Source organism: Seriola aureovittata, chromosome 11, assembly GCF_021018895.1.
Source record: "Seriola aureovittata isolate HTS-2021-v1 ecotype China chromosome 11, ASM2101889v1, whole genome shotgun sequence".
In the NCBI taxonomy this organism is placed as follows: Eukaryota; Metazoa; Chordata; class Actinopteri; order Carangiformes; family Carangidae; genus Seriola; species Seriola aureovittata.
Window position 1 is genome coordinate 27,860,212 of NC_079374.1, and position 63,386 is coordinate 27,923,597.

At 42.2% G+C, this 63,386-nt stretch overlaps 1 protein-coding gene across 1 annotated transcript; it reads right to left on the reverse strand.

Moving 5' to 3' along the window:
• Positions 1-43,623: 43,623 nt before the first annotated feature.
• LOC130177872 (homeobox protein engrailed-1-like) lies at positions 43,624-49,402 on the reverse strand. Its single transcript, XM_056389866.1, has 2 exons — positions 47,987-49,402; positions 43,624-45,585 (listed from the first exon to the last, which is right to left on the reverse strand). The coding sequence occupies exons 1-2, from the start codon at positions 48,540-48,542 to the stop codon at positions 45,266-45,268; spliced, it is 876 nt and encodes a 291-aa protein (XP_056245841.1). The 5' UTR covers positions 48,543-49,402; the 3' UTR covers positions 43,624-45,265.
• Between the last annotated feature and the right edge of the window lie 13,984 nt (positions 49,403-63,386).

The following is a 63,386-nucleotide window of genomic DNA, read 5'->3' on the forward strand; positions in this document are numbered from 1 at the left end:
CCTGAAACTTGGCTTTAGAATCACCTCCTGATCAGTTTTTCCTGATCATGTTTCTAAAACAGGCAGCGAACAAAAGCAGAACATGTGACTAGGCAACACTTTAAGTTGTTTGGGTGGAAAAGCCTGATTGATATTCATAATAATGTAAATAACCTTGTTCAGCAGTATGTAGTGTGGCTCACTTATACAGACAATTGGTAATTTAAAAAAAATCTAATGTTGCTATTTATTTAATGTTTCTATTTTAATAGCCTTTAACGAACACCATTTCACAGAAGCTCATTATGTCTGCAGGTTAAACATCATCATGTAATCAGAATAACTGACTAATCCAGATTTGAACTTTAGTAACAGGACAGAGAGGTGTTTTTAGATAGCAGAGGGTGTACTTGCAAACTTGGACAGATGATTTTAGAGGATTGTGTTTCACCGATAAATAAATCAAAAAATAAATCATTTAACCTACTTCTTCTGTATCTGAACAAATGATTTTTTTTTAACTTTGTTAAAATCACACTAGGTAATGGTAGTTAAAGCTAAAACCAAACTAATAGTAAGAGCTGTAGGAAATACTCCTTTATCTTAGAATCCAGAAAGCCCAGGCCCACGTCACTGTAGCTGCTCTATAGGTGACATCACAACTTTTCACAAAGACCAGTGTCACAGTGAGAGAGAAGTAGTTACTTATCCTGCTCTCTCAATTTAAGTGTGGGGGTGGAAGTGGGGGCTACTCTTGTCCGGCATATATGGCAGCAGGGAGAAGAAGCTGGTTTCATCATCATCAACACCCTGAATGTGTCACAGAGCAGCAGCCAGCAGGTGTAAGAGGATCCACCTTCTGCTCGGTTTGAAGTGCCCACAGATGCTTGGGGAAAGTTTCCAGTTGATGTGTATAAGGAAAGTTATAGGTTTACTCAGGCAGCGCTGGTCAGCCAACTGCAGCTGACTGCTGCTGACTGCTGCTGACTGCTGTCGTGTGTATACTGTACATGGTGTAAGGGCTGTTCATAACTGAAACAACTGCATTGCCAGTTTGAGACATACATACAGTAAACTGAAAGACAATGATTGTGTTATTTTTTTCATACACAGTCTGTCACGGACTGTCACTAAACACTCTCTCACAACAAAAAGCAAAGCAGGGGCAATGAACTCCTGTGAGTGTTAGTGTGTTTGATTGAGGGGAGTCAGAGGGGTCAGGGACTGGTACATGTGGGTGGACTGCGGGTGGACTCCTGTCTAAACCAGTGACAGATGTTTGCTGCAGGAGATCTTCACAATATATTCCACTACTGCCAATTTAAGATGGACTAGGTTTAGACCTGGTCTTGTTTAGAGCTACAACATATTTAAGCCAGAATACAACTGTCTGATCAGCTTGATCACACTGTGGGGCTGCAGCAGGAAGTGGCATCAACTCTGGGTCAGTGTTTGAAATAAATGCAATGTACTTGTAAATTCTAACCTACTGATATCAGTGTAACAATACATTTCTGCCATGTCATTCAGCGTGGATTTACTCATAGTGAAATGAATTACAAATATATAAAGTCATGGCAAAGAAGTAAACCTTGTCTCAACAAAATCTGTATTTATTTAGGGTTAAAGGTCTTGTCCCATCAGAAGCTATTACACTCTGTAACTGATAGTATTGTGTATTGTTCTGTTTCTCGTTGCATCTTTGTTCTCATATTAACATTAGTTTTTCATAGTTAAGTGTTTGTCTTTATCAGCACTGCAGGACAGTGCTGTGTGGACCAGGACTTTGTTTTGTCCTGACTCGTCAGCCCATTGTTCCTCTTGGTTGAACTTTACTTTTGTGCCAACACTGAAAACCAAATTCCCTCTGGGATAATAAAGTATAGGGTGTATATGCCATTGAGATGTGGTGAAGGAGTATGAGGTCAAGTTACATCAAAATTAAAGTACTTTTCACTTACTCCAGTACCTGCAGCTACATACACCACCAACTGTTAGTTGCTATATATTCACTGATTGTTCACTGATTGTTAGTATCAGAACTGTGATGTAGTTGCAGACTCTCAGTTGGGCCACGCTGATAACATCACTGTTCCAGTGTGACTGTTGCCACTCTAAATATTGTTGGTCACATGGCGGCAGCAGGGGGGTGGTGGTGGATGACGGACACTAAGCAGGAAGAGAGGTGACTGAGGTGACAGAAGGAAAACTGACCAGGTCTATTTGTAGTGGCTGCTCTACAGAGAGGGTTTTCAACACTCCCACTGAGTGAAGATACTGGAAAGGCAACATAAGCTCCTCCTCTGTCTAGACTGGGTTTGACTAAAGTGATTCACTGATCAATCACTCAGTCACTCTTTGCCTTGCGGAAACAGATTTGATATACAGAACATATGATATAAGGTATGATGTGTGAGATGAAACTGCACAGCAGGATTAAGTTTTTAAAAGTAGTTTAAACTGTAGCTACAACAGAAAAACACTACTGTGTTTAGATCATCATCACTGATTGTAAGATGTTAAATATGAGTCACAGATGTTTTATTTTACACCACTTTCCTCTTTGTAAAAATATTTCTGATGACTCATCTTGAGCTTGGGTATGGTTACATAAAGTTATCCAATTTGGGATGAGGAGATAACTCTGCCCATCATATAGATTTGTATTTGTAATGTATTGTTTTTGTATTTCAGCTGGTAAAAAGAGAATGTGTCTGATGTCTGTTTATTAATCAAACTGTTTTCTTCCTCCTCCGCAGCTCCATATACAGCTCTTTATCTCTCTTATATTATATATTGCTTTAATCAATTAGCCACAACCACTTTCAGCCATCCAATCACATGTAAAAGATTTGATTTCTAACTCACTTGTAACAAAATCCCATCCCCATCTTTTGTCACGTTACTGAACCTAAAGATTCTGACTGACTTTTCAATGTTACTTTAAGTACAGTCTGCAGGTAATTCTGATGCATACTTAATCTGAATGCAGAACATTTACCTGGGTGAAGCTCTCAACACCAGTGTAGCACAAAAATCTGGGCCCCATACATACATATTCTCAATGGGCCCCTTTACCTTTTAAAGCATCCATTGTCCCATCTGTAACTAAAGTGTAAACCCGTGCATCTGTATTGGTTACCCTGGTAACATCAGTAATTAATTATATTAAAGGAATTTAAGAAAATTGCACAATCTGAAACCTGAGTGTCTTCCAGTCCTCTCCTGTCAGCATACTAAAATGACTGTGTCAAGTATTCATCATAATCTGAAAGGTAGACATCTTTACTGTGGCCCCCACTCTGAGAGTGGATCACTGCATTACTGTATTTTATGTTAAGAGAAAAAAAATATGACCTCATTGGAATAATGTGTGATTTCCCATTAAGCTACCCCAACAGAAAGGAAGAAACATGGATGAGACTGACACCACAAGGTTGTTTGTTCTATATTAACTTGTATTTCTGCAGTTGACATGACCAGTTTAAGCTAACTGCTCCTAGCCACTGCTACTGCTAACTGAACAGATACAGAGGTGACTACTTCACCGAATGGAGCAAATAAAATCCAATGAAATGGAAAAAGAGTTAAAGGAAACCACTGAATCACAAAGCTATGATTAATATATTTATACGACTTTAAATATTCCTCCACCTGTATTTACATTTTAGAAGCATTAGCTTGGTTTACCTGAAAAACTGTTAGCTAGCAACTACCTAGCAGGTTCACTTAGCGAAGCAGCGAGGGTTTAATATAACAGTCGAACAATTTTTGTACAGTCAGCTATTCAGGAACACCCAGGCCTGATGGGGTTGTGTGCTCATGTGTAACAAGTGTGCGTGTGCATATTAGCATGAGCATTGTGTTCGTATGTTAAGGTTTACTTTTTATTCCAGTGGCTAACATGTTCAGCTGAAGTTGACTGTTACTGTCACGTTTGTCTCAATGACTCGAACTGCTCAAATAAATCCTGTGCTACAGCTACGACTGCAAAAAGATAACTGATTAACACTCCTCATAAATAACTTATTAATTTGCTTTCAGGCAAATTCCTTTCAATACCCTAACAATTTATAAGAGTGTCTCCCAAATATTCACAGGCCAGGGTAAGTGGGCAATTTGTGTCTGACTAATGACAAGAGCATTCCCTCTAATTACACAAGTTGAAATGGGATTAGACAGTTTGTATTTCTTAAAGGCCATTGACTGGCAGGCACTCAGCACTGACAAGGATGGAAGCCGCCATTACATGCTGCACTAATAAAAGTGTGTCGTTTAATTAAGGCTAACGCTTCCTCTCATAATAAAGCAGTGCATTTGAAGACCGTGTCTGACGTATCAAGAGATTTGTACTTACACTCCTGCATGTAATTAATAAGACAACAATATCACTCGGTACGTGTGGTTCCGAATTCAAATGGCAGCGATATCAAACACACAAAGCTGCTAATAAACAATATGGAAATGGCATTCCCTGATGACATCGGAGGGTTTGAGCATTCACATGCACATTCGGGCCATGGTTATGAATACATAGTAATACCTCCTTGTGAAAGTGGTTCAAATCCCTCGTTGATGGGTCAACATTTATTTTAGGCCCCCACCAGCGGGATATGGTTCAGAATCATAGGCAGTCTACTGTCATCCCCCCTCAAACACAACCGAGACAGAAGGTTATTGCTGATATGGTGAAGCTTTGAGGGCCATTATCAGACAGCACAAACAATTAAGGGTGTCAATAATGAGAAAATAAGAGGGGTCTTTTGTGGACAGCCTTTTGTGGCAGAGGCCCCTCTGGCATGAAAAGACCTAGACACACTGTTGAACCTCCCCCTCACTGGTGTGCCGATGTAGTCATTAGCTAGTGATAAGCCCAGGGAGGCGGCTCTCAGATAGAGAGCAGGATCCAATTTAGGAGTAAAATTGAAGCGGAGGTGACGGTGTGCGCCATAAACCTGTGTTGCTCTTACATGAAGAAAGATTTCTACTCCAGATCAAAACCTTTTATTTCACTTTTCATTGTAGCACTCTAACCTCTGAACACATACTGTGGTAACATCATGACTGTGACGGATAAAAATTCAGCCTACTATCATCATCGGGTTCATTTTTTTCCCACTGTCCTCCTCTTCTGCCATGATTGACACCTGCTTCCGCCAGGACTTGGAGAGCAGCCAGCCGTTCTCTTGTGTTGTGGCTCTGCATGGTCGATCATGGGGGTCCCGCCCTCGGACCCTGACTGCTGGGGCCTGACGGGGAATTGCCTGGCCTCCGACGACACGTTTAGGAAGTAGTGCTGGCTGGTAATTGTCCTGTGCCAGCAGGGAAGGTGGCGGGACTCAGGGACAAGACAAAGGGAGGAGAGGATGAGTGTGAGGGATGAGGCCTCTGAGCCTTTCATGGGAGAGGAGCTGTCTAGACATCAATACTTCACAGGAGAGCCTGAGCCTCTTTTAATATGACTTTGAGAAACTCTTGTTCCCCCTTTTAAGATGGGAATGGAGGGCTGCTTGGTGTTGTGGGGGGAGGGTCAGAGTCAATGATCCATGGCAGAACTAAAGCTTGACCTGGCTAATACGACTTGATGTCAGTGATCTGATGACAACAGTACGTACCAGGGTTTACATGATACTGCACCCATATTCAAACCTTCTATCAACACCCCACTGGTATTATTCATTCTCTATACTTGTTTATGTTTTGATACATCTATACACACTTATACACTATATATGTATATATAATGTTGCAATGTTTATTCTGTACCATCAGTGCATGTGAGTGTGTGTTGGTGGTTCTGCTGTATATACATATGTGTAGGGTGTGTGTGGGTACAGAGCAGGTAGGGGGTGGGGAGAGAGGGTAATGGGTCAGGGCTCTATTTTGAACAAGTACTTACTCGTTCTTTAATAAACCTTTGACCCCCCCGACGGGGTCATATATCCACAAACAACTGTGATGCCCTGCCACCCACAGTGACTAGCTGCTGGTCTGCACTGTACATTTACCCTTCACACACAGACCTGTGATTTCATTCATGTTTGCTCTGCTGATATGCAGGTGTGTTTCTACTCATTCATAGTTTAACACTGTAACACCACTGGGGTTGTTCTGATAATCTTTTTTTTTAACCGTTTCACAATCACTTTACATGCATTTAAACTGAATGAGTTGATCTGGAGCAGGTTTGTGACATATGATGTAAAGGTCTCCTGGACTGGCAGAATGTGGCTGATCCCAGACTCATGATTGTAAGTCAAAAATACTAAAAGTGTGTTTTCATGCACATATATCACATACCTCTAGCATAGGTGGAAGAATTACTTAGCTCCTGTCAAAAATGGTAGGCTAATAATATAGAATTATTTTCCACTGCTGCAAGATATTTTTGACTCATATGACGTGAATCCTTTACTATGTAATATGTTTTTTGATTCATTCATCTAAGGTATGTTCATTTTTTTAGATTTGTGGTTTGTCCATTAATTTAAGAGTACAGCACCTTAAACCTTGTCTCCATGGTGATGCTGTAAATCTTACCTCATAACTACAACTTCTACAGTGTGTAGTCAGTAGAAAAAACAATATTTCCCTCTGAAAAGTAGTAGAAGTGAAATGTAAGGTAACATCAAATAGCACAATAGTACAAAACAAAAGTAAATGTAGGTTCTGAAATCTGGAGTATTAGAGCAGCTGTGAGTCTTACATGAAAACGTCTTTGTCCCAGTTGTGATTCCTCTTTGTGACCCAGTTATGATCATTTGTTGTTTTACTTTTTCTCCCTCTCCGTTGATCTCCGACAGCACAGAGATCTCATGAGCACATGTGTGTTGCTGTTTGTGTTAGGTTGGGGTGAGAGGAGGGGGGGGACCAGACGCAGTGTGAAAGTATTCTTTTGGTCTTGAGGTAGCCTATCTCCCCTTCCACAGTGTGTTTTCAATCTGTCCTGCTTGTCTCTGTGACCCCTCTCATGCGGGCTGGGGTCAGGGGTTCAGCCAGGGCCAACACCCCCTATCACTCCCAATGTCACTCAGATGCTGTGACACTGCCCCCTCAGCCATGAGGGCAACAGCACCCTTAACAATAATCTAATTAGGTATCAATGAGCTTCATAGCCCTGGATGTAATTGGCTTTTCATGGGCGGGTGAGACGGGGAGTGGGAGGGGGTGGGGGGCTGTGGGCGCACAGCTGGTGGCAGTAAACGAGGCAGGATACATCCTCATAAATGTTCAGCATATACACAGACACACACATGACACGCACACACACTTACAAACACTAGCACGCCCACAACATGTGATTATGTCAGAGGCTGATAACAAGTTGACCACAATCATGAGGAGTGTTCACTTCCTGACATGCTTATGTGTTAGTTTATATAAAAATATCACATTACAAAAATCTAAAGTGATTTCACATGATCAGGCATTTGACTCGTATGATCCCATGTGATATCATGGGATGAAAAAGCACACCACTTTCCAGGACATTTTGTGTATGGGGGGGGGGGGGGGGGGGGGACACATGCACACAGACAAAACACAAACGGATTCAGAAAACATTTTCATCAATTAGACAACACGTGTGCAGCAAATACTGTTTCCAGGGGATACTAAAGTGGTGGAATTAAGCAAAAGATAACTTAAAAAAAAACGAAAGTGATGAACCTTTCTGGGATTCACTTGTTGTTCAATGTTTTGTGACTTAAAATCACTGAGCAAGTGTGCATGGTGACACCCCTCCTCCCACCCCAACCTCACCAACACAAACGGCAGCATAATACATGCATTATGATACATCCATACTTTTGATTTCTAAAGTCACAAAACAGAACAAGTGTGTCCCAGCTATGTTCATCACTTTTGTTTTTTTTTAAAGTTGTCTTTTGCTTAATTCCAATAGAGACAGTGAGAGAGAGAGAGAGAGATAGTGAGAGAGAGAGAGAAAGAGAGAGAGAGAGAGAGAGAGAGATGGCATGCGTTCTACCACTTGAGCCATGCTTCTTTTGTGTCCCCTGGAAACACTTCTGTTGTGTTGTGATTATTTGTGTTGTCTAATCTTTGTTTGTGTTTTGTCTATTAGCATGGTTTTCTTAAGATGTAGTGCGTTGAGCTCTCAGGGCCACTGTACTTTTGAAATTGTTACTGTTATTCATGAACCATGTGGTGAGAGCAGCTGAAGTGGCCTCTTCTCTGTTAACAGGATGACTGTCAGTGGTTAGCAGCTTCAGATTGACTATGGTCAAACATTTCAAATAATCTTTTAGAAGTGAAAATCCCTGTTTTCTCTTTCTGTAAAGCAGTGAAATAATTTTGATGACTTGACATTAACATGCATTTTACCAGTCAAACATAATTTGCAGTAATTATCTTAACCCTCCTGTTTTTGACTGAGCAGCAGATTAACCACATTCACACAGAGAATGATCTGCCTCTGAAGGAGGAACATGTTGCAAAGACACAGGAGGAGGAGTGAGATCTGACTGGAATGCACAGTAGTATTAATATTGTTCTCAGGGATGGTGCTTTAGACAGAACATACACTATCTGCAACACTTTAAGGGAGATCTTGGATCCCTGAAACCCTCAAAATCTTTGGGGTGTTTATATTGCAGCTGTTCATACTGCCAAATACCCAACAGAGTACATAGTATCTGTTAGTATGGATAATACCTGTCTAATACCTGCATTATACCTATATAATATCCGTATTATACAGCACCAACCAAGACAAACCAGGAGTACACCTGCAGACTACAAAATGGTGTCAGATGCATTATCAAGCTTTACATGTAATGTAAATCTGTTTTATAAGATAAATCAATAATCAGGTGACCAACATCAACTCCGCACACACACACACACACACACACACACACACACACACACACACACACACACACACACACACACACACACACACATACACGCACACACACACACACACACACACACATATATATATATATATATATATATATATGTAGAGTATATATGAGATACTGTTATCATTGAAGTGTATGTATTTGTGGTTGAGGTGATGATGGGAGTGGGTGGGGTGGTGTGGGTTCTCTCTTCTCTTCTCTCTCCACTTCCTCCTTGCTCTCTCCTCACCCTCCTCCTCCTCACCCTGCTCCTCAGAGCCCACAGTGTCTCTACGCCAGTTGCAGCACCGACGCGCTACATTAGCTCAACGCTGAAGAGCAGGGGTGCACTAATGAGACACGGGCGTGGGCTCTGCAGCTCGTTCATCATCCTGCTCCCTCCAATCCCAACGCCCTTTTATCAGGCCCCCGTCGGGCCCCGTGTCATCTCCTCCGGCATTAATCAGCTGTCCGATGAGGCGGGGGCCCCAATAATGCCCTATTAGCTGCCGAGCTCCGGAATCATTACAGGCCAATGAAAAGGCCAAGGATTACACTCCCACCAGTGCCCTCACCCCCCACTCCCCCAACACTCAGTTGGAGACAGAGAGAGAGTCTCCTGGATTCAACAGTGCCTAACCATGAGGTGGAAATTAGCCTCAGGAAGGGGTTTGTTTGGTTTGTTTACCCCCTCCCTCCTTATACTTTCCTTTCTGTGCCTGATGAATACATTGTTTTACAGTCTGAAGGCTCATTGTCTGCAGAAGATGGTGGAAGAGCTTCTGTAAATCTGAGTCTGAACTATATATATATAGGAAGCCTCTGAGCCAGGTCAGGTTTCCCTCTAAACAAACCAGCGATGAGGCGCCTGTGTGTGTTTGTTGGCTCACAGTGGCATGAGGATGGTCTTTGGGGAAACCTGTGGTCCCACAACAACCTCACTTCACCTAAATACCATCAGTCTCTCAGTCCTTTGCCATTACTCATTTATTATCCCTGCCAGGTCTCCACAGTGATCAATGATTATGAATGTCATCAGAGAGAGAGTTGCAGAACGCCATAACCCCACTGTAGTAATTCCTTGGTATGGATCATAATCATAATTATGAGATATGCTTACACTTCCCCTTCTGATTATCTGTCTGCATGCACGAGCAGGCTGGCATTAGAGGTAGCAAAACATCCATCATGTGCAGACACTGGCAGATTAGTAGGGCTAGCTTGGTGATAGATTGCCACTGAAAGGGTAATGATTAGCGCCTGTAGTATCCATGGAGTTGGGCCTTCTGGTGTCACACACTGCCCTCCACCAACCATGCAAAGTGGAGCAGATGAGGGCCCATTTGTATTCATTAGAGCATGTAGTGAGCTTGTAAAAAGGTACTCCTCATTCTATCCTCTGTGTCTGCTCCCATCTCTCTGTGTCTGTCTCACACAAAATGTGCACAGCCTCAGCAAGAAAGAAATCAATTCCGAATCAAAACATTTGTACAAGGTGACACAGAACACGGAGTGACAAAACATCCCCAACTGAGGTGCAGGCGCTCTCCTTCAGTGGAGTAAGTGTCGACCTGCAGAGGCTGAAGTCGCTGTGAGTCCTGAGGAGCTGAGAGATGGACTCGTCGTGCCAGAGGACAGCAGCTGCTCACATTCATGAGGAGAATTGATGACTGTACATCACAGGAACAACAGAACTGAACTTTGAAGCAGAAAAATGTCAATGTTTCTCTCTAGACATGTTCTAAACTCTGTCAAAATCCTCTGCTATGATTCATATTTAGTTTAACATGGTTTTCACTCATGAAACTGGGTGTGAAGCTCATCTCCTCTTACTTCCTGATTGAGAAACCTGGATAAGGCCTTTGCCCCGCCCACCACCTGCTCTGTCCAGGTGGACAGGTGAAAGAGCAGAGAGTATCAAGATGGTTAGAGGAGGAAACATCATAGAGACTCAGCCACATGTTTGAGCCTCAGTCAGACCCAGACTCAGAGGAGGAGTCTGTTGAGACCAGAACCAGAGACTAGCAGACGTATCAGAACAGTTAGCATTGTTAGCATCTTTTATTTGTTTATGTTGTTTGTTAGCTTGAAACTGGCAGTAGCTGACACAGTGTCAGTGGTTGCTAACTAACTCAGTCTCTTTGTACTGACAAGGTTTCAGGTTTGTTTAGCCCCGCCATCTGTTTTTATGAGACTGTCATTGGTTGTCAATGTGCATTGCCAAATGTTATCATGCATTTCTTTTTACTGGTGGAGTCATGTAGACCCAGTGGTTTCTACACTGTAAGAATAAAGTCACCTGTCAGTATGTTAATAAAACAGATGTCAGTCTGTTCTGTGTTATTCTGTTTTCTTTTGTTTTGTGACACATGTCGGCCAATTAAAACAACTGTGTTCACATGATGGAGGTGATGTTCCACACCGGATATTCTAATTAGTCAAGAGAAGTGTTTTCCAACATGTTGGTTCCGTACAGTTACCTGTGATGACAGGCCACCAACTCAAACTAACCTGTTTACACATCCAACAGACATGGAGCAACACAATCATACCATTACTGTGTGTTCAGACAGAAACGTTTGCTCAGGCCACCCTGTCGCTCTGATGTACTGTAGATGAGAGAGACAGCTAAGTCCGTTCAGAATACTTGGTCTTGCAAACTTTATTTAAAGACATGCAATGCAAACAGACATGCCAACCAGTATCTTTGTGCCAACTGACCACAGTAGTCTTAAGTCAATCATATAAAATCTTTTAAATTAGTGGCCTTAACCTTACCGACTGATTCGCATCAAGAAGTTTTGCATGATATGGTGCAAGTTAGCATGCAATGCCCTTCTACAGTGACAGACATGTTTGTCTATGCGATATTTTTTATTTAAGTCCCAACAGGGACACATAAAAAATAAATATAAAGGATGGGGGATTGTGCTTGGGAACAAAAGTTTACACAGTTTTGCTCTCTAGAGCGGAGCAATTCAACTTTTTAGCTATGTTCCTCGCTGATAAATGAAAGTCTCTTAGCTAAATGCTAATAACTCCACTATGTTCACCAGCTGGGTGCTAACTACAGGGCAGGACAGACTGGACTGGAGTGAGGTTGATAAGAACAGTGAGAATGAACCAAGAGAGTAAAGATAGTCCATAAAACTAAAACATTGAGCTAAAAGATGCTAAAGCTGCAGAGTTGGTGAGTGCAGCTTTAAGAAATGGGACTCTGTGTTTTTAGCACAGTTTTATTAGTGTTTAATCACAATAGCCTGGTATGAGTATTTAATTGATAAATGAACAATCACTCATTTCATGATTATAGGAACCAAAATCAAACTATATCTGACAGACACGTGAGTCACAGTCAGAGACAGTCAGCTCCTTATCCTACAACATGGAACAGGTTCAGTGTACCAGACCTGTGGTTGTTGATGGGATTGAACCTGTGACCTGGTCTCTGTCAGACACTCCTGATAAAAACTTCCCAGCCTGCAGCCTGTATTCCTCGTGGTGAAGCTGTGGAGGATGGTTTCAATCATGGGTTTGAACGCTGCTGTCTGACATCTGCTCAGTGTTGTTCCTTTCAGAGGGCTGACAACATGTGACTGTAACTATGTCTGTTTAACTTCCACTGGGAGAAAATAAATGCAGCCTGGGGTTATTGTTGCAGCCTGCCTGCCACTGCCAGGCCAAGTATTAACATACTGATGGTATTGTCACTGTAAATCAATCTGGGTGCAGTGTGTCAGATAAGTGGCGCACAGCTACATGAAGATGGAAGACTGTAATGAATCAACAGATGCACAGAGGCCTCTTTAAATAAATACTCAGTTCACGGTGCAGATAAGAGAAGATCAGAGGAGCTGCGTGCCACTGCAGCTGACTGGATATCTGTCTCTTACATACATATATTATATTGGCAGTGGCATTATAATGTAATAAATTGTGATGACATTCACAGCTATTATTCTATCACCCCCTGTCTCCATGTTGAATGGGGGTGTCTAATTGTGAACTGCTGTCATAAACTGGGGTCATCATGCGTACTTAGCGTCATGTCATCACCTGTCCAGAAGTCGGCTCGCTGACAGAATCAGCCTCCTGACACAGCTGATCCGGATGATTTATGGGAAACAGGATGTGGTGTCGCCAGACAGCAACAGGCGTCTGCTGCTGTCTGGACGGAGGGAGTAGGTCGCAGAACCCCGGTGTGACCGTCCGGTGTGCCGTCCTCCAGTACCCCCCACCTGTCTGATAATGAGGTGAGGTGTGTCCTTCAGTACAAATCTACATGCTCGCCTTCCTTCACTGCTGAGAACATGGGACACTGCTGAACGTCCTCTGCAGCATGACAGGTTTATCTCCTGATATGATTGTATTCACATGCAGACAAACCGCTAACAAGACGAGAAGTACTTCATCTTCCATCCAGTCCCCCTATAGTACTGTTTGATTCTAAAGCTCCTGTCATGCTGACATCAGGATGTCCTGCATGTCCTTCAGAAAACAGCTGGCTAAATGATCTTTAATATTTTCATTATTCAAAAAGTACAGACTAAGTCTGGTAGATGTAATCACTTTTACAGCCATACTAGCAGCCCTGAGCTAAATGCTAACATGCTTATGTTTTGCAGGTGTAATGTTTACCGTATTCACCATCATAATTTAACATGTTAGCTTAATAGCTATAAACACAGAGTAAAGACGAGGCTGGTGGGAATATCATCAGTGTGTAATTGGACATACACAAAGTCAAATTTTGACCAGATGATGGAAACCAGAGGATCACTGAGGTTCATCCTCTGGGGAGCCTGAACGTCTGTACACAGTTACAGTGCAATAGTTCCAGAGACACCGCCATCCCATCAGCCACGCTGGTAGTGAAGCTCAAACAATCATTAAAACAATGGTGAGAACATCAGTTGCTTCTGCTTCTGTCCTCTGTCTCTTCTGTACTTCTTTAGGTACAGTAAGTACTGAAAAAGAGATAATGCATCATTAGGTGTGTGTGTTACATCAGGACATCTGTGTATTATTGGGCTTGTTCCACAGGCAGAAAGAGGAGCAGTGTGAGTCTGATTGATTGTTATTTTTGGTCTTTTATAGGAATTGTTGACTGATATAAAATATCACTGGACTCATCTTTTAACCCGACTGAAACTTCCTCCGGTTGGTGTCAGGAGCTGGTAGAATTGGTGCCATGCTCATGGACACTTCTGTAGGGACATATTTACCAACAGGTTTGCCTCTACGTTCATCTGCTGAGGTGAATGTGGATATAACTGAGCAGCCACCTCTGTGTCCTTGTTAGTCCTGACCTTTGGAGAAAAGCACTGGAAGGTCTTTCTTTAATTAGGCATGTCACTTTTTGGCTGCTGCTTTGCAATAATCCATTTCAAACCAGCGAGCACCCCTCAGCCCATCCTCATAAAGTTTTAGAGTTTCATATTCTACTGCTTTATGGCCTCTATCTGCCTGCAAAGTGTCAGGGTGGCTGATAGAGGGAATTAGTCATGACCTTTAAGGAAGAGGAGTGGAAGGCCTGTCATTAGCAAGGTACCAGGAAGACATTACCCCGCCTCAGTGACCTACACAGATACTGTTCAGATAAGGGATGAAGGATCACTGCTCTGTCTCTGGAGGCCCCAGAAGGAAAAAGACTGTCTTCTCTGACCTGCTGCATTTTTCTTCTCAGTTCATGGTTTTCAGCTCAGTATCTGCAGGGAGCAGACTTTGACTTCCTCATGTGGCAGTTCTATTTTTATTTGTTAGAGCCATTGTTTGAGTTTTGTGTCTAAAATCACAGGGTGGTGGGATATCTGTGGGGACTTGTTGCAACATAGTTACTGACAGTTTACAGGCTATGATGGGATATGTACAAAAACAAGGTCTGTTCTTCTTCATTGTATTTAAAAGCTACAATCCTTAAGATTTCAGTCCTGCCTGGCAACACCTGTGGTTACTGTGGTAACAGCAATTGTGGTAGAACAGGTCTGAATTCTGCATGAAAATTCATACATGCAACAAACACAGAAGAGCAGGTGCAGTGTTATTATAGGAAACACTGAGTCAGATTTTGTTTCCTCTCATTCCGGGGGTCTGCAGTGATCTGTCGTATCAAAAGCTGCACCAGAGATCCAGTAAGAGAAGCACAAAGGCGAAATTTGAATCCAAAGAAAGCAGAAGACCATTTACCACTTTAGTAAGAGCAGTTTCAGAGGAGGGGACAGGTCCTGAAAAGATTCAGAAAGGTTACTGTTAGATATGTGGACTGAAAGATTCTGAGACACATCTAAAGAACGGAGGGTTTATAACTGGATCAAGGTTTGATTTCTTAACAATTTACCCACAGCATTTCTTTGGAGCAGATCTTTGGAGAGTTTAGCTGGTGGAGGGTTGAGGAGGCAGGTGTTGGTTTCAGAGCTATAATCTCAAAATGTGTTAAAACAGAGACGTTCTGGAATTCAACATATTAGTCAACTGGTAAAAAGCTCCAGTATCACTACCTACTAGTGATATTCATAGACACTGTGGTTCATCCACGGATCGAGTCATAAAAATTATCGTTCTCATTGAGAGGTTGGGTGAAATAATGTGTATTAATTTGGATGGAGAACTCGTTATGATTTATTATTTTCATTTTACCAAAAAAGAAGACTTTACTTTCATTTGCTTTAAATAAAAGTTGAAGCAGCTTCAGTGTGATATGTTAACATATCCCACTGAGAAATCATGTGTGATTGCATGTTTGCATGTCCCTAAATTGGGGAAGATAATTTGTTTGGATGGATTATTTATGCATCCATGTGGATTTGGCTGACATCAGAGCCAATCCATTTCTCACTACCTACAACCTTCATGGGATTCACACAGACTATATGAACAGCTATCAAAAATAAAATGCATCTAAAATAAGACAAACTGTAAATGAAAATTAAAATGTATTTTTTGTTGACTAATCAGATTATTAAAAATTAAAATTGAAAACCAACTAAAACCAATTCACGTTTTCTTCAAAAAACTAAAAGTAAAAACTAAATCAGGTGCAAACATTAAAAATGCTTCATCTGAACTTTGCTTTTGTACATGAAATGAGGATAATGGATTTTGTCCCAGTTACATACAGAAACTTCTTTAAGAGGAATGTATATGAACAGCAGGAACAATTGCAGTAACCAATGACCTACAGACTAATGTGGTCCTGTTCTTTAAGTTATGTTTGTTCAGTCTAATTTAACTGATCGAGCATTATGGCTGAACTTAGGGAATAATTTGGAGCCTGCATCAGCGGCTCACACACCAACGCTCAGCAGCGACAGATGTATACGACGCATCAGGGAAGTGATGCAAGACAACCAGGCCAACATGGAGAATGGTGGGGAGGGGCTGCAGTGGTGGCTGGGAGGGGTGGGGGGCACCGCAATCATACCATCCAATGGCTGCCTGTGAGTGCCTCCACTCTGACTGGCTAGTGAGCTGTGAGCAGCCAGGCGGCGGCGCCTTATTCACGCCCAGGGAGGAGACAGACACCCACCGTCTGCCTTTTCTCTCTGTCTGAATGCTCTGTTGCCCGTCCTCTCCCCCACCTCAATCCTGATGAGGCTTCCTGAGGATAATTAGTCATTAGTCAGGTGAGAGAGAGAGACAGAGGGAGAGATGTTAGTGAGCTCAGAAGTCTATTGTCTCTGCACCTGAGGAGGTTTTATGGAAGCACCACCTCATCTGTGTTCACTGCTGCTGCTCAGAACATTTCAGGTGTTGTAATGTAATGAGATGTTTTGATGACCCTCCAAAAACCTTCTGCCCTTAACATGAGTCTGTTATGAATGATCTCCCAGAATCCCTCATCAGAAAACCAGAGTCACTGTTTGAATGATTGTAATTAGTACAAAGTAATGTCTCTTAGGGTTGACCAGTGCATCAACGAATACACAAAACTACCAAATTCACATATGTTTAATATTATCGCTCAGGTGTGTAATAAAACCCTTCTCCTGTAGCAGTTAGAGCTGCTTACAAGGATACAAGGATTTCACAAGGACAAAACCATGTGACCTTAACTACCACAGGGTTGTCTGATGATTTCACCGTTCGTAATTCATAATAATATGAAATTATTTATCTGTAATTTAATGATTTACTCTGACAGTCTCAGAATAATAAAATGTCTCTTTCTGAATGTCTCTGCTGGAGGCTGGTGTTTGTAAGCTGACTGTTGACACATATTGGTTTCCATTTAAATGTAGTACATATTTAATTTTTCAATTTCCAGTATTCTGTATAAAGAAATGCAGTTAATGTGCATTTCCACCCACCACTGTTATGTGAATATCATGAGCCACTGCAGAGGAAGCAATGACATAACGACCAGTCAAAAACCTCCAAGCCTGTGTCCATTGAACTTTGTGTCATTTCACTGTTATCAACTTTTCCATCAAGGCTGAACATAAAAACTTTAGAGCATCATTTGTGCTTTATGCTCAACATAAGTATGAGCTCATTCAAACTGGAGGTTCATCAAATCAAATTTAAGACTTTTTAAACTCACAAGACTTTCTAATCAATCAAAACAATAAAAGAAGCCGTTGGGTTACTTCATGAAATATCGTGGGATCATGTGAATTGTTGTCTTCACCACCATTATTGTAAGCTCCTCCCGGTTTGGATTCCTTCAGTGTCAGTGGTTCATGAAATCAAACAGACCCTGTGATTCTAACTGTTAAAAACTCTGAATAAAGCAGTTTTACTTTCAAAATCAGAGATTCAGCGACGATCTTCAGTGACACAGGACAGGATGTTTCCAGCAGCTGGGAGCTGAGCTGTCTAACATTTCCTCAGCTTGTTTCTCTGATAACTTCAGATCCAAACGTCTGACGACTAAAATCCTTCATCTGCTTCAGATATAGAGCTGAAAACCACCAAGGTGTAAAAAGTGTATGTGGCTTAAAACTAGATAAAAGTCAATGTTAAGCTTCTGTCAGACACATGATCATAGAGGATATGATGTTATTGACAGACAACCAATGAAAAGCTACCATGATTAAAATCACAGATTTCTTTGGTTTGAGATTTGATGGAGATATTTGGGAAAATGTAAGAACACAACTCAACAACAATATATAGAATGTAGGTCTAGTTGTGTTTAGGCATTTTTACATATAACTTAAATAGCACATAATATCTCTTTCACAATCATAACACTCAAGTTTTATTTGGACCTTGAAGTACTTATTATCATATTATATTTTTCAAGATGATCAATATATAACAGTAACAATTATTTATTTTTCCAGTGAATGTCCATAGCAGTAGTGACAGTGTTCGTAACAGGTGTGATGGTGCTAACTGAAACTTTTTTACCTTTATAGGTGTCTAATGCCTCAAAAAAGTCAAGTAAGTCAGGTAAGTGAAAATATTTAAAGGTCTCATATTGCAAAAAGTCTTTTTCATTATAAAGCAAGTCTAGGTTCTATATTAATACTGTGAAAGTATCAAAGAGCTCAGTCCACAGATAAATGCACACAGCCTGTATTCAGAAACTGAGCCTTAAAACCAGCCGTCACGACTTCTGGAACTTAAATAAATAATCACTTGGACCCACCGTCCATCTTTGCAGAATTTAGTTTCTCTGATTGTTTTCCTGAAATCAGCTTTATTTGTATTAGATATCTATTGAGGACTCTTACTGTGTTTTGTTTGGCCTCTCCATCAATATTTTCATCTTTTGATCTATTTAACACTTTTCTTCTACTGCTCATTTACTATTCATGTAGTTTTATAAGTTACACTTTGACTGAACACCAGATGTTATTGTGTCTGTGTGTGTGGACTGTAAACTTGTTTAATCACATTGAAGAGATGAGAGGGAGTCGGAGCTCTGAAAAAGGGATCCACTGCTTGATGCTTTGTGTTCGTAGCTCCTGCCCAGGCAAAGTATATTTCCACCATAATTTCCCTATACATTCCTTCCATGCACTCACCAATCCCACTCAAACCTCTACAGTCTGGTGGAGACAGAAGGGTAGAGTGCTCCTTCTCCTTCTCACCATTCCACTCCACACATGCTCCGCTGGCTTCCACACTGGTTCTGTACCGGTCCACCCCGACACCAGCAGATGATCCAGTGGTTTGCACCGGAACAGGCCCGAGGCTCTGGTGTTTATTCTTTTGCACATCAAACCATTTTAGTCCAAATTTGATTCTGTCTGTTCAGCTGATCGCTCATCGCTGAGATGGTTTTTGGTTCTTACAACCACAAAGATATCTTCTTATGGATCAACACTTCTAATTAAATGTAATCAAATATGGACCTTTACATAAAGTTTTTAGAGCAAACTGAGTCCCAATTTTCAACTCCATTATCAATGTCTACCCTTTCTATGGAGAAGAAGCCAGTTAGAGGCAAACTGAGAAAGGTTCATTCTTACATATGAAACAATTGATTCAGAGCTGGAAGTTAAAATCACTGACCAGTGCAGAGAAATGAATCATGGATATCTGCTTCAGTCTTTTCTGATTAATTTCTTTAATGTAGCACAGGGTGGAGTGCAGCTCAGCTATGCATCTCCCTCTCTCTCTCTTTTAGTCTCGCTCTGCCTCTCTCACTCCAAACCCTCATAAGGGGGAAATTGGACATGACTACCTCGACCTCTGTGTGTTCTACCTCACACACCTCCTTGCCGGGGTGTTGACCCACCACTGAATGCTAAATTCAATCAAAGGCAATGCCATTGTGATCAAGGGGCTGGTTTCACAGTTGCTTTTGGCTCAGACTCACGCGCTTTGAACCAAACCCTCTGAAGGACATCGGGAGCTAGACTAAATACACACGAGTCCCCAAAGACTCGCTGGCAAACCCTTTTGTTTTCATATATTCTCTCTCCCCATGAGCCAGGGCCGGGGGAATCCTATGCCTGAGCGTTTATTGATCCTGAGCACGGTCCTCCAGAGCCCCTGCCTCTCCCAACATTAAGCACATATGAACTAACACAGGCACTGCGGTTTTTCATTATGTGAAATGTAGATGTGATTGAGAAATCCTGCCTGACTCTGGGGGTGAAGAAAGGGCCTCAAACCGCACTCTGAAGGCGTCTGTGAAGAACTCACAGAATGGAGAGTAAAAATAAAACTGCTGACAGACCTTCCACTGATCCTAGATAAGGCGACAATATATTTATAACAAACAAAGACGTGTCGTCACGTCCACACCCTGTGGTGATGTTACAGCTTCTATTCATTTAGCCGAATGTCTCTTTTCACTTTGTATTTGTCAGCTGGTCTGTGACAATCACATTACAGACTCAATTCTGGTTTCCCAGGTTTGAAAAACACACTAACCTCAGAACAGTGGCACCACCCAGACCCAAGATGTCCATCAATGTTGTATGTTGTCCTCTGTTACTCTGAACATTTATGACAGGACTGACCATCAGGATTATTTCCACATGAAACACAACTGGTCCAAGTTTGATTCCATCCTCCTAACTCCTGGTACCAGTTACACATTTTGTATTACCTAGTACCTACATTTTCATCCTCACACATATATTTGTGACTGACCAACAAATATAAAAACACATGTACACACACACACACACACACACACACACACACACACACACACACACACACACACACACATACACACACACACACAGACATATATATATATATATATATATATATATATACAGTATGTATATATATGTATATATACAGTACTGTGCAAAAGTTTTAGGAAGGTGCTATAGACTATAGACTAAGAATGCTTTCAAAATATAAATAATAATTGTTTTTACAACATTACAACATGCAAAGTGAGCAAATAAAAGAAAAATCAAAGTCAAATCAATATTTGGTGTTACTACCCTTTGCCTTCAAACCAGCATCAATTCTTATAGATACACTTGCACAAAATCAGGGATCAGGGCAACGTTGAGGATCATAGACGCAGTGGTCGGCCAAGGAAACTTCATACACATCAAGCTTATTTCCCTTCGAAATTGGAAGATGTCCAGCAGTGCCATCAGCTCAGAAACCAGTGGGACCCTGGGAGTGATGGTATGGCCCCCACAGAGCCCTGATCTCAACATCATGGAGTCTGTCTGTCTTACATGAAGAGACAGAAGGATTTGAGGAAGCCTACATCCACAGAAGATCTGTGGTTAGTTCTCCAAGATGTTTGGAACAACCTACCAGCCGAGTTGCTAAATCAAAGAACATCAGAGAACAACAGAGCAATGAGGAATATATACACAAACACTATAATGCTTAGTTTCTATTTCTGTTCAACCCATCATGTTGTCAATGTCAAGTCAAATGCCTTTGACCTTAGTACTGTACTCTTTCTCTCTCTCTCTCTCTCTCTCGCTCTCTTTCTCACTCACTCTCTGTCGCTCTGAACAAAGGTAAACAAAGATAACACAACTGCTTTCTTAATTTTTCACTTTTCCACCCTCTCAGTAACAATGGATAATTACTGCTATTGATTCTCAGAAGCAAACTCAGTGTAGATGCAGCAGTTCAGCAAGGTAGCGTCATACACAGGTGAGGTGATGGAAGAGGTGTGTTAACTCATTATCGCTGGTTTAAGTTGACTGTTCAGGGTGCAGGCCAAACGACCCATCAGGCCACAAGGAAAAGTCCCAGTTCTCCCAAAGGGCTGTCCACCACTGTTCACAACCCAAAGATCTTCTGAACATTCTGACACTAAAATGTCGTTTTTCAGACGGATCAGGAGAGAATGTACTTTATTTGAGACTCTGCCTCAGCAAAACACTCTCATGAGAGCCAAAGGATGGCAGGTTAGGTTAGATATTTATTTAGCTACTGTCAGATTCCATACCAATTGCATAGGCCTGAATGAGCTGGTGTCTTTTGTAACACCCAGACAGGAAGTGCTAACCATTTCATAGCACTAGTGCTGCTTGTAATGCGTCATCTTTGTTAGAGAGTATCTCTAGTCTAATGTAGAGATGCTATTGAGTTGCATTATGGGAAGTGTGTGATTCCGTGTTTTGGATCTTGACATTCTGCAACTCTTGACTGGTGCTGTATAATAAAAGTCTGCTACTTCAACTTTGACCATTGTTTTTTCACAAATCTTACAGAAAATACTAGATCACTTGTAATGTACACATGTAATCTAATCTAATCTAATACTGAAGACTTCTTTATCTACTTGTATATAAGAACAAATGTATCTAATAAATGTTTTCACTCTGATCACCATGTCTTCCAGTTGGTTCACACTATACTGCAGACTTTCTGTGTTAATGTATTTCCAGTGGCAGAACTAAAACAACATCTGTATCAAAGCTGAGACTGAGAATCAATTGGACCTGTTACCTCTGCAGGATCATATTTAATCATTTCAGGACTATAACATCACGAGTGCCACAATATTAATGACATAATGACAATATTTAAACTTGTGTAAATCTGTCCATATCACATGTTGTTTCAGTCCTCGTATGAATAAGGACGAAGGGCATCAGTGTGGGAGTTCCTTCATTCCTCATCAGAGAGGATAGGACCTGAGCGGGGTTCTGTATGGTGTCAGGAAAACTGTGATGTGGTTCCAGATCTAAGGATCTGTATTTGATCCAAAGCTGGCAGTCAACTCCAGTGATTTATTAGTTTGTCAATGACTTCTGAGCATCCAAAAAGCCAGTGTAACTTTAACACAGCATTAGTCAAAGAATGTGTTGCAGCTCCACATGTTGGTGCCTGATCCTCTGTGTAGTACATGACAAGCCATGATGGTGCCAAACAGCTTTTAACAGACTCTTTAACAGAACCAGCCCAGCTCAGGAATTCAGGTTCTGCTAGGTCTGAGACAGGCTGAACTTTTCAAAACTGATCCACACAAAACTGATCCACAGAACTGATCCACACAGAGCTATTCCACAGAACTGATCCACAGAACTGATCAACAGAACTGATCCACAGAACTGATCCACAGAACTGATCAACAGAACTGATCCACAGAACTGATCCACAGAACTGATCCACAGAACTGATCCTCAGAACTGATCCACAGAACTGATCCACAGAACTGATCAACAGAACTAATCTCAGGACTGAACCTCAGAACTGATCCACAGAACTGAACCTCAGAACTGATCCACAGAACTGATCCACAGAACTGATCCTAAGAACTGATCCACAGAACTGATCAACAGAACTGATCAACAGAACTGATCCACAGAACTGATCAACAGAACTGATCCACAGAACTGATCCTAAGAACTGATCCTCAGAACTGATCCACAGAACTGATCCACAGAACTGATCCTAAGAACTGATCCTAAGAACTTATCCACACAGAACTGATCCACAGAACTGATCCCAAAACTCATACTCAGAACTGATCTTCAGAACTGATCAACAAAATAGATGCACACAGAACTGATCCGCAGAATTGATCCAAATAAAACTGTTCGACAGAACTGATCTACAGAACAGATGCACAAAGAACTGATCCCAAAACTCATACTAAGAACTGATCGACAGAACTCATCCTCACAGAACTCATCCACACAGAACTGATCCCAGGACTGAACCTCAGAACGAATTTGCAGAAATGATCCACACCAAACTGATTCTCAGAAATGATCCCAGAACTGATCTTCACAACTGATCCAAACAGAACTGATCCGCAGAACTGAGCCACAGAACTGATCCCAGGACTGAACCTCAGAAATGTTCCACAGAACTGATACACACAGAACTGATCTTCAGAAGACATCCACACAGAACTGGTCCTCAGAACTGATCCACACAGAACTGATCCCAAGACTGAACCTCAGAACTGATCCACAGAACTGATCCTCAGAACTGATCCACACAGAACTGATCCACAGAACTGATCCACACAGAACTGACCCACGGAACTGATCTTCAAAACTTATCCACAGAACTCATCTCAGAACTGATCCACACAGAACTGATCCACAGAACAGATCCTCAGAACTGATCAACACAGAACTGATCCCGAGAACTGATCAACACAGAATTGAGCCCGAGAACTGATCCACAGAACTGATCCATACAGAACTGATCCACGGAACTGATCCTCAAAACTGCTCCACAGAACTGATCCACAGAATGGATCCTCAGAACAGATCAACACATAACTGATGCCGAGAACTGATCCACAGAACTGCTCCACAGAACTGATCTTCAGAACTCATCCCAGAACTGATCTGCAGAACTGATCCACACAGAACTGATCCGCAGAACCAATCCGCAGAACTGATCCCGAGAACTGATCCATAGAACTGATCTTCAGAAATGATCCTCAGAACTGATCCAGCAGAACTTTATAACCATGATTAGACAAAGGGTAACCATAGTTCTTAAAGACTGCTGATAATGCATTTATATATTCTAATCTTTAATGGACAATGTTCATAAAAGTGATTAACACTGTTCTTCTGGATTTAGTTTCACGCTGTTTTCTTTGGGATACAAGCAGGAGGTCAGATTTTCTCAGAACAGAGTTTTGAAGGAATGAGTCACATATTTACACTTCCTGCTCAATGGTCCCGAAGTCTCTGGTTTGTGAATGTGCTTTTGTCTAGATGACTGTCTAAACTACAAGTTGAAGTTAGTGGTGAAGACGTTGAAGTCATGTGACTGTGGTGTAGCTGGTTTATAGCCTAACATTAGCTTTTTCCTCTTGCTGATTGTATTTAGGCTTCAAACATCATAAAGGGGTGTTCATTAGTGAAGATGATCCTGCTGAACTAAACCTGTCAGTATCATAAACTGTTGTTTATTTTCTGTAGTAATTCAAAGGACAATGGTCCTATGGTCAAAGTTTACTGGGGGTTGGGCAGTTTACTCATGCAGCACGCTCCCGGACAACAGGTATACTTACCAGGTTGGTAAGGAGACTGACAGGGTTGCTGGTCAGTCCAATTATGTAAACACCGAACACTGATCGCCAGGTGATGACCATGATGGTAACCTCTTCCTGTCTGAAAGAACCTTTACCATTTTGGAATGCATTGTGGGACAGAGACTGTCCTCTCATGAAAAATGTCCAATGAGGACATTTAAAGCAAAAACCTGATGAGTTTCAGTGTGGACCCCTGTTGTGTTTCTGAACTGAACATGGGTTAATCTCAACACATCACTGCATGGTAACAATGGAGGGACTGGATTCTCTGAGATGAGTGATGTCATCTCATTCAGACTCCAGAATCTTTCATTTTTACCACAGAGGAAAAAAAATCATGGGACTCTCGTCCTCTGCAGTTAGTAGTTGTGTCTAATTAATGGAGCTGTCAGGTATCAAACACACCATACATGTTGAACACAGAGTGTTCTAAGTGTCAGAGTCGTATGCTTCGTACACCCAACTGTTCAGTATATTAGGACATTCTTAGCCCTTTTTTCCCTCCTTTGATATGTTTTTCTCCTCTGAAGAAACTGTCTGCAGTTGATTTGGAGAAAATGGGACACAGCTTTTGAGATTGAGCAATGAGGTGTGGTATGCTGGGTGGACTGGCAGACCACAGTAACACAGGAACTGTGGAATGTTTAAAGATAATCTGGCAATGCACTGGAGTTCTGCAGAGGAAGGAATGAGAATGTCCCCTGTAATGTGTCCATCAAGTCTTAAATCTGTATAATTACACATCTGCAGTGGACGAGAGCTGCAGCAGGTACTACAATAAAAGTGAGACCACAGCACTGAACTATGGACTAATACTGCAGATGGAAGTCTGCTGTTCTTTTCCACATGATTTCAGTAAACTCATGTCTTCATTCTTTATTGTCTTTTTGGAAAAGGCTTTGTCCTGATTGCAGAGTTAATTGATATTCTTTTTGTTTCCTTACTAGGTATTAATTATTCAGGGCACTATTTCATCCACCTTTTTGTTAACTTGTTAACTAATCTCATACAGAAGAGATTCAGTTACCCACTGTGTCATATCTATTTATCTGGGGGAGAATATTCTTACAGATGGAACATATACACCTCCAACAGTTGATTCAGGGTAGTTTCCTGACTGAACTGAAGTTTTTGAGCTGTAATAAACTTATAATATAGGCTAATATATTTCACATAGCAAACATAACTGTATTCACCTTGCACACAGAGCTCTGAACCTGAGAAACCTGTGAAAAGGGTATGTATTTTTCCATATCTACTGTATACCTGCAGCTTTTTCTACAGCAGAGGACAGAGATGGAGACAGTGGTGTTACCTGGTCTTTATGTTTATATAGTCCCACCCTCACACCCTGCACACAGTTATTGGCTACCCCCCGCTGCTGTGTGTCCCTACTATAGTTGTGTCCCAATTCAGGTGCCGCAACCATAGGAATACGTTGTCTACATCTGCGAAGGCTGAACCAAAATGGCATCGTCTGGTCTACGGAGGATTTCTGCTTTGCGTCATCGGCTGTGCCTACCTTACTGTTATGTCACAGAGCGAAGCCCGTGTCGCCTAGCAACCCTGACATGTATCTTTTTTTTCACTCAAACTTGAGGTTTTTAGGCCCTTGGTTTTAACAGTGACAACTGAGCTGAAACCCATTAATTTCATTTAACAGTGTAATCCTCAGGCTCTCTGTTAGTGTTGTTTGCTTTCATTACTGGTGCACAATTAATCTTGCGTTAGGTTGAACCACGTGCCCAGGAAAAGAAGGACGCATTTGTTGGCCGCATTTGAAGGAGCCTTTGAAATGGGACAATCTAGTTGCGCTGCTGTGACGTAACCGGTCTTCAAATGAAGCCTCTGAAGAATGCGGCTCTTGAACTGGGACACAGATTATGTGTCTGCACATCTGCCATATTGGAGCAGTCACGATCTGCTGGTAAAACAAACAGAGAAATGACTCTTTGACTGATCAACCCACAGTAACTGAATTGAATTCCAACCAGTATCACATTCGGTTTCGCATGTTTATAACAAACCAAATTTCATCTAAGTCAGTTCAGAATGAGATGAGATACAGTCTCATATGTTACTGGTATATCTTGACTGATCCAATATGGTGGACATACAGACACACATGGTATCTTCTATATCTAAAGGTACATCTCCACTGCAGGAAATTTCCCCAGGAATCAGGAACCTTTTGAGGAACTATGCGCATTTTGGGGGTCTACATTTAGTTCCGGGGTAGCTGAACAACCCCCCAAAAAATCCCTGGTTGGGGGGTAGTACTTTCCAGAGGCTCAGGAACCTTGGGGGGTGTCATCTGCAGTACTGAACATGTCTGATTGGTTGAGTACTCGTTGCATTTTATTTTACCTGCCATGTTTATAAGCCCTCAGCTGCAAGCTGACTGTTTTGCTTTGATTCAGGACTGTTGTTCTTCATCGTGATTCAAGATGGAGAAGAAAGCCTATGACAGACAGACCGACGACGAGCTCCATGCCTGGCTAACCATTTACGAGGAAGAAGATATCCAGAGGGAATTGGAATTGGCTTGTCCATTGCTTTTATGGTGTCATCATTGTTGTATGGCCTTCGTCTTCTTCTTACTGCCACTTACTGGACTGGAGGTGTAGTGCATTTACCTCAATTGCTTTTCCATTTGTCATTGGCCTGATTTGCATAATCTTCGCAGGACTTCAGGCTGCGGTGAAAACTCAGACAACATTAGATCACAGGAACCTTTTAGTTCCTGAAGAGACACAGCTTCAGAGTGAACAACACATCCAACCTACAACAGCAGAGACCACATCAGGTTCCACTTCCTGTCACCAAGACCAGAAACCTGAGACTGCAGTGGACACAGACTCACCACCTGATGGATCTGGATTTGTGCTGAGTCAGCAGATGGTAGAGTCAGAGTCTGAATCCATGGAAACAACCTGCCTTGTGTCAACAGTCCAGGCTGGTGGTGGTGGTGTGATGGTGTGGGGAACGTACCAATCAATCATGGTCTGATTGTCTCAGTCTATCTGAGTATTGTTGCTGACTATGTTCATCCCTTCATGGCCACAGTTCACCATCTTCTAATGGCTCCTTCCAGCAGGATCATGCTCCATGTCACAAACTGGTGTCATCAACATGACAGTGAGTTCAGTTGACCCCCCAGTGTCCAGACCTGAATCCAGTAGAACACCTTTGGGATGTGGCAGCACAGGAGAGTGGCAGCATGAATGTGATGCAGTCATGTCAACATGGAGCAGAGTCTCAGGTAAAATTTCAACATCTGGTGGATCCATGACATGAAGAACTGATGAACTACACAGTGTTAGTGTGCTGTTCCTAATAAAGTGCCGTGAGTTTAGTTACTGAATGACATAGAGTGGCAGTGCTGAGAAGTTTTAGGTGTTTACAGTGATTAGAAAACTTCGGATCTATTTCAAGTGGGAGAAATAAATTGTAATTGGGATGCTTTCCGATGTGACGTAAACATGGCCTGAGACACCACACACACATACAGACACACACTCACTCTTCACTGCCTGTCAGACTGGCGCCTGGCCCCAGCAGACAGAAGGTTGGATGTGAGCAGCTCTTCATCTCTCCACCACATTAGAGTGACACATGGAAACGAGGCTCCCTGGGTGTTTGTGGTGGCAGTAGCCCGGTGAACTCTGGCTGAACCTCAGCCTCTGACAGCCTCCAGTGGGTCAGGCCTGACATGAACATACGGGCTCAGTGAACACACTCACCATCCATATGATTCTTTTCTGCTGACATTAAATAAGAACGTTTCAGTGGTTTAACAGGATGTGGTAGGATTTTTTCAGGTCAAATACTTATCAAGGATGATATTACTCATGTGTTTAAAGTATTCAGTCAATGTTATTGATAATGTTCTGTCTAAGTTCATACTAATATATGTTAATATGCTAATTCAAACTACATCTAAATTGACCTACTTATATCTTACTCTGTATAGCAGATATTTATTCTATCAATATGCATGTGAAAAAAATACATATTCTCAGAGTTTGGGTTTTTGACTGTTTAATTGAAAATAATGTTTTAATTTTTATGAAACAGCCTCTGGGGCCTGAGAGGAAACTTCTTAAACACAAACACAACCAAACACAAACACTCGAACACTTACATCACAGTTTCTCAATACTTTCAAAACTCTTCACAGTCAGCGGAAGAGTCCCCTCACGGGCCAGATACCAGATAGCCCACCAGACTGACCATGAACATTGAGCTGGGCTGGTGGAAGTGGTCAAGAAGAGGGATCCCATGGTTAGTGGACTGGGAGCAGAGGAATGGGGCAGGGGATAACAGGGGAAAAAAAGGAGGACTGGGGGCCATTTGGCAGGATGGCTCAAAAGCTGGGCAGAAAGGTGAAGACAGAGATTTGTTGTGATTTTGGCGCTATATTAATAAAACTTGACTTGACTTGACCTCACCAGAGGACATCAGCAGGACAGGTCCACTCCAGAGGAATGAGCAGGAGGATGAAAAACTGTGTCTCTCTCTGGCAACAAAGGTGGGTCCCCTCAGGAGGCTGAGTAGGAGACCCCCTGGAGGTAGGGCAGAAGGACAACCAGACAGGGGACTCTGGAGTTCTGGCTGGACCAGGATGTTGACCAGGACCCCCAACATTAGAACAGGTAGGGCGTTGGCCAGGGCGGTTGACAGAGGAACAGGCAAGATGTTGACCAGTCCACCGGCCAAAATATGCAGGAACAGGCGGGCCATCAGCTGGAGTGGTCAACTGAGGACTAGATGAGACATTCACCGGGAACCCCAACTCATGAACAAAAGAATGTTGGTAGGAATCTAACGGATGTTTCTCACTACATCACTAACATCTGTAACGTCTGTAATATTCTACACCTTGAAAACAGTTTAACGTCTGGAGTGTGACGATGTGAGTGAACACGACAACATAGAACAGTGTATCTGCAGTGCTGGTTATTTAACAGTAGAGATGTACAGTAAATGAACTGGAGAGGAAACAGAACTAGTGGCTGTCAATAGTTTACTACATGTTTGCATGGAGGAAGTTGCCCTGTCTGTCAACATCCAGAATTCAGTGTCTATGACAATTTTGACCCACAATGCATGACATACAGAGAGATATGTTTTCAGATGTTATCTTAGTAAACAGTTCTTACTCATCTGTTGCTGTGCGCTCATCGCCTGGAATTTCCTCTTCCGTGTGATTAATTATGAGACTCTGAGGTCTGCAATGTGCTTTTCAGGGGCTGGATTGAGACGTACATGGAGCTGAGGTCCTGCCTTGCTGTGACTGATGGGACAGGAATGTTCAATCCCTTCAGGTGAAGTCAGAGCTGAACCTGCAGGAGCCTCTTCACCAGTGGCTGCAGCGCTGTTAGCTAGCATGTCAGTGCTTGCTGTATGTGGATGTGTGTGGGGAGGTTTTTCAAGCCACAGTATTTGTGTGCAATTTTGTGTGTATTTTTTGCATGTTGATGCATGTTATGAATGTGTGTAATGTGTGTGCAAGAATTGCATGTTTGAGTATATATGTATATATTTCTGACTCTGGGTTCTGCACTCAGAGTTCAAAAGATCCAACAACTAAAAGTACTGTCGTCAATAGATACAACTCCTGATGCTGCTGCCTGCAGACACAGGAGAGACTCATTGCTGCAGTTTAACAAACTTTTAGTGTTTGTTAATGTCAATAGTTGTTTTGCATCTTGTTTTAAAAACTTTTATTGTCTCCAGATTATTTTTATTTGGTACCACTTTAAAATAAGATTATTCTTGTAAAGGATTTATGAGTGGCTTATAACTAGTTTATTAATTTGCTCTAACACATTAGATAAAAAGAGTAACAGTGGCACAAATAGTGAGCTCACATTTCTCAGTACTGTTCAGCCGCATATCTCATTAGCTGAACTCTATTTGTTTTCTCCATCATCAAGCATTTGAACCTCTCAATTACTTATAACTGGTAAAAGGATCCTTATTGGAAAGTGTGAAACACATCAACATTTATTAATGAGTTACTATAAAGCTCCCTTTACCAGTTATGAATAATAGTAACTCATTAGTAACATAAATGAGTAGTAAGCATTAACTTGATCTTGACAAATAGTGAGTCTAAATCAATGCGTGAAAACTGTTACAACTTATTCATAATTGTTTATTTATGATTTATAAAGTGTTAACAACCAAATTTATAACCTAATTAGAAACCAGTTATAAATCCTTTATAAGGGTAGTCTCATTGTAAAGTGGTACCTTTAATTGTTTTCCATCCCATTTTTATAAACATGATAACTCAGTAATGCCTTGGTGTAACTCCTTCAAATTTGGCACAAACAAGTCAAGTAAAGTGTCAAAGGTGAGGATCTTGGTGACCTCACAAAACATGGCCTTGTGAACATGATATCTCAGTAACGCCATGGGGAAATTTGTTTAGATCCATCCTTATTCTGTCTCATCTTGTTTTCATTTATTTATTTTATTTATTTACTTTGTGTTCTTACTCCGTAAAGCAGCCTTGGGTACCTTGAAAAGCGCTATAAATATCCAAGGTAATGTTATTATTATTATTACTGTTTGGCACAAATGTTCACTTAGACTCAACAATGAACTGATTAGGTTTTGGTGGTCAAAGATTAAAGGTCAAGGTCACAGTGACCTCACAAAACACAGTTTTTGGCCGTAACTCACAAATTCATACAGTAATTATGACACAATGTAACTCAAATGTTTATAAAGATAATAAAAAAAGTTCAACTTCACTGTGACATCATAATGTTCTGCAGAGACATCTCAGGTCATTATTCAACATTGTAACTCAGGAAGGAGAGACTTTATTTCCTGATACTCGAGTGATTGGTGGAGGAAACAACCAAGAAAGAGGTGATTCTAGTTTATTTCTACCACTGTCATTATACTATATGGCCTGAAACATGTGCAACACCCAAACCTAGAAAAATCAAAATACTCAAAATACCTGATTTATGTCAACAGCAAGTATATACCAGTGAAAAAACAGCATCTAGGCACTAGTCTGAATGCTAAAGCTTTGAAAATTCTCCTGTTTAATAACTTACACTAATCAAGACAAAGAGAAATTTTAACAATGACAAATAAAAGTTCTAATTACACTGCAAGTGATGAGTAAGTTTAAAGGAGCCATTTTTGTAAGTTTTTTAATTGCTACATAGCTAATGTTAACATTAACAACTGTTTACTTAAGAGTCATGGCGAGAGCTTCAGTCATCATGTTGCAAGACAAGAGGTTATAATACTTCCTCTGAGCAGCTACTTCTTCAGTTGCTATTGGAAAGTAAGGAGACAGGCCAAGCAGGCTGGAGCTAGCTGGTTGGCATGCTATTCTCAGTAGAAGAAAAGGAGTGATAGAAATAGAAGCGGCACAAAAGGGTTTCTTTACACAGTTGACATATTCTTCACCATTCAATGTCTGTGTATGTGTGTGTGTGTGTGTGTGTGTGTGTGTGTGTGTGTGTGTGTGTGTGTGTGTGTGTGTGTACAGTGAGTGGCAGGTATGGATGTGAATGCACACACACACATATAGTGTATGATATAGTGTTTGCTTTTCTGCATACATATACATACATATGAGTCTGTGTCTGTGTTCTATGTGTGCAAGGATGTCAGAGGTACTATACAGTGTGTCTGTGTGTGTGGTGTCTGCTGGCGTTCAAGGTGGGGAGGAGGAGGATGGTGTCTCCTCTGTCTGAGCGCTGCAGACAGGTAAAGGCCACTGCCCCTGGCTTGAACGATATTAGACACGGTCAGACGTGCCCTGGGTCTAAAGCCTAAAACTCATCCCATCTCTGTGTGACCTTTGCCACTATCACGGCGCAGCAGAAGGTTAAGGTCGATTTGTTAAGGTTGAGGTGTAAAGTATTGTAAAGTCCAGCTCTTCCTGCTCCTACAGAATAAATCTGACATCAGTTAAAGAGAGAAGGAATCACTCTGTGAGAAGAACAACATCCAATGATCAGAGACAAAGTATCACAGGTTCACCTGTGGGAACACAACACTCTCAGCTGCATGTTTGCACCAGGTTGTAACAGCAGCTCTGTCGCTAACAGCATGGCAGCACATATGGACCTGTGTCTGTTTGGCATGTAACATACGGCTGATATACCTTACAGCAACTGGCAGGGTGATCAACTTCCATCCTAAGAGAATGAACACAACATCACCTGTGAGAGGCTGTGAGAACACTCTCTCTACCCTCCAGCTTCCTGGTGTTGAAACTATACCTGTTTTTTTCTTAAAAAACATCAGAGGAAATGCAACCATAGTTATTTATGTTGCATGAGATTGTCTTTTCTACTTCTAAGCCTGGGGGAATATGAGGCTTCATGCTGTTTTAGTGCAGGTTGTGTGTTGTCTAGGAGGATGCTTTGCATTTAAAGGCTACAGTCCTCTTTGCACAGTGAAAACCAGGCAACATGAGCGATGTCAACCGTGCACCATCTCCTCTGCTGTTGTGTACACACTCATGTGAGTCTCACTCTTATTGGAAGTTACCATTGTTCTGATAATAGGAAAGGTCACATGGTAATTTTAGTTTTGTTGATAGAACCTGATCAAACACATGTGTACTGTTGTTTTCTTTTAATTAATTTCCTGCAGTGTTTTCAGTTGAAAGTAGATAAAGCCTGATTAAAAGTATAAAGATTTTAAAGAATTAAAAATTGGAATAATGATGTCAAGCTAAATTCAGCTGGCTGTAATGAGTTTAATCATTAGCTCTTAATGCTGCACAATTAATATAATATCCAAATCGCAGGAGCTGTAGTTCTGATAAAGGTATGTGTCACAACATTGTTGTTAATTGTTAGCACCTAAGTGTTGTGGTGCTACAGAGACGCCCCAACCTACAAATCATATTCTCCAGACGTAAACGAACATGTTTGTTTGGTACTAGATCAAATCAAGCCATCATCATTTTTTTTTTCTGTGAAAATTAAAAGAAAAAATGACCATTCAAACTGAAATTGCATATCAATACATCTATCAAAATAATCACAATCAATCAACATGATTTATTTTAATAGCTCATTGTTTTTCAGGCTATTAACATTTGCAAAGCAGCATCTAAATCTACCTTCTTTGATAAATAGTCAAAAACAAAAAGAACAAAAAGACTAAGGTGTTACCTGGACAAACAGTGGAGATCAGTGATTGGTCTTGTCATTGGTGTTTCTTCTACTTCACTGAGAAATACTGGTGACTCTCCTAACAGCCACTGGATTTGTTGCCTTACACATGTTGAAAGAAAAGTTATGAAGTTTTAGTAAGTTATGAAGTTGCAGCTCTACTTTCTATTTCTTCTTACAACACATTGTCTCTGGTTTCTGAGTTCTTGAAGGGGGTGGATGAGAAGACGACTGACCACAGACCAACAAGATTATCATTAACATGGACTGACATGCAGCTGCTGCAGTCACAGACTGTCATGTTCCAAGCTTGTGAGACTTTGATCAAGTCTGAAGGTCAGACCATGTAGGTATTAGCAGAGGTTTGGAAGCTGCATCCAACTGTTCATTTTCTGAAATCAGACATCACTCTTGTTGTAATTCTTTTAATGTAGAAGTGAAAACAATGAGAAGAGGCTCCACACGCTGTCTCTCTTCCTGCTGAAATATTTATGATCATAACATTTTGGTTTGAGAAATATTTCATCAATCTTCTGATTGTTTTCAAGTTGCACCTTCCTCCAACACACCGGTCACTCATTCCTGTGTGCAGAGATTTTTTTTCAAAATACTTTGGAGCACCAACGTACAAACAGATGTAACATGTTACTGCATCTCACTGTATCAACAGTCTGTTCACCTCACATTTGAGAGTAGCTGAGAACAACTACAATCACTCTTCCATCTAGATGATGTCACACACACCAGCTCTGATATGTGTCTGCCTATTTGTAGGTATTCATACAGTGAATCCCCCGAGGTCTGCTGCTAGACATGTTACTAATTACCTCAGAGAGATATAAGTAGGTTACTGTAGAGAAACATGTTAAACAACCAACCAACGTTGACTCAGCTTCTACTGAGTTACACTCTAATGTGATGTAAAGCAACAAAGTTAACTTTAATTGAAATCAAAAACTCTGCTGATCATGAATAGAGTATAAAGAGGTTGTGTCTTTTCTATAAGAGGGAGCAGTGTGTGTTCTCAGGAGCATGTGTGGTATTTATAGTTTGTATTTGTGTGTGAAGTGTCTCATACAATCCAGATGTAAGGTGTTGCAGGGAGACCACACAGGAGCTCATTGTGACCTTTGCAGGGTCAGAGATTAATTTACCAACACCACACACCCACGTCTGAGGACACAGTCACGAAGCCTCCAGGATGAGCTGAGCTCCTCAAAGCGGCTTATTGGCCACATGCCATCTTTGTTTACACACATGAAAACATGTGATTGACCTCTCCCTTCATTCTCTATAGCCTCCACACCAAAAGGAGAGCTGAAAGCAAATCTGTTTCTTGCAACTGTGCAATGCTTTCCATATGGGAATCCTTAGCTCCAAGTCTACCACTAAGAGAATCTAAAAACCTTTGAGGTGCACATGCAGCGGTTTCCAGAGTTCAGCCCTGGGAACAAGTGGGGATCGTGGGACAGTGATAGAGCTTTTATGGGCTGGTTTTATCCAGCTTCTTGGAAGATTATGATTTGGCAGGCAGGGAGAAGCATGGGTGGCTGGAATCAGGAAGTGCTGTCAAATATGAACTTGGACACAGCACACACATGCGCACAGATAGGCAGTGGGAGCACACACACACAAATGTCCTCAACCATAGAAAGGAGATGCATATACTATCAAACATGATACCAGGGTAATAATACAACTTAAAGTCCCCACTTCTCAAATCTGTATGTGCTGCTGCATAGATCAACATAAACCCAATGGTTCACACTTTCAGGAGGCTCTCAGACACACTAGTGATGAAGAGCAACTGCTGCTGAAGTGGAGCTTGTGCGGGCTGGCAAATGCACCTGCAGTAAGTTAATCAGTCAGTGTCTCGGGCAGCTTATACAGACCAGCTGTGCAGCTCTGCGCTCTGGAGGGTCCCCTGAAAAAGCAGCACATTTCGTCCTATGCTGGAATAAGGGAGATGATAAATTGGGATCCAACAAAGGCAGCCATTCAGTCTCGCTAAAAAGCATATAACCAATTGCTTGTGGATGAGCGATGAGCAGGAATTATGCCCCACAATTTTATGTATTCCTCTCTCTCCGCCTGCGGCAGAGTTGCCCATGTAGACACCAGATTTCCTGCAGCTCAGCTCAACATGAACATGAGCTGAATGTGGACTCACCTGAAGCTCCATCTTCTCTGATAAATTTGATGTTTTAGGAGATCGCAGCTCATACATCAAGGTCATTCCATCTAATTCTTATCATTAATTGTTGTGCGTCCTGTAACTAATTGGTGCCTCTGTGATGTGTTCCAATGACAGCTATAGGTAATTAATTAGCCATTTCTATTTTATGACACTGCCCTCAGCTGATTACACACACTGCCCTGTTAATTAAGGCAGCACTACCTCAATTATATCACAGGAAAAGATGATTCTTTCTCTGATAGGACAACACCTGTTTCTTTCTCTGCTCTTTGTGAAATCACAAAGACCTGGTCCAATTCATGACTTTAGCCCGCGGCGCGATGTTCAGGTCCAGCTGTGAGAACATACTGTGCTGCAGGACTTTAGGAGCATAGAGGTGACTGGACACTAAATGTTCTTTCACATTCCATTAAAATCCTTGACTGTCATTTAAAAGTATTCAACAGCTAACAAATGTCAAACTGTCTGAGTCAAATACATGTGACAAATACAATGATAATACAATAAATTATATAATAAATAAATGATATATCATGCTAGTGCTTTACTTGTCATTTCTCATTTTAAAAGCTTGAGCTAAAGGACCCCCCCCCCACACACACACACACACACACACACACACACGCACACATGCACAGTCTTCACGCCTGTCAATGTGTGTTTGAGTCCAAAAATATTGCCAATGACATCATCCATATGAGCAGCAATGATCCAGACTGTCTGTTAACTCATCACTGCAAAACTGAAATACCACATTTTATCTGATCAGAGAAACTTACAGCTCATAGCATCAGATTGTTAACTGTAGCCTCTTGGTTTAATATGGACACTGTAGTGACACACACACACTACTGATTGAACACACAGGTACATGTTCAGACACATATACAATACACACACACACACACACACACACACACACACACACACACACACACACACACACACACAGAATTCCATAGGGACCACACATAGCGCTCCCTGGTATTAAAGCTGTTAGGCACGGTCTGAGCTGAGCTCCATTCCCAAAATGCTTCACAGTTGTAACTTGAACACTTATAGGAACACATGGAATGAGCACAACCACCCCACCACCACTCCATCTTTCTCTGTGTATTATACACTATGATGCTCATTTAAAACATCAGAATCTTACTGTACTCGATTATTAACTGAGCTTGATCTAGTGAGATGAAAACTGTCAACAGAGTAGCCTTGAGTCTGTCAGGAGCCTCGGGCCCCTGAGACCCAGGACAGGCTGCAGCAGCCCAGTATCCTTTTACCTTCATGTTGGACAATTGTGCATCACAATTCTCCTCTCCAATATTCTCCTCCCCTGCAGGATATAGTGAGCTCTTTATACAAACTGGAGTTAATCATAACCACAATCTGAATTTAATGATACTACAGCTGCCATGCACAGGCTGTGTGGGATCAATAGCTTTTAAATTGCAGAGTTTTGCAGTATCTTAATTTTTGTTGTTAAGTTGTTGTGATGAACAACATGTTATCATGTTTTCATTGGCCAGTGTCTTCTGACTCCTGATGAATGTAAGTCCAGTATCACTCTGAATGTTTCTCTGTTTTGGACTCATATCTGTTTCTTAAGTGCCTAAATGCTCTGCTGTGTTTAGCAGCTAGTCGCTAGCTGTCTGTCTAACACTGAACCAGAGCAACACAGCTGCTGACAGTTAGCCCAAAACAATGAGCTGAAAGATGATAAGAATCTCTGTGAGCCCCTGTGAGAAACACCTTTCACTTTACATCATGGGTTTTAATATAAGGACCGATGGATTAATGCAGCTTTAAAAGTCCGTTTACATTTGCTGCTATAAGAAAGATTTCATTCATCCTGGAAATCATATTACAGATTGTTATCAACATGTATTATATTCTTCAATCTGATACAATTTTACATCCCTCCATACAAGTTTATTTATAATGTATTATTGACACTTTATATAATAAATATCTCTGTATGTTGTGAATTATGGTAATAAACCGTAGGATTGAGCTAAACTCAAATTTATTCTGTATTCACCAGAGATAATTTTACATTTATAATAAGACATTTTGTTCCTGTAACATTTCTTATGTGAGTTTACGTTTAATGTAAAAATTCAAAGCAAAAAAAAAGAAAGAAAACAACCTGACACACAGACACATTTACATTTACATAATATAACTGCTTTATTATGATATATACTGTGATTTTATGATATATACTGTGGTCCACACAATTAATTGATATGTTATCTTTTATGGCTAAAATAAAACATATTCATATTAATACTGTGTGAAACTCTGCAGTCTCCCTGCTGTGTCCTGTCAGTAATTACTGCAGCGGCACTGTCCATCTCTCCTCCACTGTAAATACTGTGTAACCTTTTATCAGGCGAGAATATGATAAGATTCAATATCAGCCCACGCTGTGAGTCTATTATTGCCCAGAGGAGGTGCACACTCCTGCAGCAGTATTTTCTTTCATGCGGAGAAGCTCTGCCTCGATTATCTGTCTCTGACACCTCTATGAACGTCTTCTCTGCTGCGCCGATGCAAAACCTCCTCACTCATACATATTTATGCAGCATGTGATTCAGCAACACAGATAAAAAATGATCCACGTGAAGACAAATATAATCATTAAGTCTCATATACATAAAAGCAGATTGAACTCAATCTTTAGTTTCTAGAACTTATTCAAATGCTGCATTAAATTTAGACTAATTTTAACTTTTAATTTGGTTCCATTATTGATCAAAGTATGTAAATTTTGAAATTTAGATATTTAAGAATGTGCAGACTGTACAGTAACTGAAACACAAAAATGTAAAAAAAGGGAAGTAAAACTTTTTCAGAGGAAAGTTTTTTTCTGTCTAAATTCAAGTGCATATGATTGTAAAGCTTTAATGATTTTATCATTATTGATTATTTATTATAGTTACTCACAATGACACAGTTTAACATGTGCAGCCTTAAAAAGATAAAAACACTGTGGCTGTGGTCTTAGTAAAATTGTCTTTAATATTGTGTTTCACATAATGAGCAGATTATCTTAAGTTATTTTTATTACAGTAAATCATATTTAGAATTATAATTTTATTTCATCATATTACAATACATAGCCAGGTGAATTCCTGCTGTAAAATCTAACACACTGTGTTTTTTTTCAGTTTTCCTTCAACCACAAAAACAATAACCACTGGAGGCACCTTGTTTGATTATCTGTGTCTCTGTGAACAGATGATGTGGAGACATCAGAGCTGCAGTTTATTACTACTTTAACCTCTCACACAGGACACTCAGGAGATGTGCAGGAAACAATTTTACTATGTTACCTGGAAAACAAATAAAACACATGGTGTGTATGTTCTTTGTATCTTGCAGTTTCAGGTTGGGGTGTGTTTTGGATGGTGAAAGTGACAGAACAGACAGTTATAAATGTATTTTTACTTGTTACCAAGAATTGGTTATAAATTATGCACTCTTAAAGGATGTTCTCAGAACAGTGTGCTTTCATGTAATTTTGAGAAATTTATAAGAAACCCTTTGATTGCAGTGACACCTGTGTTGTGTGTATCTCAACATTGTGATAAATTCAGCCTTGTTAAATAATTTGCAGTCAGCACCACCACAGACACTGAATCAACCTGCACATGAGACGTGATGCTAAAACTGAACCAGAAACACACCTACCTGCTGGCTCCAGTCAAAATGGCGTCACTTCAGCAGGGGATACCGGGCTCAGCCATTCGAATGGCGGTCCTGTTGAAGAGCAGAGCAAGAACATAACATGGGGCTTCTGGAAACCCTGTGGTCTGAGGATAAGCTAATCCTGTTTGCACGGTTTGTTCCGGAGGAAACAGTGGCTGAGAGGAGGTGGGCCCCAGACCAGTGTGTGTCTGCAGCGGGGCTCAACCGCTGTGTGATACAGTTCATCTCTGAAGTCTGAAGCTGCTTTTATCCAGCATCATGTCTGCCTTTCGCTGCAGTCACTTTTCTGCTGGAGTGATGCTGAGTTCCTCCAGAAGAATCTTTTACACTAACACCAGACTCATTCACATTCTCCTTCTGTTATCAGCTCTGAAGAGACAGACGAGACATAAAAAAATAAATTCATACATTAAATAAAATGAATATAACATATCACATATTATCGCAGTGCACTGGTCAAAACAGCTGATATCTAATAAATGATGCAGCAGTGTCGTCTTCCTTGAACACACACTGCAGACAGGCCGACAGATGGACATTTGAAAACATGTACTAGTTAATCCATGTACTGTATGATTTACACAGCTTAGCGCAACACACACACACACACACACACACACACACACACACACAGTGTTTAGCAGCAGTGTGGGAGGCCTGTACATCTCAATGCCACTTTTGTTACTCATAAAACAACGGCGGGCATGTGTGCCACAACTGCTCCGCTGGCCCTCACAGCTCACTTGTTGACAGGCTGGTAGACAGAGGGAGGCATGTGGAGTTTTAGTTTGCCTCCTCCTGCACCACCCACCACTGTCAGCCACTGTGTGTGCGTGTGTGTGTGTATGTGTGTGTGTGTGTGTGTGTGTGTGTGTGTGTGTGTGTGTGTGTGTGTGTGTGTGTTGCTGAGGATCAATGGAACACATGTAAAGAGGTCTGTATGCATGTAAAGCTTCTGCTTATGTGTTTGTGTACCTGATCGTTTAGTTGCCCATCCCACATTCTATGTGTGTGTGTGTGTGTGTGTGTGTGTGTGTGTGTGTGTGTGTGTGTGTGTGTTGCTGAGGATCAAACAGTGAGGACAGGGGAGTTGGGTGCAGGGTGTGACACCAACATGACACCACACTGTCCAGATACGGCTGAAGTGAACTGAACCCTGACTGAGAGGCAGCGCCGTCCACTGATGATATGAAATATTCTGTGTGCTGCAGTTGATTGATCACAACCACTGATCAGAGCAGGTGTAATAATGTTAAACCTTAAAATTTTAAAATCATTAAATCTAGATGCTGTTTTTCATCAGCGGCTCCTGAAATTGTACTTCAAAGAGACTGATACTGGGTCAGGCTTCCTGTAAACACACAGAGCTACTTCACATCAGGGCTTTATAAAAGTTTATTTTTTGTTCTCTTAAATGTCTCATGAGTGTGTGAGTGTGTGTTGTGATACTGTACATGCGTACAGTTCTTTATCAGTGGGGGGGGGTGGTGGAGGGACAACAGCAGTGTTGCCTCTGTTTATTACCTTCATTTGCATGTAAATTAAAGCTGTTTTGTAGCCGCAGGGCTGGCTGCATGCTACACTCTGTAGTCCCTCTGCTTCACACACACACACACACACACACGCACACACACACACACACACACACACACACACACACACACACACACACACACACACATATATATATACAGTCCTGCATAATTGGTAGGGAAATGTTAATTTGTCTAATTGTTTTGAATTTTGCATCACACTCTGTGATTTCACACACATGCTTTTATTATGCAATTATGCACACATGGAATGAAGAGGCAGGACCGAAGCATGTGAATAAATTATATCAGACTATCACTCTGTTTCTACTGGATAATCACAGGGGTTTTGCATATGAAAGCAAACCTCCTCTTTTCTTCCTGCTGATCTGAGGCCAGCAGCAGAGGGGAGCAAAACAGGTAGAGGCAAAGATCCAGTCAGCCTGTCACAACATTTACCTTAGAATTTGACAAATTGATTTCAGCCTACTGTTACCCTCTGTTTTCATTCTAATTTTAAGAGGGGGAAGACTTTCCTTGGACAGGCTCCAGAGCGATTATAGAAGAGACCAACTCCTTCCTATAAGGGAAGCATGAAGCTGCAGATGACAGATGACCCGCAGGCTGGAGGAAATAGCTGGGTTTCATCAGGAAGATGCTCACTCGATAAGTAATTTGGTCCAAAATAATTACACAGTGGAACAGTGGACTGCTGTCAGCAGAAGCAGCAGCATGGCTCTCAGCAGCTATAGTTTCAAATAAATCTTCTATCTATCTATCTATCTATCTATCTATCTATCTATCTATCTATCTATCTATCTATCTATCTATCTATCTATATTTTAAAAGCATGTTATAGCCTATATATATATTTTGAAGCAGAATAAACAAAGTTTCCTTGAACCACACCTGAAAATCTCGTCCTCGTCACTCTGACAGATAAATATAAAAAAATAGCTGCAGGAAGTTGAGCTGGTGATTTATTTCACTTCTCAAAGTAATCGGAGGACATTTGTCTATTCACACGTCTTTTCCTTATTGGCACTGAAATCACATCTGCTCAACTCTCTCTTCCTCAGTAAATAATGATCCACTCAGAAGTGAAGATCTGTGCTGCAGGTTCCTCCTGTGATTCACAGGACAAGGACCAGAGCCGTTCAACAGCTGATGAATTATTTTATCTGAGGTTCCTGCTTCACTTTAATTTTTCGAAGTTTTTATAAACATACTCTTTTTGTCATTTTTTAAATAGACATTGATAAAATCTCACTGTAAATAATTAAAACACAATTTGAGTAGGAAAACTTTAATTTAATTTAATTTAGAGAAGTGCAGCTTGTGTTTCATATAGTTTTGGTTGTATGCTTTTTTCCCTCCTTCTTCTAAAATAAGAAAAATACTGAGTTGATTAACGTCAGATTGTCTTTTATCTGAATCTATATGAAAAGGTTATAAATAATATTTTACTGTAATATTTAAAAAGAAAACAAGAACTTGTTTGAACTGTTAAATTATGGATTAATAATTGTGTTTTTAATCAATAATTGAATTTTATTTTGAATTATGCACTAAGAAAGGTTGGATTTAACTGTAGTGACAGAAATATGGAAAAAATACACCTAAATAAAATATAGAAAAGAAGAATAGAATAAATATAGAATAATCCCTAATTTTTGTGTTCGTATTTGTTATGATATTAATTTTAAACATATATTACTCTGTAAAATAAAGGCCTATTTTTTGGTTTCTTAGTTTATTTTTTTTCTCCGGAATTTTCTAAAGAAATGTTTTTTTTAGATCCCTGGGATGAGGCTGCAGCTGGGCCGTATCCTCGGCCTTGGCCCTACTGAGCCGCCGTTTGTCGCCTGCTCTGCTCTCTCTGTCTCTCTGTCTCTCTCTCTCTCTCTCTCTCTCACACACACACACACACACACACACACACACACACACACACACACACACACACACACACGCACACACAAAGGGAGAGTCCGGGTCCTGTATCCACACCTTCAGATCGTGTTCCGGGCCTGCAGAGGCTTCTGATCAAATGAGTGAACACAGAGAGACGGAGAGGCAATTTCATGCTCTGCAACGCTTTGAACAGCGCTGATAGCGGCGCGTCGCGCAGTGTAAATTCACCTCCTTCCAAAGACCTATGAATATGGATCCCCACCGTCCACCCCCTCACCCCCCTTCACACACATACATACACACATATTCACACACGCACAACACAGACACACATCTGCATTTATTAATTGAATATTCGGTGTCATCCAGGAGAAAAAAATGGGTCAGTGTGTTTCCTGAGGAGTTTTTTCTTTTTCTAATATAAAAGTGTTTATTTGGAAACATGGTTTATGTACAGAATATATCCATCCGCTCTTTTCCCGGGAGTAGCTAACATATGTGTGTGTGCAGTTTACCTGCCAACATAAAGGCAACAGAGGACGTGACTCAGTTTGGGTTCTGTGTACAGACAGTGAAGTCTTTTGTAGATACTGAATGTCTCAGTGATTCTATAGTCAGAGAAAAAGAAGCTCAACAGAACACACAGGAAGCATCACAGGGAAATGATAAAGATAACAGAAGGTTAGATAACTGTGACAGGAAGTTATAGGAATATGATAGAAATGATTATTTAACACTGTTGTTCTGTTTTGGTGGATTTTAGTTGTGTATTTAAATGTCCAGCAACATTATTATAATCTATAACCAGTCTCCAGTGGTGACGTCACATTTTTCAGTAATCCATATGTTATAGCATCACTAACATGTTCCTATCAGGCCGATTGGGGTGTGGAGGATTTTACAAACACTGAGCTCATGATCCGAAATCACCAAAAAGCAAACACATTATTTTCCCAAATATTTGGATCTTTAACATTTTATTGATCATTTTAATTATTGATCTGTATTTTCTGTTTGGTCTGAATTTGACTGGAAGCCTGTGAAAGGAGAAAACAACAGGCCTCAGTTTTGACTGAATTTATTCAAAGGTGTAAAAACGGTCAGATTGTAATTGTTTGCATTTAAAAATATTAAATCAAAATATTTAAAAAATATTAAAACCAACATGTACAGCTCAGACTCCAGGAGTGCGATGTATGAATAGCCACTTCTATGGACATCTCGCGGGTTAGAGGACAGTTAGTGGAGAGATGCGACGTGACTGAAGAAAGCGGCATGTTATTCATAGGCGGATCATTTTACTTCCGCCCCCCTCAAGCCCCCTCCAAAAAAATCAAATACGTGGGCATGACCTCACGTGTTAATGGCAGCTCTAAGTGACGTCACAGTATTTCTATAATATCCCTATAATATTCCTGAGGGGGTTCACTGTGTTCATTAACGCTGCTCTGTTAAATTGACCATAGGATCATCACGGCTCTGAGAAGTCAGTTGGTCCAGAAACACTGTAAAACAAAAGTCTAATGAAGGTTGTTCAAGTGGTGTTAAGTGGTGTCTGTGGCTGTGGGGGGGTGGGGGTGCAGCAGCACCGTCTACAACCAAGCAACATGAGCTGCAGGGAGGTGAAGTGAAACTGCCTGGAAACATCAGCCGATGTGGGCCTTATTATGGCTGTGGGGGGTGGGGGGCAGGGAGGGGGGGCTGTGGGGTGTATTTTACTCTCAGCTCAGGAGGAAACAGAAATAGGCTGAGAGAAGGAAGTAGTTTTTCTTGAGAGTTAGTGAAAGTGTCCAGGCTGTTCTCCAGTAAAATCTTTGGTTTTGCGGTGACGGGTCAGTCGGACAGTCTGAAGTCTGCTCAGCTGTTCAGTCACATCCGAGGAGGAGAAGGAGGAGATGAAGAGGATCTGCAGACAAAACCTCCCCGTCTTCATCATTAAATTAGATACTATATATTTACAATGTACACAGTGTGTGGAGGAGGCCGCGTGTGGCGCGGCGGGCCGGTCAGTCGCTGTCCTCCTTGTCCTCCTGTATGGTGGTGGTGGAATGGTTGTACAGTCCCTGCGCCATCAGCTGCAGCGCCAGCCCGTTCTTGAAGCCGCTGGCCTTTTTGATCTTGGCCCTCTTGTTCTGAAACCAGATCTTGATCTGAGACTCATTGAGGTTGAGCTCCTGGGCCAGAGACTGCCGCCGCTGCTCCGTAATGTAGCGGTTCACCTGGAACTCCGTCTTCAGTCTCTGCAGCTGCTCGGCCGTGAAGGCCGTGCGCGGCCGTTTGTCCTCTTTGCCGCTTTTCGACTTTTTCAGTTTCCGTGTCCTTGGGCCTGCAGTAAGGGCGAAAGACAGGAGAGCGGAAACATAAATATTCAGCGCATAGTCAACGATAAATAATAATAAATAATAATAATCACTTAATTACATTTAAAAAAACAGAATGATTTTTGTAGACTTTAATCCGTAAACATCCGCCATCAGGACCATCACCAAGGACAACATCAGGACTAAATGTGATATTTGCTTTATATACCGACACACTTAGCTACGATACAACACAACTTTCCCAAACACTTGAATCAGAAAGTGGACTTTACAAATTATATATATACATATATAGGTCTATGTATTTATGTTAGTCAGTGTATTATTATTATTATAAGCCTATAATAATAATAATAATAATAATATCTGTTAATATTGTTGTTGTTATTATTATTGTTATATTATATTATTATGAGCCTTAAAGGAAGTTGTGTGATTGTCAGTTACACAGCACAGTAGTATAATAATCATATGATGTTCCCTCTGAGCTCCAGCTGAGCATCAGCCCGTCCACACTCTGTCTGTGCCCGGCTGACCAGAGCGGGCTGAAGCCGTCTGATGAAGCACACACAGAGCGCTCAGGTGTTCACACTATCACACAGTAGTCACCACTGCACAGTCTGAGGAGCGCGGAGGGAAACAACACGACACATCTACTGCGGTTCATCATAGACTTATTTAAAACAGCCTAAAACGGTGAAAAATAATTCAGGTCATAAAAGTCAAACTAAAACAGACTGAAAGTTTCATGAGTAAACTACACACTACACTTCCACAGTGTAGTCAGTAATTCCTGGAAATTTCCCAGATATAAATCCTGCCAGGATTCTGGAATAAAATGTGTCCGACTCTTGTTTGCGATCACACACACACACACACACACACACACACACACACACACACACACACACACAGTATATGTATTTATCAACAACGTGTTTGACTTGTTTTCTACAAACGAACAAAATGTGTCAAAATAAAATAAAAAAATATAGCAGATTTATCACGTGTGTATAGCACCAGAATAATAACACAGGGGATGATTTAATATATAAAGATAATAAAAATTAGTTCATAAAAATGAGTCATCGTGTCCTTTGTGTTTCACTCACAGGTTTGATTGTTTTGTTTCATGTGAAATTAAAAGTGATCTGATCTGGAGTCAGACTCAGATCAAAGATGCAGGTAATGAATTCAAAATGTCCCCTGTGGTGAGACAGAGAGGCTCAGAGCCATTATTTACCTTTAATTCCATTGTGTTTTATTCGGCCATGCTTTACTGACACCAGCTACACTGCACCTCAACACAACAGGTTACACATAGTAGCACACACATCACACAGTAACACTCAATAACACTCAGTAACACACAATGGCGACCACAGGGCTATAAAAGACTTTATAGGAAATATCTGCAGTCGATCCGAGGTCCTGAACCAAAACCCTGTCCCGGTGCTCCACAGCTCCGAGCTGAGCCGCTGTCACCTGGATCAGTGTCCAGCTGCTGATTCAAAGACCTACAGAGTGAAGTTATTCAACCGATCAGACGATGAATAATATCTCTGACTCAACCTGCAGGTTCATATCATTCATACGTTCACAAGTTGTTTTTAATTAATTACTTAAATCATTTTTTATTTATTAAAATAATTTCAAATCTTTGCTTTTTTCTACTTGCAAATTAAAAAATCTACAGCAGCTCATTTATCTATTTTTAATTTGTTATTTGGAAAATAAAGTTAAAAAGACAAATTCACAGAGAAGGCAGAAAATAACTCTAGTGTTTTTACTTTTACTCTCAAATTTCTACACAACACACTTTGTTCTATTCATATTGTTAATTATTAAGAAACATTTATCTACAAATGTTTTTCTGAAACGCATTAATAGGTCGTAGTTTGATTCACTGAAATATTTATTTTTTAGTTTGAATTAAATCCTCCACAGGAAAAAATTGAGCGCGAAGAACATTTGATATCTAAAACGTGTGGAACTAAATGTTGATAGTGGGAGGATATAAACAGTAACTGAAGGAAAGTTACCACAACATGAGTAAATGTTTCTGTAGAACAACATACAGCTGCATCTATACACCACACACAGGCCGACGTATGGGATTCACTGAAACTGAGCTTCTACATTTAACACAGTAAATAATTTCTGTTTGACCTTTGTTTGTCTGTTTGTGGTTTTAAATTTTTCTAAAAATATTATTTCCCTCTTTACTTAAAATATCTCTGGATGTTGGATAAATTTATTTCAGTATTTAGTGTCAGAATATGTGAGAAATAAAATAAGAAAATAAATGAAATAAAACTCATGTCGCAGATATGAAATCTGGTGTTATTCCTCATGTGAGCGGAACCGACGCTCAGAGGTTTTTCTATCTTGAAACTATTGCCTTACCAGATGAGGGCCTGTCCGAGTACCGGGTGCAGTAGACCCATGCAGGCCAGAGTAGCGGCTGGGTCTCCGGTGTGGGCGCCCCGGTGCCGTTCAGCACCACAAGGGAGGAGGAGGTGTTCTCCGCGGCACCGCCGCCAGTCCTCTCCTCGGCTTTCACGCCGCCGCTCCCGGTAGAACCGGCGGCGGCTGCGGCTCCTCCGCCGCTGCCGTTGCTCTTTTTGGGACTCGCCAAAGAAGTGGAGGAGGCGGAAGACGAAGTGCTGTCACTGCTGCAGTTGGAGTCCTGGCATGGCGTCCCGGGAAGGCTTGGCCTGCTGACCACCGAGTGGACGCGCTCCCGGCCGGAGGTCTGCGCCCTCTCCCGCGAGCCAAGGCCGTGCTCCTTCTTGCAGCCGAAGTCTGGCCGTAGAATATTGTCGATGAAAAAATTGGTGGTTCTGTGGGCCTGCTGGGCGACCTGCAGGGGCAGTATGGGCGGCGAGGGCAAGCTGGGGGACGGGGAGACGCTCTCTCCCTCGCTGCTATCCGTGCTGTTCAGATCCCGCTGCTCCTCCATCGCTGCTTCTCTGAAAACGTGGCTTCTGTTTTCTCAATCCACTTCCACTCTGTGGGCCTGTGCTTGTATCCAAAATATGAGCGCGGGAAGCACTAAAACATAGTTATTTTCTCTTCGGAATATTGCTGGCTGGTGTAATTATCACAAACTGTGGACATCCTGCTTGCGTAAAGGCGCTCCGGCGCGTCATGGTCGGTGACTTACTATAAGACTGGCTATAGTTGCTATTGCGCACTGCTCTCACACACCCAGAGCTTTTCACCGCTGTATGACAGTCGAATCTTCACAGAGTCCTCACATCACATCACCATGCGGACATACACACACTCATACACACTCACACAAACCAACCGGAGACGCATGAATAACATCCAAAGAGCACTGGGCCAATCAGCGGCCAGGACACTTTTGGACATCGGGTGACGACGTCCAATAATGTCAGGCGTCTCTGAGCTAAGAGGGGAGCTGTGGAGCAGCAAGCAGGCTTCACAGAGAAACCAAACAAGAGATTATCACTGCTCCGCGCCTTCAGCCTTGTTACGGTGTATCTGTTACATCTTATACAGCTGAGGGAGAGGAGGAGAGGAACTGCACAAACACACACACGTCGGCGAGGCGGTCTGACGGTGGGTTTTAGATGAAATTCAACTGCTCACCTCCAGATGGTTTACTTTGACCTGGACAGGCGCCGTTTGACACCATGCGTGAAAAACAGTCCACTTTCCTTCTCTAGAATTTTCTTTTTTTTGTTTCTGGCGAAACGTCCCAACAACTCAAGCTGCATTCAAAACCTTCCACAACTGCGTCTTATATAGTCCACAGTACAAACTTGGTGTGCAGGGCTTTTTTTCTCAGAAATAATCACAAATACACACACACGCACGGTCGCTCGCACGCACACGCACGCACACGCATGCATACACACACTCACACACACACACACACACACACACACACACACACACACACACACACACGCACACACACACACACACAAATCTTGGAGAGGCCTACAGCTGCAAGCCTGCGCCAAAAACCAGCTCCCTATTTTTCCTGTTTTATCCGCACTCAGCTGTGCACCTCCTGCGTCTTCATATGCTTCCATTTAAAACGCGCACACCTCCAGTGTGGGGCTCACACCGCCTCCACCGCTTTATCCTCCCTCCTGAGGTAGAGCCACCATTGTCAGTCGGTATTGTTTTCCAGGCCCAGCTCTTGAAAAGCGCGCTCTTATCTCCGCGTGAGAGAGAGAGGACTGCCGGCGGATAATTTATAGGTTTTAATTACTCCTTATTCCGCCTGATCAAGCGGACGTTCATCACCTGGCTGCGAGAGAAAAGCGACTCAAAGTCTCTGTCACCGTCACAGCGTCAACACTTCATCAAAGTGTGCGCAAAGTGCGCGATAGGAGAATATAATGCAGCAGAAGAGCCAGGCGCGCCGCAGAAGAGCTTTTTTATGGTGTTAATAGAAATGCTGCTGTGTAGCCTGGAACACAAAGAGACTGCATTAACGGACAACTTAATTGGTGTGATTCATATTAAAGTCTTTGTTTTATTTGGTTGTTGGAGAATCCAGAGGCCTGAGCACAAGGACAGATACATGAGCTGTTTATAGAGAAAAACCCCAGCCTCACTCTGAAGGCTAAAACAGTCATCACATGGTATCTACTGATTTCGTGCACAAAGACACGAATTTAAAATTTTCTCCTGACATTAAAACTTGTGTATTTCAATTGGAAAATTGTCTTTTAATTAAGCGCTTCATTCATTAATGGAAACGGAGTCGCGAGGGGAAAGGTTAGGGTGGACGGCGCGCTTAAAAGAGGGCACAAGCGCGCACGAGGTTAGTGAAAGATGGTGGTTCAGGTTAAATGTAATTAAACAGGCTATGAACTGTTTGTGTGTGTAACCTGCCCCAGGAGGTGAGAGTTTGTACCGAGACAGAGACACTTGAATAATCATATTGTTCTGTCATGAAATGAAAACAGGGAGATTTTCTGTCCATGTAGCCAAAAGAATCAACACATTCAATTTCGTTACTATTCCCTGATTTCATACAAAATCAATAGATTACATTTGGTGACATTAATATTGTGTAATAATGAATTCACAACTGATTAACTATTTCTTTTTAAACACCATTATACTGTAATGACATGTCACTATAATATTCCTGTAATAATTTAACAATGTTCCTCCGCGGACTCATTTTTACAGTAAAAGTCCAAGTGGGCCTCTGTTTGCTTGTTTTGTGTGTCGGTGTTATTGTGAAAGAGTGTAACGAACCAACCTGCCGTGTGAATAGTACATGAAGCTTTTAGAATGTGTACAGAAAGTATAATTGTGGTATTTTTCTGTTGCACGGCCAGAAGACAAACAGGCTGAGAAGACACCGGGACACTTCAGTCTGTAGGTCCACACTGACTGTCGATTATAACCGCGCTTAGACATAATAATCAACCTGATAATCGGCATCACACAGTCAACGTGAAGGCGACAGGAAACTATCAGCAGACTGAGGTGAACACACAGGTTTACCTCTCTCTCTCTCTCTCTCTCTCTCTCTCTCTCTCTCTCTCTCTCTCTCTCTCTCTCTCTCTCTCTCTCTCTCTCTCTCACACACACACACACACACACACACACACACACACACTGGTGAAGATTAGAAAACAATAAAAACAATACACAGACACAGGCTTTTCCGTGTCATATGGTTTCATCTGCACTGACACTGTTAGGCCAGGGGATTCTGGGATATTATTTGAAAGAAAAATAAATAAATAAATCCACATTTTACAAGATTTAAAAAACGTCTCACTATTATGAAATAAACGCATTATAATCGAATAAGCTCCAGATACATTATTTTTATTTTCACAAAGACAATAACAGAAACACTGTTTCATAAATGACCAGTGGCGTGAACCGTTAGTGGTGAATGTGACGGTGGAGCGTCTCTGAGACTCTGTAACACGGGGACACACTGACCGGTAAACAGGTCTGAAAATGGCTCTGAACACGGGAGACGGGAGAGATGAGGACAGTGTCCAGGTGGACAAAGAACATAGCACCAGTATTAGTGAAATGTACTGAGAGGTTATGAAGTCTAAAGATCGTACACCCTGAGCATGAAACTGATTTCGACATCACTACTTAAATACACTCATCCTCGTGACCTTGTTCTATAAACTGACATAGACCAACAAGCACACACAGGTAGATTACAGGCTGCAGACACTGGGATGTTTGAGAAAACACCAGGTGTGTGATGATCAGTTCTTCAGCAGAGTCAGGCCTACACACACACTGCTGAAATTAGCATAAACTTTTATCCTCACAGAGAGTCTGACGGTGCACTTCCTCATCCACTGGAACAGCCCACGAGAGGAGACACATAGTGAGAGGAAACTGTGTCATAGCGACATCTTGTGGTGAACAAGAGGAGCACGTGTATAAATAACTGCTTAGAACACTGATTGTGGATCAGTTCTAATGGCCGCAGAAGGGAGTCTGAGTCTAGCTGTCAGTGGTTCTAAACTAACGAACACAAGATGATACAGACACAAAGCAAAATAAAAGTATCAAGCTAAAACGATTTTATATACAGGTGAGAGCTGCATGAGGCGTGAGTCTGGACTTTATGTGGACTGAAACTGAAACCTTCAAAAGCACAGCTCAGCAGTCAACTTGATGTGAAGGTGAACCACATGCACACTGACATGAATATGCAGGTTGTTAGGGATTTATTGTGTTATTAAGGAGGCGTGAAATATTCCAATTTCAGAAAAAAACTGTAGTTATTATACTTGGCCCTAAACACCTCAGGAATAAATTATCCAATAATACTAGTTAGCCTATATACTGTATAGTTGTATATGATCAATATACAGCAAAATCAAACTCTGTAGACTGAAACAGAAGCAGTCCAAATAGTTTGAGATTATGTGATCAATATTTAAATTAAATTACATTTTAGTTGTATAGCCTTATTTGACTGTGATCAAAGAATAGAAAGAGTGTGGAGCAGCAATGATAGCATGCTTTTCTTCCCGCCCTAATGTGTTGCACCTGTGTCCAACTGTCTGCCTTCTCCTGGTGGTTTTAGTTTGTGTTCTTCCTGCCCCTGCTGCCAGTTTGTCTTCGTCTTTGTCTTTTTGTGTATCATAGTTGAGTGTTTTGATATAATCTCAGCCTGCTCCCATTTGGATTTGACTGCTTTGTTTTCATTGACACCCTCTCCTGAGTCTGAGTTGTGCTTTTGGGGCTTTTTCCTATGGTCTCAGTCCATGACAGGTGTTGAAAATCTGACTTCAGTCAAGTCCCAGGAAGGTGGGACTTGACTTGACTCAACCTATCAGGCCACAGCTGGACTGATTAGAAGCCTGGATCAGGCCTGGCACAGCCTCTCCCTTTGTTTTCTGCAGCACATGGAGCTGAATGTTATGTTGCTTGAAGATGTGTTTCTTGAAGTCGACTGTGCTTCAGATGCATTATCTGAGTAAGTCTATGGTTTTTGTTATACTTACTTCTGCGTCTTTGTTTGATTAAGTAAATTACTGACATTTGTTATAATTATTACCGTTCCTTTGTTTGATAAGTAAAATGCCTTGATTAGATTTAGTACCTGGTGTACCTGCAATCACATAATCAGCACTCAGCCAATCATATCAATGCTGATCATGGTTTCATCACTTCACTGCAATTTCAAAAAATAGTGTAGGAGAGGAGCCTGACAGCTGAAGGTTCTGTCTCGCATTCTAGTCTTAGAAACTCTAGGAACCAAAAGTAGACCTGCATTCTGAGACTGGAGTGTTCTGTTAGGATAAAGGGCAGCTCTGAGCTCTTTGAGATACGAGTGTGTCTGACCATTAATGGCTTTGTAGGTGAAGAGGAGGATTTTGAATTCTATTCTGGATTTTACCGGGAGTCAGTGCAGAAAAGCCAAAACAGAACAGATGTGATCTCTTTTCCTAGTTCCAATCAGTACTCACGCTGCAGCATTTAGATTAGCTGTTTCTATTTTTCATAATGCTACACAGGTGGAAGAAGGCTGTTTTTTATGTATGAAGTAAAAGACATGTCCTGGTCAAAATGACCCCAATCTATCTGATAAGTATGACTCAAACCAGCCTAGTGCAGTTCCTTTAATGCCAATGACATGTTCTAGTCTCTGCAATAAGATCCTCTGATTGATCAAATGCAGCACTCAGATCTAGGAGGACAAGTATAAAGACAAGCCCGGATCAGAATCGAACACCAATCTCCTGTGTTTTACTCCTGCACTTTGTTGACCTGTCCATCCACCGCAGCCTCCTCCTGATGTGGACTTTGTCACTTTTGATACGACGTCACCGCACTTTTCCCTTTGCTCCTATCATAATTACTAAAACCACTAGATGTCATCTAACAACAAAACGTAATTGTGGGTCACAATAAGCTGCTGCACAAACAACCTATCTGCTCGTTTTTCACAGGACGAGAGTCTCAAATAATCACAACTGGTTTGCAACTTCTTTTAGAAGGATTTTAGAAATAAAGGGGAGGTTGGATATACAGGTGCTGGTCAATAAATTAGAATATCATCAAAAAGTTGATTTATTTCAGTAATTCCATTCAAAAAGTAAAAAAAGAAACTTGTATATTATATTCATTCATTACACACAGACTGATATATTCCAAATGTTTATTTCTTTTAATTTTGATGATTATAACTGAAAACTAATGAAAATCCCAAATTCAGTATCTCAGAAAATTAGAATATTACTTAAGACCAATACAAAAAAGGATTTTTAGAAATGTTGGCCAACTGAAAAGTATGAACATGAAAAGTATGAGCATGTACAGCACTCGATACTTAGTCGGGCTCCTTTTGCCTGAATTACTGCAGCAATGCGGCGTGGCATGGAGTCGATCAGTCTGTGGCACTGCTCAGGTGTTATGAGAGCCCAGGTTGCTCTGATAGTGTCCTTCAGCTCTTCTGCATTGTTGGGTCTGGCGTATCGCATCTTCCTCTTCACAATACCCCATAGATTTTCTATGGGGTTAAGGTCAGGCGAGTTTGCTGGCCAACTAAGAACAGGGATACCATGGTCCTTAAACCAGGTACTGGTAGCTTTGGCACTATGTGCAGGTGCCAAGTCCTGTTGGAAAATGAAATCTGCATCTCCATAAAGTTGGTCAGCAGCAGGAAGCATGAAGTGCTCTAAAACTTCCTGGTAGACGGCTGCGTTGACCTTGGACCTCAGAAAACACAGTGGACCAACACCAGCAGATGACATGGCTCCCCAAACTATCACTGACTGTGGAAACTTTACACTGGACCTCAAGCAACGTGGATTCTGTGCCTCTCCTCTCTTCCTCATAGGAGAACATAACTTTGGACCACTCAGCAACAGTCCAGTCCTTTTTGTCTTTAGCCCAGGTGAGACACTTCTGACGCTGTCTCTTGTTCAAGAGTGGCTTGACACAAGGAATGCGACAGTCTTGCATACGTCTGTGCGTGGTGGTTCTTGAAGCACTGACTCCAGCTGCAGTCCACTCTGTGAATCTCCCCCACATTTTTGAATGGGTTTTGTTTCACAATCCTCTCCAGGGTGCATTTATCCCTATTGCTTGTACACTTTTTTCTACCACATCTTTTCCTTCCCTTCGCCTCTCTATTAATGTGCTTGGACACAGAGCTCTGTGAACAGCCAGCCTCTTTAGCAATGACCTTTTGTGCCTTGCCCTCCTTGTGCAAGGTGTCCATGGTCGTCTTTTGGATACATGTCAAGTCAGCAGTCTTCCCCATGATTGTGTAGCCTACAGAACTAGACTGAGAGACCATTTAAAGGCCTTTGCAGGTGTTTTGAGTTAATTAGCTGATTAGAGTGTGGCACCAGGTGTCTTCAATATTGAACCTTTTCACAATATTCTAATTTTCTGAGATACTGAATTTGGGGTTTTCATTATGTGACCGCCACTCGCTAGAGGGCCACAGGAAATGATACAAGTGATGGTCAAGAACAGGCACGGACAAAGAGTTTTCCCCCAGGTTCACAATTTTTATTATTATGCAGCAAATAAACTAATAAAATGTCTAAGAAACAACTTTTTAAAAATAGATACTAAGCCAGAGCACTACAAGGCGGCTGGGCACAGCCACAGGCACGGGGGGTCTGATAGCACAGAGCACCCACCTCACTACGTGCCCAACACATGCACACACGCCAAAACTTAAAGGGAAAAACCATAAATTGTGAAGGACGTGCAAAATTACCACTACACACACACAATTAAAGGGGTGTGAAGCTGGGGTGAGAAACTCTGAATACCGATCCCTCCACCGTCCAAGCGGCCACACTATCACCGGCCATGCAGTACTCACGCAAAGAAAAGAAAACACAACAAGTTAAAAACCATACAAAAACAACTGCTGCAATAAATATATTAAAAAAACCCTTGGGGGAAAATTAAGAGGGTTAAATGCCACAGAGGGCTAATATAACAAAGGGACTAAAGACCTAACAGAAATCATTTAATACAACAGAAACGGGATACCAAAAGAATACAAAACAAGTTGAACTAGTTAAACAAATGGAACAAAACAATAAAACAAAACAAAACAAAACAGCAGTGGCAGTCTGTCTATAGTAAAAGAGAACACAAGACCAATTAAATAACAATTCTGCCAAACCAATAATAAAAATGCATAAACAAAGAAAGGTGGCGTATTACCTCGACACAATTCACTCTACATGTGGTTCAATATGCAGGATACCCAGGAAGCAGGACCTACAGCAGGACAAACCATGCAAAGGGTAAGCCACACAATCAAAGAAACAAGTATCACAGAAGAAATAAAAACCTACCACACAATATTTGCACCAAACAGTATACCAGGGACCATGAGGAGGCAGCAGCAGAGAACAAGCCGGTCTGCCGGTTTAAATACACTGATCAATGAGGAAGTGGGTGGAGTTGGCCTGCTGTCTATCCTACGGTGGCCTGGGAGGGACATTCACTACTGGTCACAATCTGCCCCAGGGATTTAAATTGACGTCCCGACAATTTATTAAGACCAAGGCCTAAAGAGGACTGGTATGGAAACAGCACTAGAGCCAATTATTTGGGAATTTGTAGCCCCATCTGCCCTACTCCTCACTGATGCTGGCAGACGGTGGAGGTTAGAATGTTTGCCAGCGGTCTCACGGGTTGACTTTCTTACCATCTCTGGACGGGGGGCTGAAGAGAAGCTGGTACCTGCACAAGCTTCAAGGGGAACTGCTGTAGGGAGTAGAGGGTGCAGCACTGGGTCCACTTGATGTGGGGCCTGTATATTGACAGGCTGGGAATTCTCTGATCCAGGTGCACACCTGACTGCCACCCACAGGCCCTGCTCTTCGGCGTCGGGGCTTATCGTGGTTGGGCTCCGCCTTGGTGTAGGGCTGGGGAGATCATGAGACGCTGGTACAGGTTTAAGCATAGAACGGTGAACATGTCGTACCTCTGTCACCTTGTGTTGTGGGGCCACAGCATACACTGCCCCTCCTTGCTCTGGGGGTCTCACCACTTGGAAAACTTCAGGGGCCCAGGCGTCCTGGATTTTACACCTTTCTCGCTGAGAATGGTCCCTCAGGTAGACATGTTGCCCTGGTGGTAAGACCTCCCCCTGAGCCCGTTGGTGTGCCCTGTCCTTTCGCTGGGCAGCAGCCTGTTTCATCTTCTCTCGGGCATTCTCCACTACCACCTGCAGTCGTCGCTGATGTTCCCGGACCCAGTTGCAGACTTCACCCGAGGTCGGCTCTTCTACACGACCCAGCAGGAAGTCCACAGGCAGCTGGGGTTCACGGCCAAACATCAACATGAAGGGGGATTGACCTGTAGTTTGATGGGGTGTGGTGTTATAACTGAACACAGCCTGCTGGAGGTATTCTGGCCATCTGTGCTTCTGCTCAGCCGATAAGGTGCGAAGGAGATCATGGAGGGTCCGGTTAACGCGCTCACACTGGCCGTTTCCCTGAGGGTGGTAGGGGGTGGTTCTGGACTTTCTGATGCCATACAACTCACACAACTGTTGGATGATAGTGCTTTCAAAACTGCGACCCTGGTCCGAATGCAGCCTTGCTGGAACACCATACTTGTAGAACCACTCCTTAGTTAACACGTCCGCCACTGTAGAAGCCCGCTGGTCTCGGGTGGGGACAACCTGGGTAAACTTGGAGAAGACATCAGTTAGCACTAGCACTTGCTCCCTCCCATCCCTAGCTGGCTCTAAAAATGAGAAGTCAATAGCCAGTATTTCATTGGGTCTGGATGCTAGCAAATGGCCCATTGGAGCTCGGACCTGTGGCTGAGTATTTTTAGCGACGCTGCATCTCCCACATGTTTGACACCATTCTTTGATCATTTTGCCCATTCCTGGCCAATAACACCTCTGCCGGATCAGCTCTGTGGTACGCTCGATACCTTGATGACCATGATGATTGTGTAGTTGCTGAAAAACCTCCCCCCTCAGACTCTCTGGGAGGACCAGCTGGTACACCCACTCTCCACCATCAGGACGCTGGTACGTCCTGTGCAGCAGCCCGTCCCTCATGGTGAGTCGATCCCACTGGCCCAACAACCCCAGCGCTGCAGGATGGAGCCTCTGTCTCTCTTCACGGCCTGGCACCTGCTGCTGATGGAAAAAGGGGAGAAAAGCACTGATGGCTGGGTCAGCTCCTTGCAATGCTACCAGATCTTCGGTAGAACGCTCTGGAACAGCAGAGATGGCATATTGGACCGCCGACCCTGTGCCCACAGCAGCTCCTCGAACCATCTCCGGCACTGGGGTCCCAGGGCGGGCTGGGCAGGTCGCTACTTCACCTTGGGATGGGTGTTGCCTAGACAAAGCATCTGCATTGCGGTTGCTGCGCCCTGGGCGGTACCGGACAGTATAGTCAAAAACTGCCAGCTCCCCCACCCAGCGCTGTTCTGTAGCACCCAATTTGGCAGTGCTCAAGTAACTCAGTGGGTTATTGTCTGTCCATACCATGCACTTGTGGCCCAGCAATACTCACGAAACTTGTCTGTCATTGCCCATTTCATGGCCAGGAACTCTAATTTCATAGAGCTGTAGTTCTTTTCTGCAGGCTGAAGACTCCGACTGGCGTAGGCAATGGGTCTGACCTTCCCTTCCTGCTCCTGTGAAAGGACTGCACCCAGACCATCATGACTGGCATCCACCTCTAAAATAAAGGGAAGGTCAAAGTTAGCATAGGCTAATACAGGTGCAGACACCAACCTCTCCTTGAGCTCTCTGAAGCTGTGTTCGCACTGGGGGGTCCAGGAGTCAGCCAGAGTAACACCCTGACCTCGGCGGTTCTTCTTCCCTGTAAGCTCAGCAACTACTTTGTGGAGGGGGGCAGCCAGCTTGGCAAACCCTTCGACAAAGCGTCTGTAGTAGCTGGCGAAACCTAGGAAAGACCTGAGTTCAGCCACCGTCCTGGGAATTGCCCAGTCAGCCACTGCAGCAGTCTTCTTTGGATCTGTAGCGACACCTGCAGCAGACACTACATGTCCCAAGTACTGTACTTGTTGTTGGAAGAAATGGCACTTCTCCAGCTTGGCCTTTAACCCCTCCTTCTGAAAGCGACCTAGAACTAAGTCCAGGCGGCTAAGATGCTCGTCCACTGTGGAGGAAAACACAACAACATCATCAAGGTACAACAGCAGAGAACGGCAGTGTTGGTCTCCAAACATCCGCTCCATCAGTCTCTGAAATGTACTAGGGGCATTGCATAAGCCAAATGGCATCCTTTGAAACTCAAAAAGACCAAATGGGGTGCAGAAAGCAGTTCTCATTTTATCTTGCTCTGTAACAGGGACCTGATGGTAACCACTAGCCAAGTCGATGGTGGAGAACCACTGAGCTCCCGACAGAGAATCCAAGGACTCCTCAATTCTTGGTAGGGGAAAGGCATCCTTCCGTGTCTTGCCGTTTAGCAGCCTATAGTCCACGCAGAGTCTCAGGCTCCCGTCCTTCTTCCTAACCAAGACAATAGGAGAGGCATAGGGGCTACAACTTTCCCGAATGACCTTGCTTTCTAACAGGTGACGTATATGGGCCCTTACCTCGTCATAGTCAGAGGGGGGAATTCGCCTGTACCTCTGTCTAAGTGGGATGTTATCAAGTAAGGAGATGTCATGTGTCACAAGGTTAATACAACCAAGGTCCAGGTCAGAAGCTGCAAACACAGCTCCATGTTCCAACAACATGGACCTAACCTTTCTCTGGTCTGGCTCAGAAAGGGCAGATAAATCCATGGACTGAATGTGCTCTCTCACTGGGCTGCTCTGAGCTGCTTGAGTGGAAACCGTAGCTGTGACCCCCCCCCAACTTGTGCTCTACAGTAGTAACTCCTTCTGGCAAACTTACAATCTGTGCCTGACTTAAGAGTCCTATGGGGTGGCATGGGTGTAAAAGGACGTCTGTCTCACCTACATTTACCACTGGCACGTACACTGTTCCCCTAGTGACAGTGACCATTGCTGGAGAGATTAACACACACTCAGGGAGAGACCTACCATCATCAAGTGGCTCAATCAATGCAGTACCTAGAGGCCCACTACAGCAAGAAGAACATGTCGCTGTAACCCACTTGACTGTACCCCTAGGTATAATGATGGGACGCCTACCTCTCACCCGGGCTAACCCTGTCTTGGCTTGCTTTGGATGAGACTGGACATGGTGGCAATGTTGTAGCGCCTGTTGCCACACGGCAGAGGCCTGCTGCATTATGGGGAGATCAAAAAGGTCAGGGCCGTGTTGGGTGAAAAGCTGCTGATAACACTCTCTAATCACATTCATGCCTAGGACCCCAGGGGCATCTGAGGGACAGTTGTGACCAGGAGGGTCTTTTATGATCAACACACCTCGCTGTGGTATAGCTTTTCCAAAGACTGTGACGTCCAACTCTACATATCCTACATAAGGAATTTCTAGGCCATTAGCAGCACGCAGCTGCAGCCAGCGGCAGGACCTAGGGGCACTCTGGAAATGTTGGAGGAAAAAGCTTTCAGTGATGGTTGTCACCATCGACTCTGTGTCTAGAAGGAGGTTAACAGGCACATCTCCTAGGCTAACAGTTACCTTGGGGCAAGGTGCTACGAGGTTAAGAGCAGCGGTCAGAGTAGTTGATCCCTGTACATCCGAGCCAGTGTTCTCCCCTCCTGATGTTTGGCCCCTCCCATCAGGGGCGGGAAAGTTTCCCGCATCCTGAGCGGCAGAGGTGGCTGCTATAGGGTGTGAGACCTGTAGCTGCTGAACCTGGGGATCAACACGTGAGTTATTGCATTCATTGGCATAATGACCTGGTTTTTAACAACGCCTACATATAACAGTGTTTGGGCGTGCTGGTCTGGTGGGGGGCTTATTGTGGGGTCTAGAAACGGCCTGTAGTGCCAGTAAACCCTGTGTCAATTGGTTAAGCTGCTCCTGCTGCTTCTGTAACATATGCTTTAGCTCTGCCATTTCTATGTTACTAGGACTAGTAGCTGCCCTAACCTCAGAGCACTGCATGGCACTAAAAGAGGGCACTGAATAACTCCTAGCCCTAAACTCATCAGGTCGTCCCTCCCGCTCCCAGCGAATGGCCTCTGCTCTAATATCCAAGAGAGTATACTCAGGATGTTGCCGCACTTTCCCTTTTAGCTCCCTGCGAAGGTTAGCATCATGGACATGTTCAACGAACTGATCTCTAAGAAGCATAGGGACACCTTGCACTCCGCTTGGGGCACAGCGTTCAATTTTTTCCATGATACAGTGTAAAGCATGTGAAAACTCTTGAAGTGACTCTCCCTCCTGCTGCCTTCGAGAAAAGAAACACTGCTGGAGAGAAACATGAGACTTAGAACATCCATACAAATCTTGGAGGACAATGAAAATTCTCTCTGGGTCCTCTCTTTCTGCTCTAGGCCGGTACCTAATCTCATCCTTGGCCTCCCCCTCCAAGTGATCATATATAAAATAAGCTTGCTCAACAGACCTCATATGTCTAGTTCTCAGAGTTGCCCTCATCTCTTCAACCCAATCCTCCACTGGGATGCCAGAAGTCCCCCTGAAAACTGGACATTTTCTTTCCCTAGGGATATACAGCACACGTTCAACAGGGTCCTTTAGAACAGAGCGTCGAGAACCAGCTGGACTATCAGGGTCTGAGCCCGACAGGGATGCACTGGCTACTGCTCGTTCCTGCAGTAGCTGCTCCTTTTCGGCCTGCAGCTGTTCGATTAAGTGTCTTAATTCTTGGAGCTCGTTGGCCATGGCTGCAGTGAGGAAACACCAACACTCAACAAGTCCCACGAAGTGCACACTGCTGTTTTGTTTTAAACCCCCCCCCCCAAAAAAAACATCAACTTTTACTTAAGTAAATTATATTTTTAAAAAAATAATCTTTGTCATGTACACCCGCCTAGACCGTCACTGTATCCTGCCAACAACGCCAGAATGTGACCGCCACTCGCTAGAGGGCCACAGGAAATGATACAAGTGATGGTCAAGAACAGGCACGGACAAAGAGTTTTCCCCCAAGTTCACAATTTTTATTATTATGCAGCAAATAAACTAATAACATGTCTAAGAAACAACTTTTTAAAAATAGATACTAAGCCAGAGCACTACAAGGCGGCTGGGCACAGCCACAGTCTGATAGCACAGAGCACCCACCTCACTACGTGCCCAACACATGCACACACGCCAAAACTTAAAGGGAAAAACCATAAATTGTGAAGGACGTGCAAAATTACCACTACACACACACACACACAATTAAAGGGGTGTGAAGCTGGGGTGAGAAACTCTGAATACCGATCCCTCCACCGTCCAAGCGGCCACACTATCACCGGCCCTGCAGTACTCACGCAAAGAAAAGAAAACACAAGTTAAAAACCATACAAAAACAACTGCTGCAATAAATATATTAAAAAAACCCTTGGGGGAAAATTAAGAGGGTTAAATGCCACAGAGGGCTAATATAACAAAGGGACTAAAGACCTAACAGAAATCATTTAATACAACAGAAACGGGATACCAAAAGAATACAAAACAAGTTGAACTAGTTAAACACGGTGGCCTGGGAGGGACATTCGCTACCGGTCACAATTAGTTGTCAGTTATAATCATCAAAATTAAAAGAAATAAACACTTGAAATATATCAGTCTGTGTGGAATGAATGTATACAGTATACAAGTTTCACTTTTTGAATGGAATTACTGAAATAAAAATCAACTTTTTGATGATATTCTAATTTATTGACCAGCACCTTTTAGGTCTGGCTAAAATATCTGGATCAAGAGAAGGCTTTAGTAGAGGTTTAATTATTGCAACCTTAAAAGCCTGTGGTACATAGCCTGTTAATAAAGTTAGGTCCTGATCAGACTTAGTATAGAAGTGATGATTAAAGGAAAAACATCTTTGAACAACCTTGTTGGAATAGGGTCTAGAAGACAAGTTGATGGTTTAGACAAAGAAACTGTTGAAGTAAGCTCAGAGAGATCTAAAGGAGAGAAGCAGTCTAGATATAAACTAGTTACTGTACTGGACAGTATCTGTTTTCTTCTATTAATAATGGATAATAGGAGCTTCTGGCATGTCGGAAGCTTTCCTGTATGTTAGTAGACTATCTTTCTGAAAGATTTCATAAATGTCAAGCCAGTCATCCACTGGAATGGCTTTTTCTTTAGGATGGAAAGAATTACTTTTTATATTAGATTGCACCAAGACAAATTTATGAGAATATGGGAAGGATGGATAATGTACATCACACCTGTATGTGAAAAATTTCATTTTTTTTAATATCTTCTTGTCTCTCGTTTCCAGCG

Bases quoted from the DNA above. Each gene is read 5' to 3' on its own strand.
- LOC130177872 (XM_056389866.1), bottom strand. From the start codon at position 48,542: ATGGAGGAGCAGCGGGATCTGAACAGCACGGATAGCAGCGAGGGAGAG. The intron at 45,586-47,986 runs GTAAGGCAATAG...CCCTTACTGCAG, and splicing joins CTCGGACAGGCCCTCATCTG to GCCCAAGGACACGGAAACTG.